Here is a 72089-nt window from a genome sequence, read left to right on the forward strand (position 1 = left end):
AGACTGCATTCATAACACCAGACGGCCTCTTAGATTTCAAGGTCTCGCCTTTGGTCTTTGCTTGGCACCTGCGACTTTCCAGCGTGTTATGGACACCGTGCTCGCTGGATTGAGGTGGCAGACTTGCCTGGTGTGCCTACACGATATTGTTGTGTTTTTCTTAAGCTTCGCCAGCCATCTCCAGCGCCGTAAAGCTGTACTTCAAGCAATCCAAACGTCTGGCTTCACTCTGAAGCCTGAAAAGGGCCGCTCTGGCTACGAGCAACTCTTGTTCTTGGGACACGCGAAAAGCAAGTCCGGAGTACGCCAACAAGAAGGCCACAAGTCACCCGTCAACAAGAAGGCCATGGGTCGATTTCTCGGCATCTGCGCATATTGCAGTCATTTCTTCAAAACTTGTGCCCGCATCGCGAAGGCACTCATTTACCTTACAAAGAGCGACGTCAAGCTTAAGCGGAAAACCGGAAAGAGGAAGCATTTCAAGAACTGAAACGACACCTGCAGGCACTGCCGATACTTGCTCATTTTGACCAAAACGCCGACACAGAAATCGACACAGACGCAAGCAGTGTGGCGATCGGAGCCATCATGGTGCAGAAGAATGAGAGACTTGAAAGTGTTATACGAGCTGGTCGCTATCTAAGGCGGAAGTCAACTATTCCACAACAGAAAAAGAGTGTCTTGCTATTATCTGGGCTACCTCAAAGTTTCGTCCCTACCTCTATGGCAGGCCTCTCAAAGTTGTGAGTAACTACTACGCCCTCTGTTGGCTAGCAAACTTGGAGGACCCTTCAGGTTGCCTCGCCCAGTAGAGTCTGTAACTTCAGAAATTCGACATCACCGTCGTTTACAAGTCAGGGCGAAGGCACTCTGAAGCCGACTGCCTGTCTCGTACCCCCGTTGACCCCTCACCGCAGGACAACGAGGACAGTGACTGCTTCCTGGCAACACGAAGCATCGATGATTTTGCAGAATGACAGCGCGCCGACACTGAAATGAAAGGCCTTGTGAAATAGCTAGAGGGCAAGGCTGCAGTTGTTCCAAAGGTATTCAAGCCAGGACTGGCGTCGTTTTTCTTGCGTAATGGCATCCTCGCTAAAAAAACTTTTCACCACGTAGGGCCAACTATCCCCTTCTAGTACCTTCAGCGTTACGTCCAGAAGTTTTGGATGCTCTACACGACAACCCTGACAGCTGGACACTTCGGCGTTTTCCGTACACGCTCAAAAATACAGGAAAAATATTACTGGCCATGACTTGCCGCCGACGTCACTGGTTACGTCAGGACACGTCGAGACTGTAAACGACAAAATACGCTGCCGACTAGGCCAGCCAGACTTCTCTAGCCTATCGGTCACATCGCTGGCCATTTTAGCAAATCGGCATGGACGTTGTTGAAAAATAATAATGAAGGAGCTTGGAGCGTACCGCAATAGAAGAAAAGGAAGGAGAGGAGGAATCGGGGCGCGCGCACGTGGTCGGGCAGTTAGCCGCTATAATTGGCAATGAACAGATGTCTCTCCTTCACTTCTGAGCGACGGGTCATTTCGCTACCGAGGTACTGGGGCCGTGTAATGAATCGTCGTAGCTACTGACTACGTAACCCGCTACGCAGAGACAAGGGTTCAGCCCAAAGGCAATGCCACCGAGATAGCAAATTTATTCGTCGAGAACATTGTCTTGTCGAGACATGCCAGTCGTACACATCTTGCCGAGCAACCAGCCCATTACCTTGACGACAGACACTCTTCGCCTCGGAAATCTGATGTTTGTCGCACGCCTGATAGCTGACCTCAGTGCTTCCACTGTGGTCAAACGGACCATTTGTACCGCCAGTGTCCATACCAGTGGCCCGGGCTGTGGTGCTTTTCAGTATATTCAGCGCATTCTCGGTATGGCCAGTGACCCTGGGTTATTGAGGACTACTTGGATCAGCAACGCAGGCCACCACCATCTGAATGGCAGTCACAATCACCGTCACCGAGGCGCTTTTGATCTCCGCCACAGCGACATGCTGTCACACGGTCCCCCCGTGCCTGCCGGGAAAATTAACGAATGCGACCTTTGGAGGTGAGGTCGTTGGTAGTCGACATCCTGAAGACCTCCGACCGACGCTAACAGGCAAAGGTGTAGATTCGACTGAACGGTATGTGTGGATTTCTATTGATATACCGGTGCTCAGCGAAGGATATGCAGTCGGTGCTTTAGTGGATACCGGGGCTGAATATTCGATACTAAGCGGGGAAATGACCGCACTACTTAAGAAGGTAACCACGCCCCGACATGGCTCCGTGAGTTCAACGGCTGGTGGCCACACTATCTCTCCGCTTGGAACCTCCACAGGCAGAGTTCAGGTCTGTGGTGTTACTTTCGTAGCAAAATTCCTTGTGCTCCGTAAATGTTCACGCGACGCCATTATTGGTGTTGATGCCCTGCAGAAGTATGAAGCTGTCATTGATCTTCAAGAGCATTACATCACCTTCTCAGTGGACCGAGCAATCGACAAGCAAGATGACCAACAGCGCGCCGACGCTCTTTGTGTTTCTGATGAAAATGTAACGCTCGCTCTAAGATCTATTGTTAGAGTCGACGTCACATGCTTCGAATTGCAAAATGATGAAGCGATTACGGAAAGTAATTTTTAACCCCAGCTGACTCAAGGTTATTGTGTGGCTAGGAGTACCATAAAGCTCCGCGATAGCCGATCTCATCTGCTGGTTAGCAATTTCAGTAACGAACACCGACACATTTTTTATGGCACTTCGTTAGCGTTTGCAAGGGAATTACAAACAGTTCCTCTTGCTTCACGTCGGACGTAGTGGAGGCCACCGATTCGTCTGTAAACGATATCGAATGCTTCTGACCTCTTACTAGAAAACCAAACAGCACGACGAAAACTCTTGCTTGAATTCAAGTCATGCTTCGCTACTTTCTTTAAGGTGTGCCAGACTTTGATCACTAGGCACAGAATCATCACTTACGACGACACCCGCCCAGTACACTAGCAGACTTATTGCGTGCCAACGAAGCAACGAGAAGCCATTCATACGCAAGTTAAAGAAGTGCTTGACGACGGCATCATCGAGCTTTCCAACAGTGCGTGGTCCTCTCCGGTAGTCCTAGTCAAAAAGAAAGACGGAACGCTACGCTTTTACGTCAATTACCGGAAGCTGAACAGCGTGACTAAAAAGGACGTGTACCCGTTGCCACGCATCAACGACTCATTACGCAGATTACGCCGTCCCTAATATTTTTCTCTTCGGATATAAAAAGCGGGTACTGGCAGATTAAGCTAGGTTGACGAGTGAAACCGCTAGATAATGGTCTTAGTGACCCCCGACGGCCTGAATTCGGAGTCCTTCGTTTTGGTTTGTGTTAAGCGCCCGCAATTTTCCAGCGAATGATGGACACTATGCTCACTGGCCTGAAGTGGCCGACTTGTTTTTTATACCTTGATGATGTGGTTGTTTTTTCCGAAACAATCCAGCAACATCTTCACCCCCTCAGGAGTGTGCCAGAGGCAAATAATCAGCAGATCCTACTAAAACCAGAGAAATGTCAATTTAGTAATGAAGAGCTCAAGTTCCTTGGCCATGCAGTGAACGCGAAAGAAGTCTGGCCCGATCTCGACGAACTTGTCGCTGTCGCTTCGTTTTCACATCCTACAGATTTGAAGGCTGTTCGGCGTTTTCTGTGCTAGTGCGCCTATTATCGATGATTTATTAAAGGCTTTTCGAAGATATCGAAACCCTTGCCTCAACTTGAACGAGATGACATACCGTTTGCTGAGACAGAGGACAAACCACGAGCCACAACTTCTGAGGTAGCGCAGTTCTTCTTGTGCCACATTGTTCTGCGCCACGGTGCTTCACCTACAGTGATAACCGTCAGAGGAACAGCGTTTGCTGCCTAACCTAAAGATGAAGTTTTTCAACTTAGTCACACTAGGCATAGAACGACGACTGCTTACCATCCGAAGAGCAACGGGCTCACCGAGCAATAACCATGTACATTGACACAAAACATTGGATCACATTTGGCTCATGTGACGTTCGCTTATAACACCACCGTTCAAGAAACAACGCAATTTACACAGTTTCAGCTTCTCTACAGCCGGGAAATTCAGACGATGCCGGACATTATGCTTCGTTGTGGAGGCGCCGATCAATTACTTACTGACGCCGAATAATTTGCAGAGCGTGCCGAGGAAACTCGCCAGCTCACCCGGCTACAGTTGGTAAGCAGAAGCAGGTCGATGCAAAACGCTACGACATGCGCCACAATGACGTATTTCACAGTCCGGGAGACCAGGTGTAGGTTCGGACTCCTGTTTGTCACCGTGGCCTCTTCGAAAAGTTGCTAAGCAGAGAGAATTGTCCGTATAAATTGTTGCGCCACGTGAGTGACGTAGCTACGAAGTGGTTCCGGACACTGCGTCGTCAACATGGGTACAACTAAAGCAACCGAACTCTGGCATACTTCATGTGGTACACATGAAGCCTTAGTTTGCGCGTTCCTAAAAGAACACTTTTTTGAGCTTTTTTTATTTGTTCTAGAGCCATTGCCTCATCATTGGTGAACTGTTCGCGTGTAACATTTCACTAATAGTGTCATTTTTATTGTTTAGGCTGATTTATTTTGTTTTTTTTATTTACCACAACTTTACAGACGGGACGGTGCTATTTTTTTGTGGAGGAGGAATATTGCCACCTGAAAGGTGTGAAGGGTATTTTAGACGTTGGGCCCAGGCCGGGTGATTAGATCTTGTACCCCCCCCCCCTCCCTTCGGCAGAGGCAACAAGCCCGTTTGGCACTGGCTTCACGCAGACAGCACCCCTGGGCCCACCCACCCAGAAGAAATCGGGAGTCACTGTTTACTGTCTCTCTCTCCCATGAGGGCGTAAGATGCACACATCTACCACAAAACCATCCCTCGGGGAAATGGCTGATCGAGCAGTTTTTTTAACAAACTCGTCACAGTCTGTTCTCTTTACATACCTCCACAGTAGCGCCTCCACAAACATAAATTCCGGTTCTTGATAGATTAACTATAACAGAATCTTTTATAGTCCTTGGAGACTTGAATGCACATAACACACTGTGGGGTGATACTCGCTGTGATGCATGAGATCACCTAGTTGAATAGTTCAGTTCCTCTTTTCATGAGGCCCCTGTTTCTTGAATCAAACAACCCACATGTTACAGCGTGGCCAAGAACACCTATAAAACCATAGATCTCAGCATTACACCCCCATCGCTGCTGCCTCTACTGAAATGAAACGTCAACAATAATGCCTAAGAAAGCGAAAATATTTTAACACTTCTGATTACACCAATTGATAATGGAGGTCCTGTAGAGATTCCCAGATCGCATGTTTACAAGGCGGACAGGGGCAATAAAAAAACCACTCACACAGGTTGATCTGACATCCATGTCTCAAGCATATATGCACTTGTAGAATACTTTAGAGCTCTTGTATTTGATGCTGTCACAAATCGTATTCCACAAACCGGACTGTACACCTAATGACGGGTCCCATTATAGAACAGGAATTGTCAGAATGCTTGAAAAAAGGCAATATAAAGCATGGAGGTTGCTTTCGAACTCACCAAGAACCGAGAGCTTTGAAAATTTTAGGAACACGAAGTCTCAAGGCACAAGAACGCGAAGACATGCGATAAGAAAGAGTTGACAAGAGTTTTATTCCGGAATCGATTCGTATACACAGGAGGCGAGACCCTGGAACATGGCATCTAAGACAGTAGAATAGCAAACTCATTCACTTCCTCTTGTGAACACACAAGAAGGCAGCTGGAAGCACCAGGCGAATTCTCTTGCGGCTCACTGAGAACAGGTGTCCAACTTGTCGCAACATATCAGATCGTTCCAGAGATACAAAACAATAATCGAATAATGCACTTGAGCGCAAATCCTCAAAACGCGAACCTTATACTGAACCTTTCGTCTTAGCGGAGTTACAAGTATCGCTAAACTACTGCAATAAACTCACCCCAGGCTCTTACCGAGCAGTTCTGAAATGCTCAAACACCTTCTTCTGAAACACTAGCAGACCTTCTGCCTCCGTGTAAAGCCATTTTTGGTATAATGCATTTCATGTGCCGAGAAAGAAGCCATTATTATTCAGAATATAAATTAGGGCAAGGATTTATTATTTGTTAGAAGATGAAAGCTTATTGCTGCCTCAAGCTGCTTGTGTTATCTATTCGAAAAGATAATGCACCGCTGGCTTTTACATTGCCTGGAAACAAAAAATCTACTAGACTAGCACCAGCGCGGATTTCATGAGGGTAGATCCGCCATTGACCACCTGCTACGTATCGAGGCAGAAATCCACGACGCTTTCGTTCATAGGCAAATTTTCTTGTTTTGTTACTATATATGATAAAGGCATACAACATTACATGGTGCTTTGGCATACTGCGAGATCTCTCACACTGAGGTGCCCGACGTAGTATGCAGACCAAATTCGAAAGTTATTTTTCGAATCGCAGCTTTCCTGTCCGAGTGGGGAATGTTTTGTCTCAAAAATTTGTCCAAGAGACCGCAGTGCCACAAGGTAGTGTACAAAGTTTCACACTTTTAGGGGCGAAGCTCCTTATGGCGTGGCTTGTGCGTCCGTCGTAGTACGTAACCACCGGTGGCACATAACCGAAATTACGGTCCTTACGATTTTGACCTCCAAGGTGGTTCCGGTGAGAGATTTCTTCTGTGCGTTGTTGAACAATAAAAGATAGTACTCAATACACATGTTAATGGCTGCTAAGCGGGAATGAGAGACAAGAGCATTCGGCCTTTATGTAACGCGCACGCTGTGATCCCCATTAGCAGCTATTGGCATGTACATTGAGCACGATCTGACAAGAAAGGGTTGCTACGTTATACTCACTGGGTGTAACCTCCTTGGTTTTAAAAAGGTTTAGCGAGCGTTGGGCCGCATAGCCATGAATACAGTGAACTAGTATAACCACGAACTCGAGGTGGTTAAAGGTGGGAAGTAAACCCGAAGCGCAAGCAGTAAGAAAGTGTGCATGTGCCACCTCCCGTTTAGTCCTTAAAATGTCCGCTGGATGACGGTGCTTCTATATGGAGAATATATGATGAAAATATGCGAGATGGTGGTACTTGGAGTGCTGAATAGATGGACGAACGGACACACAGACATATGCATGAATGGACGCATGAACGGACGCAGGCGCGGATGCATAGACGAACGCAGGGATGGACGCACGAACAGACGCACGCACGGACGGGTGAATGGATGCATGGACGGTTACACAGACGTACGCAGGAACGGACGGAAACAAGAACGAATGGACGGACGAATGCTTCGCCCCACTCCCCATCATTCACTCCGTGGATATGCTGCCATTTTTTATTATGAAATTGAATAGCATGCACTCCTACATGTTATGTAATATGTTTTAGTGCACGCATGTCGACGACGTGCAGATAGGTTTCAAATCATGCAATCTTCCATTATGCGAGCGGGAAGTCCAGCTTGGCTTGATTAAGGGGAAAAGTGGGCTCACGAGAACGGGTTTATCATTCCCCGCAAAGAGCACCTGCGTTTTATTCTCCAGAAAGACGGATCTTCGTTAATCCGGGCACTGACTTGCATGGTCACTGGCTACCAGTGAAATATAAACAAAACTTTTCAGGTATAAATTTAAACATAAAATAACAGTTGTACCCCAAATCAAAGATCACAGAAACAAGTGTTTAAATACCATGAACATTCATAAAGTGCTCTTGCGCATTACGTGCGGAAGTGGCAGAAAATGTCTCTCTCATGAGTCTTCGCAAAAGCCTCATACTAACACGTCTAGTATATGATGTGATAGTCTATCAGTCCGAAACGCGAAGCATTTGCCGAATGCTTTATCCTGTCCACCATTTGGGCATTCATCTCGCTACAGGTGCTTTTTGCACTAGCCCTGTAAGAAGCGTTTACCCTAAATCGAATGAGGGGTCGCTCCATCCACAGAGGTACTATGGATGTCTTTTATATATTACCCGAAAAAGATCGCAGACAAGGAACACCCCTCGTACTCCACGATCACTGATTTATTCAGCTCTTCCATGTTTGGAAGTCGTCCTTAGTCGAGAAAGCCCTACTCGCTTTATGTCATGTACACAGGCTAGCGAACGGGTGTTCCACTGCTTGTACACTGTTTGATTGATGATGCTGCACATCTCCTGTGATAGCGTTGGCGGCTCATAAAATGTGACGTATATATGCTTTGCAGAAACCACAAAACATGCGCATATTGCACATATCCCCGAATACTTTCAAGAACTTGAGCACAAATATAACTGCCCTGAAATTTTTATAGATGCCTCCAAGTCTCACTTCGTTGCGTCTTACGCAGCACTCGCTCCGTTTGTTTCGGATGCCGGCACTGTGCTCTCTAATACGAGCTTGTTCACAGCAAAAGCGCTTGCGATACTTGCGACGGGTAAACACATTACACAGTTAAAATACAAAAGACAGTAATTTACATCAATTGCGAAAATGTGTTGAAAGCAATCAAAACTCTTAAAAAGCACACTAGCTTGTTTTTCTTTCACTTCATTCACCTTTATGCGCAGCGTACGCACTCAAACAACACATCATAGTGTGCTGGATGCCAGGGCACCGCCAAATTCAAGGTAACTTAAGGCAGATGAGCTAGCTGGACCCGTTCACGTAAGCACTGCCAATACATCCATAGTCATCCCTAGACTTCCCCTCAATTGTTTTCTCGAACAACTGAGAACTTATTTGCAAAGCACGTGGGATAGCCATGCGCGAAATAAACTGCACTTCATCAAGCCACAGCTTGGAAGTTGGCGGCTAGTATAGAAGTCATCCCACAAAGACATGGAACTCACAAGGCTAAGATTAGGACAGAGACACAGTAAGCTATCATATCTCCTTCCCGATGGTGATCCACCCTTGTGCGAGAGGTGTGGTAAACCACTGACCGTTCTTCTTTTCATATTTCAATCCTATGCAATGAACTGCACACATTTAGGAAAAGGAGGCGGAAATGTTGTAGGCCCGTGTGCTCAGATTTGGGCGCACGTTAAAGAACCCCGGGTGGTCAAAATTTCCAGAGCCCTCCACTACGGCGTCTCTCATAATCATATGGTGGTTTTGGGACGTTAAACCCGACAAATCAATCAATAAATCAACATTTAGGAAAAAGCACCCTACCCAGAGCAAATACCAGTTCATCCATTATGTTCACTGGTACGGAGGCACTTTTTAATCAATAGTCTTTATTTGAACTTTTAAAAGATGATAGTTTTAATTCAATTTACGCTGGTAATCTGTAGCACGACCTCTAAAGAGAGGTCGCAGCTGCAGAATTTACATTACAAAGCACCTCCCTCACAGTCTTAGAGACAGGGGCATTGAGTAACATTTGTGATGTACCATCTCTCTATACAGATATTCCCATGGTACTTCACCCAGTTTTCTTATCGCCCCGTTACACTGTACGCAATTCTCAGTGCAAACCACGCCTACAATATTCGAGAATCTTCGAGGCTGTAGTAGAGCGTTTTGTTAATATTACGCCAACTTCGTGAAACTTTCTGATTATTCTGGAACCCAAGTCGCTGTTAGCAATAACGCTTGAATGTTCGATGGCAAGTGTGCAAATGTCAACACGCTACAGCGCTCGTGAGTTGATCGACGGCGAACGCTTCGTTCACAGTTAATATGCAAGTCTGCTACTGTAACCCAACCTTCTATTTACCAGGTACAGGTTCGCCCGAATAAACAGTTTCATCTGACCATCCAGTCTCCTGCTTTCTGCCACGTTTCCACCTCGTGACGTCTGGTAGAGGTGCTGCTTCTTTGATGTATCGGGCGCACCCGTCAAGCCGTAACCCAGCCCACACCACCAAGACACCGACGCAGTCCTCGAGCAGCGAGTTAGCAGTAGGAAACAAGGGCTGCCACCGGAGTAGGGGACTCTACCTGACAAAACTCGGAACACCAACCATTTGATATCGTCTAAAGCGACAATTACGCGCCTGCACCACCAGCACCAATCATGCTCTGACTACCGGAGGAGCCACAAACTTTTCGCACTTCACCTTTTAAAGACCCGGAAAGCTGACTTGAAACGTTCGACCAAGTCTGCCTTTTAATCACTGGACCTAAGATGACAAGCTGCGGCATGTCTATTTTGCCTTGCAAGACGCCGCCAGGATGTGATTTGAGAACCAAGAGTCAACCCTGACAACGTGGGACATTTTCTGCTCCAGGCTCTTGGACAATTTCACAAGCGTCATCCGCAAAGACAGAGCTCAAACTCTGCTTGAAATCCGCGTCCAGCTACCCAACAAAAAGGTCATGCTCTTCAACAAAAAAAGACTAAACCCTTCAGTCAGGCTGACGCTGAAAAGCCTGAAAACAAGAAAAGTTTGGTTCCTCATGCGAGGAGTTAAACAGGAGCTTTTCGCGGGACTGATGAGGAATCCACCGAACAGCGTCAAGAATTTGTATCGGAGGATATCACTGTCAAAAATACCTTAGACATGCGCAACAGACAGTACAATCGTTGCCCAACTCCAGGCTGCGCAGCTGCTCAAGCCCTTCACTCCGAAGACCTGCATGAAACTATTCGACTGATTGTGTGGGAGAAGCTATGGAACCTGGTGCCTTTATCGCAGCCCCGAGTGGACTCGATTGCCGACATTCTCCGCGAGGAATTTCAACAAGCATTTGGAGTTTCCGAGGCACTGCAGCCTCAGCCGCAAGCCATTAGCTACGCTGCTGCTGCCCGACGGTACACTCCACCTTCACGTCCACGTAAAAGGGCCGCGCCACCGTATTTTCTTCGCCAGACAGCACTACCGCCACCACCGACGCCAAACAATCCCCTCACCGGTCAGTGCAGTGCTCCGACGAAAACCGACGAGTGGTGCGCCCCCGACCACCGGCCTCTCTGCCACCACTGCACAGAAACTGGCCACACCTACCACCACTGCTAGTACCGCCAAATGGGACTGTGGTTTCGCCATTGACGCGCCGCGTCCACCGTGGGGTGGAAGACCACGCTTCATCACTGACTACCTCGCAGCAACACAGTGGACGCCCCGAGCATCTTCGCGTTCTCTTTCATCTGGTCGCTGTATCTCACCTCACCGCCGACGGTACACTGGCCTAACCCGGGGCCGGTCACCCTGCCCGTATTCGAAAACTAAGGACAGCAACCAATGGAGGTGCGTTTGCTGTAAAACGAACCACCTACGATCCACCACCAACGATGGCGACGCCTCGGCCCAACTTCGTGAGCTCGCCGCAACCCCAACATAGTTCCATTGTCGAAACATCACGGCGAGACGAACACCTGATTATGCTAAGTTGAAACAGTGGAAACCGTCCTAGCCTCGATCCTACGCCGCGACCCTACCGCGACGCCAAGTGACGAGATTCCGACCTCGACATTCTCATCGACGGTCACAGCGTCACAGCTCACATCGACACTCGAGCCGACAATTACGCCATAAGTGGGACTTTTCTTGCAGCGAAGTTGAAAAAACTTTAAAACGCTTGGGAAGGACCAGAATCCGTACATCTGGAGTTCCCCATAGTAACACGAGCGGTCATCTGCGCTGCCAGAGTGACCATAAGCAGCCGCATTTATCCCGCAAGCTACGTCGTGCTGCAGCATTGCTCAAGAAATGTCATTCTTTCATGTCATGGAGGCTCAAGAAATGTCACACTTCTTGAGCCTCCATGGTGCGGTAATCGAATTGAGAACGAAGTCGATAACACTATCTACAAAAAAGCACTACCACCACGCACACCATCAGAAAGCTAGGCTCTGAATGTGCTGGAAGAAGAAGTCACCGTCTCTCCTCGCTCAAGCGTCTTCAGTTCTGTCGGCACTCCAAAATCAGAAGACTTCGAAGGCATCGTTGAAGACAATCAGCACCTATCGGTCAACCACGATACTCAGGTTGCAAAAGAAATAGCGGAGCTACTGAAAAGAAAAGCAACAGCTATGCTCACAAAATTTAGAAACAAGTACAAGCACGCGAATAAAGGTACAACGGTCACTTATGTCAACGAATTACAGAACCCACCAATGCTTTCACTCTCACTGATTCTGGGGAACCTTCTCTGTGGAACGAAGCCCCTCACCCAGCTTTCGACGTGAATCCGAGCCTTCCTAAGCATAAGCAGGAACAGCTCAAGGGTCTTCCTCTGCAATAGAAGGACTGTTTTTCATTGTCGTCAAAAATTCGCCAGACCCTAGTCACGGAACATCGCATCATAACAAAGGAAAACGCCTGACCACTGCGACACAGCCACTACGGAGTTTCGACGCGAGAACGCGAGGCCATAAAAATCCAAGTCAATAAAATGCCGCGCGACGACATCATCCAACCATCTATGGTTCCTTAGGCGTTACCCGTTGTGTTAGTGAAGAAGAAGGACGGAACCCTACGTTTCTCAGTTATTTATCACTCCCTCAACCAAATAAAAATATATTTGTCATCTCCCACAAATAGTGGAAACCTTGGATAGACTCCAAAACATGAAGTACTTTTCATCGATGGTCCTCAAGCCTGGCTTCTGGCAAATCGAATTCGATGAGAGATACCTAAAAAAAAGCGTCGTTTATACCTCCAGACAATACTTTAGATTTCAAGGCCATGCCCTTCGGTTTTCGCTCAGCACCTGCAACCTTTCGACGCGTTATGGACACAGTGCTAGCAGGATTGGATAGGCAAACTTGTATCGTTTTCTTGGACGACGTACTCGAGTTTTCTTGAGATTCGACGAGCATCTTCAACGATTTGAAGCTGTACTTCAAGCCATCAAGACTTTCGGACTCACCCTCAAACCAGAAAGGTGCCGCTTCACGTACGAGGAACTTCTGTTCTTAGGCCACATGATAAGCAAATCCCGAGTAAGACCTGATCCGCCGAAGATAGCCGCAATCGCTGCATTTCCGCCGCCCGCCGACAAGAAGGCCGTGCGTCGATTTTACGTACTGTGCGTCTCTTACAGGCGCTTCGTCAGAAACTTTGCCAGCATGGCTGAGCCACTCACTAATGTTTCGAGGATTGACGTCGAGCTCAAGCGGAAAACGCCACAGGAGGAAGCATTTGAGGAACTAAAATGGCGCCTACAGAGGCCTCCAATACTCGCCAATTTCGACGAAAACATCTAAACGCAAGAGCACATTGACGCAAGCAGCGTAGGGCTCCGCGCCATCCTAGTACAGGAGACTGACGACCTAGAAAGGATTATTAGGTATGCTAGCGGGTCTCTATCTAAGGCAGAAAGAAATAATTCCCCAACACAGAAAGAGTGCCTTGCGACCATCTGGGTGACGTCAATGTTTCGTCCTTACCTCTACGGCAGGTCCTTCAAAGTTGTGTCCGACCACTACACCTTGTTTTGCCTAGCTAACTTGAATAACTTTTAAGGTCACCATACACGATGGAGCCTGGGACTTCAAGACTATGACGTTACCATCTTTTACAAGTCTGACAGAGAAGACTCCGACACCAACTGCCTGTCTCGAGCCCCTGTCGATCTACCACCACCCGAAGACCTAAATGACGACTGCTTCTTGACAACAATACCTGCCGATGACTTCGCTGAACGACGGCGGGCTGACCCGGATCTTAGGGGCCTAATCGAAAACTTCGAGGGCCGGACCTCCGTTGTTCCGAAGGTTTTCAAACGGACACTTCCGTCGTTTTCATTGGGAAATAGCCTTCTCCAAAAGAACTTCTCCCCGCTTCGAGCCAAGCATCTTCTTGTGGTGCCTACAGCTCTGCGACGAGCAATCTTTCAAGACCCTGCACAATGATTTATCGGCAAGACACCTTGGTGTTTCCCACCCGCTCGCGAGGATGCAATAAAGATACTACTGGCTAAGCTTTACCGCCGAAGTCACCCGTTACGTCAGGACATGCCGAGGCTGCTAGCGATGCAAGACACCACTGAAGAGGCCACCAGGCTTTCTTCAGCCGATCAAACCACCCTGCCGACCGTTCCAACAGATCGGTATGGACCTACTGCGGCCGTTCGCAACGTGAAATTTGGGAATCAAGTGGATCATCGTAGCTACTGACTACCTCACCCACTGTGCCGAAACAAAGGTCCCACGAAAAGGTAGCGATGAAGAGGTAGCCAAGTTTCTTCGTTGAGATTATCGCCTTCAACTTGACGCCCCAAAGGTTGTCGTCACCGATATAAGTACGACCTTTACTTTTGGTTAGACTCAAGAGATCTTGAGACATAGCCACACAAGATACTACCACACTATCGCCTACCACCCACAAGCAAATGGTCTCCCCAAGTGGCAAAACAAGACAAGTGCCGACGTCCCGCTCACGTACGTCGACGTCGAACACAAGATGTGGGACGCCATCCCTGCGTACGTGACCTTCGCATACAACACGGCCGCGCAAGAGACGATGCGGATGCCACCCCATAAGATGGTCAACGGAAGGGAACCAGCAACGACACTTGACGGAATGCTGCCCAACGTCACTGACGAAAGAAACGTCGACGTCACGCTCTATCTTCAGTGCGCTGCAGAAGCTGATCAACTCATCCACTGACGAATCACGAGTCAGCCGACACCGGCCAGCGCTGTTAATATCTCTGGCGACGCTTCGTGCAATACCAGCCCGGTGAACATGTTTTGGTATGAAGGCTGGTACGCCTGGACTTGCTCGCTGGATTCCGTGCCGTACACTTGTGCCCCCGCAATCTCTAACGACAACGCAGCTCTGGGCAACCAGCTCGCCCTCCACCATCCCCTGACGCCGTGAAGCTCTCGATTAGTGGTACCCGTTCTCGGACTTTTTCGACCTTGTTCCCGTCTTTCGCTACCTTACCCTTATTTTTGTGTCCTCATCTTTATCAATATTCCTATTCCTTTTAATCCTTTCTGATTTCTTTCCCTTGTGAGCCACGGTTGAGGTGTCGCACTATAATGCAGACAGTTATGGGGCTCAGTTTTATCTTTTTTTCTTTCTTTTACAATCATTCCCCTCTCCCAATACGTCGACGTGGACTCAGTGGAAAGCTTCTTCGATGGTACTTCGGACCCTACAGGGTAGTACGACGTCTTTGCCCAATCGACTACGAGGTTGTCCCTGACGGCATCACGAACTCTCAGCGAGGCCGATCGCGACCTGAAGTCGTCCATGTAGCGCACGTCAAGCCATTTATTGCACGTTAACGAACTGAGTGTGTTTTGTTGTTGTTGTTATTACTGCATTGCACTGTATTATCTGTACTTTTTTACAATATTGTACTATCATAATCTGTGAACGCATCGGGAGCGTGCCTTTTTAGGAGGGAGGCAATGACACGTTCCTTCCTCAAATTTTCTTATCACCCCATTACGCTGTATGCAATGCTCAGTGGAAACCGCACCTGCAGTGCTCGAAAAGCTTCGAAGCTGTAGTAGATCGTTTAGTTAGTATTACGCCCACTGCGTGAAACATTCAGACTATTCTGGAACCTACGTCACTGCTAGCGATAACGCTAGAATGTTCGACAGAAAGTGTGTAAATCCCCACACGCTTTGCTGCTTGTGAGTTGATCGGCGGGCAACGCTTCGTTCACCCCTATTATGCAAGTCTGCTACTATAACCCTACTTTCCGCTTACCGAGCACAGGGTCACTCAAATAAACAGTCTGATCTGACCATCCAGTCTCCTGTGTTCTGCCACATAATCACAACTGTAAGCCTCTCATCTTCACTGAAGAAATGTCATGCCACTCTCATAATACCTTCATGTGTTACCCGTTGTTAGCGTGAGGATTTTGAGGCTTCTAAACAGCCAGTGATCACAACCATTGCCTACATCTTCCGTCTCATATATTGGCGCTCTTTCGCCATGACATGGCCCTTGCGCCAGTAAACACCATGTATTAACATCATTATCACGTTCTACACTCTCATGAGCTTTAGCAATACTTAGGTTACTAAATCGCGAAACGTTTCTCAGAACAAGATAGTTGTAGCCTGCGTTATAAGTAAGCGTGACCTCACCAAATACAGCAGTTACGCATGAATCCAAATAGGAAAGAAGTTGAAGATAATGTTTTCGCCCAACCAGTTATATATTATATTGATTGACTATCAGGGGGGGAGGGCTTAACGTCCGAAAACTACCATTTCATTATGAGAGACGCCCTAGTGGAGGGCTTCGCAAATTTCCACCACCCGGGCTCTTCAAAATGCACCCAAATCTGAGCACACAGTCCTAGAGCATATCCGCCCTCATTTAAAATGCATCCGCCGCAGCCGGGATTTGATCTCATGGCATGCGGGTCAGCTGCCGAATACTTTAGTCAGCAGACTACCACGGCGGGGCAGTTTATTATCCGAATGTGTAGGATTCTTTCAAGTAGCATTAGATGAGATTGAAATAAGCCTAATTTTACTCATCAATGACTTGCTTAAAAGAACATGACTCTCACCTTCGAATCGTTTGAGCCGAACGCATTACCAACCCTGTGATGCTTCACGTTGTGCTCTGTGCACGACAGAGGTGACTGCTCATTCATAGCCGAGATGGTATTACTCTCATGGACGTGATAAAAAAAGCGCATGTGTATCACCGATGATGCGCACTTCTTGCAATCAGAGGTGAAAGTTAATCTGGAGAACCCCTATGGCGAGCTTCCCTATCAGGTTGTTGTATTGCTGGGCTGAAATGGTGAAAACAATTATGTGATTATTCACGCAATCAGTTCAAGCAGACTGTGGCTTTTACTGAGAAATAAAGACATATCATTCGAATGAAAATCAAACTTGGGGAAACATTGCTGCAAGTATTTGCGGAAAACTATATGCGATACAGTGGAGATTAAGAACAATATAACAATCCAGGATTTTGCGCAAATTTTGTTCATGGCAAGATTGAACTCGTTGAATGAGTATACTAGAATTTTAGTGTTGGTGAAAGTGATCATGTCGCCATATGTGAGATTGTGTGTAACTCATATTGCCGTATTAGGGTACATTAAGGTTCTATTGTCTCTTGAAACTTCGGGGTGATTCGGGCAAGTATAGGCGATGACCCCACTTAAAAACGCAAAGGCTTGCACAATCATGGCTTACACATTTCGAGGTATTTGAACAATAGATGCTCTAGAAAATGATGTTAATACTATTCGAAGATGCATGCAGTGAAAAGCCGCAAGTAAGTCTTGATGAATAAAAAATTATGAATGAAGTTGTTGATAAAGTAGGCTTTGTTCTGAAAGAGATTCAGCACGAGTGCAGCCATCTTTACATAAAATACTGGACAAAGACTCACATGAAGGCAGAAACACGAAGAAAGAAAAAGATTTGTGGAAAAAAAGGTGTGCAGCTTTTATAAAGCGTTTGTTAGCGACAATTCTATGACGCTGCGCTGTTCAAATATGACACGAAATTTAGAAGGCCAGATATTTTGGCGAAATTTCACTCACATATGTTAGAATTGAAGATTGCGGAATACAAGATACAAGAAACAGACTACACAAAGAAGCACTGATTTCAAACTAAAGTTTATTAATAAAAACTGGCCAGGTTTCATCTTACACATGCAAACTTATGCGTGAAACCAAAATTTATAAACCTAAGGACCGCTATTATCGCAAAGGAAAAAAAACCTTAACAAACAAGCAACAAAAACCCCAGGGCTGCGTGGAAGGTGCAGCAGATTTAAAGCGAAAACTGGAAGAGAAGTTTTTCTTCTGCCTTTTTTAAACGTTGTTTGGATAACTTCTACAAGAACACCTGCAGGGTTCTTGTAGCCATACGTCCTCATAATTTTCGTTTGTTGTTAGCATTCTTGTTTGGTTGTTTGTTTTTCCCTCAATCTATGACACGTGCCCACTCAGGGGGATCAGCTAGAAATGCGAAATCCAGAATTGAAAATGTTTCGTTAGGAATGGCAGGTGATGAGAAATACAGACATGAAATGGCAATACTATGTAATAAATTTAATTAAGACCACGATTATCGTGCTATTGAGTTTGAATTCCAGGCTGCCGTAATGCATTGAAGGGATCATTTGGGAAGAGAGTACTAGTTACATTTCACCTTACTTTAATAACGAATACATTTATATTTTAGATGGAAATTGTACTCCTTGAGTAGTTTTAATAAAAAACACATGACATCAAAGGCATTTTTGTGACAGTAGTCTAAGCTTAAGACAATGAAGCTTAAACAATTTCTTCAGTTAAGGTTAAGCCTTTTTTAAAAGCGGAGCAATGAGAAGTCGAGTTGGAATGTTGGAATATCTTCTACATTACAAAATATATAGTGCAATATTTTCTTATTTTCCGCAGAATTGACGGAGGGATGATATTGTCAGATCAACCCTATCTAATTATACGCTGATTGGAGGGACACGGTATTGATATCTATAGATGGTAACTTCTGATTGTCCAGATTTGCCCCAATGCAACTTTCATAAAAATTTCAGGTGCTTATATTCTTTCCACAATGGTATTGTCATGGCTAACCTATTCTTTCCGCTATTGGCACCGTCACTGAATCAATGTCTAGATTCACTGATATCCTCAATAAGGATATCCCACCCACTTTCAATTCATACCTGAAAGATACAAACCATTTCTTGCTCGACATCATTGACCTTGACGTGCCACTTGGTTCATTGCTTGTGAAACTAGACGTAGCCCTACTCTATACGAACATCCCACCCATTGATGGCATTTAAGCAATATTGGAGGCTTATGAAAAAAACGTTTCCAACAAAATGGTGGACAGCGACACACTAGCACGATTACTAGAACTAATCCAGACATTGAACAACTTTGAATTTGACGGTGTGCATTATGTTCAGGTTAGTGGCACTTCTATGGGTACAAAAATTGGACCAAGCTATGCAAATATTTTTAAGGGCCAACTCGAAGATAAATTTTTAGACGCATGCAGTCTCAAACCGTTTTATTATAAGCGTTATATTGACGAGTCTTTCTGATCTGGCAGCACGGAGACACAGAACTTCTGTCGTTCATTGCAGACTTCAACATGGCTCATCCCACCATGTCTTTTTCGGAATCATACTCAAGCACAGCAATAAATTTTCTTGACGTCACAGTTACTATACGTGCTAATAAAGTGACGACTAAACTCTTTAGAAAACCTACGGATAGGCAGTCATAACTACATTTCGTTAGTTCACATCCAAAGCACTGCAAAACGGCAATCCCATATGGTCAAGCACTGTGTTTTAAGAAATTATGTTCGAACAATTCAGATTTTACAGACAACCGCACCAAATTTCAGGAGGCCCTACAAAAACAAAAATATCCACCAAAAATCATTAACGACGCTATTAAACGGGCTGAAGACATTGACCGTAAGAAACTTCTTATTCGCGGAAAAAGCAGGTCACACCCTCAAGCACGAGCCTGGTTATAACACACGCCGCATCAGCACCAAACATCAACAGCATTCGTCAGAAGCATCACAGCATACTTATACAGAGTGATCACTTTAAAGAAATCTTTCCTGATCCCCCACGTGTAGCATATTGCAGATCGAAGAACTTACGTGACATACTAACTTCATCAAAAATTACCGCCACCACTTTTTCTGGATGTCATCCATGCAAGAAACCCCGTTGCAAAGTTTGTAACCATATGACGAAGACCACTTTGGTTAAGAGTACAGCATCAAACTTTCATAAAAAAATTAAAGGGGATTTTGACTGCGACACAAGCAACATTGTGTACAGAGAGAGCTAAGTTTATTTACAGAAAGGCCGAGCGGTCGGCCTGAGCGATAGCTTGCTCTAGCCTGCTACTCTACACTGGGGGAAGGGAAAGGGAAAAAGAAAGAATAATGGATGACGATAGTGAGATAGAGAGGTGAGTATGTAGTGTTCTTTCTAGATGAGACATATTTTATAGCCGCGCATATAGTCCAGTTGTTTACAAAAAGGTTATAACTGCTCCTGTGACCGCAGTTGCACTGTTGGTGTCTGGCCAAGAGCCCAACACGGTCTCATCAGTTAATGGCCTACTTCGATATAGTTCAGTAGAAGAAATCAGTGTTTGTCGTTCACGTGCGTATGCTGGGCAGACACAAAATATGTGCACAAGCGTTTCTAGCACATCACAGTGTTCACAATGAGGACCGGTGTCACTGCGACCGATGATGTGTGCGTAACGTCTTGTGTACGCGACACCAACACGAATGTGGTGGATCATACTTGTGACTTGCCGTTTCAATTTAGGGGGCATGCGGAACCTCATTTCCGGGTCCCATTTGTGAGGTCACTGGTGTCGCCGTTCCGATTTGGTCCAGTGCTGAAGTGTGTAGCTGGGCATCACGCAGCGAAGCATGGCGTTCGTGTCAGTTCATGAAAACGCAATGCGTACTTCAGGGGCACTGCTTAAGGCATTTTTAGCTTCAGCGTCTGCCTCTTCGTTACCCATCACGCCGCAATGAGCGGGAATCCACTAAAAAGTGATAAGATGGCCATTTGTTGAAGTAACCCGAATAAGTTTTGTGATTTCTATTGCCAAGTTGTTTTACTGACCTTGCTTCATGATGCAATTAATGGTTTGCAAAGCGGGTTTGGCATCCCAGAAACACGTCCAGGCTCGAGGTCGCTGTCCGGAAATAAATCTTATTGCCACCCGAATAGCGACAAGCTCTGCGGCAGTTGATGTGGTTTTATGGTCCACTTTGAATCGTCGAGCGATATTCATGTCTGGGATGACAAAGGCTGCGGCGGAGGTGTTTAGCGTGGTGGATTCGTCGGTGTACACGTGCAGAGAATCACTGTACGTTGTATAAATGTGAGATAGGGTCAGTTGTCTGTGGCCAACAGAGAAATGAGCGACTTCTCTGTAATTCCAGGTATCGTAAAACAAACAGGTGGTTTAGGCAGGAACAATGGAGGCACTGCAGGGGCCTTTGGCGGGGAAAACCTTGATGGTATAATATTCTCATGCGATGATATTACCCTTGAGAAACTGCAATCTGGGTGAGTGGCGGGTAGTACTGACAGCGCGTGCTGTCTGTGTCGGCTCGGCAATCGGAGGTGAACTCTAAGTGGCTCGCAGAGCATGTAGATACTGATGGGACAAGCCCGACCCTCTGCGATTTTCCCATTTGTTGAAGTACAGTGCGGTAGACCCTAGCCTCTGCGTAAGCATTGAGCTTGAACACTCTCTAGCATCTTCACACAACTAGGTCTCATATTGGAGAGCACCGGCATGCTGTATCGAATGTATCCCACAAATAGAGCATTATACAATTGAAGTAGCGATGATTCTGATGGGCCACATCTTGCTCCTGCTACGTGGCGAAGAAAGAGAGCAAAGCTCTTCAATTTAAATTTAAGTAATACGACATGCCTCGTCCACGATAGATCTCTGTGTACGACAACCCCAAAGAACTTGTGGTGCGTTACAGCAGGTATCTCTGTCCCATTAATAAATATTGGGTATTGCGACATATGCTTGCGCGTGAACGAAAGCACTGCGCATTTGTCGATTGAAAGAGTGAGCCCCTGACGTCGTAGATATTTGTATGTGATCGTCACTGCACGCTGTAGTCGAGCTCGCAATGGCGGACGGGTAGTTCCGGATGCCCATATACATGTGTCATCAGCGTATGCACTGATCTTCACCGCGCTGGAAAGTTCTGCTGCTAGGCCGATCATTGTGACAATGAATAGGATCGGGCTGAGAACTCCTCCTTGGGGAACACCACGGTGAACCTTATATCGATCGGTGTCTCCGTCATTTGTCGTCATGTAAATGGTGCGGTTCCTAAGGTAGCTAAAAATCCAAGCATACAGTCGTCCACCGATGTCCAAATCTTCCAGTTCGTCAAGGATTGCATAATGCAGCACATTATCGTAGGCACCTTTATTGCCTAGGAAGACCGCCGCAACTAGTCTGCGTCGGCTTCTTCCCTCTTCAACGCTGGTGATCAAGTCGAATACACCATCAATGGCAGATCGGCCTCTTCCGACGCCATTCATAAATGCAGGAAAGAAGTTGTTGCTCTCTAGTAGGCACTTTAATCTTGACAGTACCAATGTTATCATTACTTTCCCGATGCAGCTGGCTACGGCGATCGGCCTGTAGGAGGAAATTGCATAAGGACACTTTCCCGGCTTAAGCAATGCAATAATGAGACTGCATTTTCAATTAGCTGGGACTTCTCCTGACTCCCATGAGGTGTTATATTGAGATAACAGGATACGTCTTGCATCTGTATCCAGATAGTTGAGTGCAGCATACGCGATTCCGTCAGGTCCTGGTGCCGATGATCGGTGGGAGGCAGAAATCGCAGCGTCAAGCTCATGCATTGTAAAACGTACATCAAGGAGCTAGTCAGACGATGGAGGTACAATGGTAGTAAGAGGTCAATTAGTGGCTAGACCATGAGTGGTGTCCACGATAAGGCTACAGTAGTCACTGGCTATCTCAACTTCTGTCCGCCCGTGATGTAGAGCAACAGCTTGAAATGGTTGACGTTGTTGGGGAGTTGTCTGCAAACTTCGTACCACCCGCCAGATCTTTGATAGAGGTGGCCTGGGGTCCAGAGATCCACAGAATTTTCTCCAACGCTGCCTGTCAATCTTTTCAATGTGCTGAAGAACATGTCGTTGAGCTCGACGACAGGCGGAAAGGTCTGAAGGCGACTTCGTTCGTCTGTATCGGCGTTTGGCACGGCAACGGAATGCACGAAGGGCCTCGTATTGGAAGTCAACTGCTGATCTCTGCATCGGTAGGTTAACCTGTTTGGTTGTGTCACGCAGTGAAGAAGCAATGATGTTCTCTACCTCGGATTGATCAGTCGTGTGCTCACAGCCAGGCTTGACAGATGCCTTGAACAGTGTCCAGTCGGTTTGACAGATGTAGCGTGTGTGTGTGCGGCGAAACCATTTGAACTGAATATAGTTTGGAAGGTGGCCACTGCCGCGAGTGTCCAAATCTGTGCACCAACATGCGGAAGTCAGAAGGCTTCGAGAAACGAAACAGAGGTCGAGACAGCTGCTGTAGGACGTGCCACGAACAAATGTAGGTGATCCGTCGTTGAGTACGCTTAGTCCATAGTTTCATATAAAATTGGCCAAATTCCTTCCGCGATAGTTCGTTGTAGTGCTACCCCAGAGAGCATGATGTGCATTAAAATCGCCAATCTCAATGTGTGGCCTTTGTGCTGCTTGAAGAATGGTCCCCAGGTGGAAGCAGTCCGTCTGTGCGCTTGGGTGTATGTATGCTTCTCTTACTGAGAATGTCCGCTTTTTATGTGTTGTAGTCAGGCTCACGTTTTCGTTGCTGGTATGCAACGTGACTTCATGTCTCAAGAACGTCAAATCACGGCGTATACAAACGAGAACTTTGCTCGTGCGTTAATCACTGCGGGACCAAACCTGAATATATCCAGATATACGAAAAGTTGAAACCATATTCGGTTAACATATAACGATAACAGGAAATTGATATTTAAGAACCCATTGTTTGAAGTCTGACAGACGGCCACGTAGGCCACGAGCATTCCATTCCATAACAAGCGACTGGCGCATGCGTTTTTTGAACATCAATGCCATGTCCACTTACTGAAGAACCAGTAGAAGAGGCTCCAAACCTCAAGTAGCTGCACAGCCGCCTTAGCAGCGGGAGTGTTTAGGCTGCTGAAGATCTTACGCATCGAATCCATCAAATTTTTAAGCATAGCCTTGGCATCTACGTTGTCCATCTTCCGGTTTTCTTCATTTGGGGTAGGGGCACTATGTGATGATGGCGCTACCATAGGTCTTGACTGTAGTGAAGGCTACTGAGTCTCCGACGTGGTGAGAGCCAATGACTGGTTACATTTCACTTCCGTGGACTGCCTTGTCATTTGAGCATCTGTATTCTCCTTTCTGGCCGACAAAAGTAAGCTAGGAGGTAATTAAGGCACAGTTTTGTGTGTCGAATTCGATAAGCTATGAGCAATGCTGCTTCGTTTGCGTCGGTGTCGTGAACGAAGTTTACGGCGCCATACATCCCTTGCAGCTTCTCTGTGAGTGGAGTGGTCTTGAACCATCTACTTCAGGATACTAATTTCATTCCTCATTTTGGGACATTCCTTTGATGTTGCGTCGTGGGCGCCTGAGCAGTTTGGGCATTTGGCCACAGCATTGCAGTTATCACCATCATGAAGGCCACCGCAATGCTTGCAGGTTACTGCACCCTTGCAAACTGCACTATAGTGCCCAACTTTCATGCATTTATGACATTGCAGAGGTTTTGGTACGTAAGGACGTACCGAGTGCCTCACGTACCCAACTTTTACATGTGTGGGTAGCGTGTTCGACTGAAACACTACATTAACACATCGCGTGCGTCCAAAGCGGTGGAAACCAAGCACGGGAGCCGACGATGACAACAGTTTCTCGAGACTTGAGTCTGTTATTTCCTTATCCACATCGTATATAACGCCTATTGTCGTTTCTTCGTCGTACGCGGAGAATGCGCGAACCGGAATGCTTCCCAATTCAACAATCGCTTTCAGCATGTCCTATAAGGCCTTCGTAGTGACCTCCGCGGACAGCATGTTCTTTCGAGTATTTATGCGTATTTCTACGACTTTCTCTGGAGCGATGAGCTCAAAGTACTCCAACAGGCTCAACCTATTTAGAGAGTTCAAGATGCCTGTCTTTGATGTCGGGACATACAAAATGGTGAACGAACGCATGCTACTCGCCTTTGTCTGTGCTTGCCGACCAGTCAGCGATGTCCGGCTGAATTTACTCTTCAGGTGTCGGCTTGGTACGACCACGTAGTCGCTGCCCGAAGCCATATCTTCAACGGAGGAGTCATTAGAATTGTCAACGTGGGCCACGCTTGGGCCGGGGTGAGAACTTGCGTCAGACGCACTATGATGTGGTCGGCCCGGTCCCGGTTGCTGGATAGGGTTTTCATCCCCCATTCTAAAGGGGAACGTCCCTCCGAGGTGTGTCGATTATGGAAAAATCTTGACAAAAAATTAGAAAACTCACAGAGCTCGAAGCAGAGGCTGTTCTCTGTGACCTATATTGTGGACATGCTTGAATACTCTCTGTGGGAACTCCAATACATCGGACATACTGGAACGCCTTTTAAACTGCGCTTTAATAACCACAATTAAGTCACATGCCACAAGCCTACCCAATCTACATTTGTCTAAGCACGTTAACATTCCTGGTCACTCATTCAATAAACTAAGAGCTACTATACTAGAAGAATCACGTTCCCATTCACACTATGATAGGGAACTGCGCGAGTCATTTCTGATACACAAGTTCAACGCAATCTTATCCAGTATAGATGAAGATCCTGGCAAACTGACGTTTCTTTCGGCGCAGAACTAAGTTCTAGTTTCATCACAGTCTGTTCATTATCACTGTACACGCAGATTTTCACTACACTTTTTCGAAGCAGTGAATTTCTTGACTTTGTGTTATCATTTCTCTTCGTGCCCCATGAAATTCTTAGTTACGCATTTGTTCCATTCGAACGTTTTCTGCTATAGTTTTTTGTCTTTTTTGTGCGTGTGATTTGCTGTATGCATTTGATAGTTTTGTTTGTAGATATTACTGTACTTTTAAAACTGCTATTCATGTGATCTACTTGATGCAAACACTGTTCATGAATTCTGATATTCTTTCTTTGACATTGCTTTGACATTTTCTGCTGTTCATTACTCGCCAGGTTACAGCAGACAGTGTAAGATAGTGATATTTCACGTGTCAGGGACCCTTGATATACCATACCTACTTAAGAAAAGCGCATTTTTGTATTGTGTTTTCCCTGATGAAGGCCGGTCCCCGGCTGAAACGTAGGAAATATAGAAAGTTTTTGTTTTGTCCATCCTCCACTTTTGGTATTTTTCCACTGGATCCAAGCAAGGACATCTTCTTCATATATATATATATATATATATATATATATATATATATATATATATATATATATATATATATACTTAGATCAAACACGGCATGTTCATTCTTCAATATACAATAATTTAGCAGTGCCACAACTGTATTATCTTGCTGTTAGCAATGATGACATCCAAAAATGGTAAACTAATGTGTGGTAGCTGTCAACAACACTCATGCGAGTGTTCTCATTGGATAACTTTCACAACGTATATTAGCTTGTGTAGGGCAACCAACATTCACTAGGTTATATATGGCGAGGTTTAAGCTACTGGCAGCTGTAAATTTGCCACAGCATTGTTGCGCAGATGCAGATGATAGAAGTGTATATGAGCAATGAATGCATATTCGCTACATCTACGAATATTTATAAAGTTATAAATCTATACTTAGAGTGTGCATTGTTTGCACTAACAACATTAGTTAATCAGAAATGCTTGCAACCACCAAACATGTCTTCATTCCTTGATTAGACTTAGACCATTGAAAGCAAAAAAAACATTTTTGCAATACACCCTTTTTCATGCAAAACATTCTGTACTTTCTCAAGTGATGCTTTAAGACTCATGTGCCGTAAGTTCTGTCTGAACCCGCGAGCTGGGCCTCTTCTATAATCACATAGTCACTACTTGTCTATCTAATGTAGTGAGAATATATCCAGGAGCACCGAGGAGGAGCAAAGAAAAAAGTGCAGAACCTAAAATTGCTTCGCCAGAAAGATTGCACGGAGAAAAATTTGGTGGCCGTTCTGAAAAAATGTTTACAACGTAGTTTGTCCCCATTGCTTTTTTGTTATTTGTGGGTGTATGTGAAATAGGTGTAAAGTGATTAAGTGCCGGTGTTTTTATTTGATGTAATAGTTCTTTTTCGGGACATTTATTTTGCTGTATTCCATGTTTTCGTTTAGTATGCATCACTCAACCCTGCCTAAGGCGTAATGTGAGAGGATGGCGGTACTTTTCAAATAAATAACTCCACTTAAATTGCGCACCATGTAGAAGCTCTAGTTTTTTTTATTTACAAGTTACCTCATAACAGAGCTGTGTCTGAATAAAATAATCTGATAACCATCACAGCTAACTCATATATCATGTTTAGCCACTTTAATGCATATGAACGATCAAAATGAAAATCAACACATTCAGAATGCCCCTTTATATATATAAATTTCAAAACTCTAAACGTTATTGAAATTGTTTATAATAGGTATCAAGCTTTCACCAAGCACACAACTATGATGTCATTATGTTTTTACGCGTACGAACGCGAAGCCATATGTGGTAAAGCTATCTTTTGTACAAGTGTACTTTATAATGGTGGGTATTTTGCTTGTGTTGTTACCTCATAAACGATTTCCCCCTTTGCTAGTATTGTCATTTGCTTTTGCTGGTACATATGCATTGTATTGCTCTAACATTCGTTGGTTTAAGTTTCACCCCTTTTTCTGTTTTTTATTACTACACTTCATTCAGTGGAATAACAAACGTCTGGTCTGCGCAGAAGGCGCAGCACAGTCAAAGCGAAAGCTAGAAGAGCGGCCTTTCAGAGATTTTTTAAAAACAATTATTGGGTAACTACTGCAAGCACACTTGCTTGATACCCACTAGGTCATTATTAATAAGTTTATTTGGGTAGTAGGCTGGCATTCGCAATGCTATTTTTTATCATTCTTCTGACAAGCGTGGTTTCCGCTAAATACTTGCAAGGGATATTGTGCCAATTGTTCGTGCAGATGATGACAATGATGAGCAAGTACGGCTGAAGTGAGTATTCGCCACAGATAATAGAGAAACAAGAACAAGCTTTTGCGATGGGTTGGAGTGTCGGACGGCCCACTCGTTACGCTATTCACATTGTGCGACGACTGGTTGTTTTTTCCCTGTTTTAAAACTCTTTATAAGTCATAATACTGCGGTTGCTTTCCCGACACCAAGCTTGCCGACCGCAAGCTTGACAACAAGTCAAAAGCATTGGTGTAGCTCAGTGGTGAAATACTGGGCTGGCACCCAGTGGACCTGGGTTCGAGCCTCACTCTGTCATGGGTGCTAAGTTTTAGATGCGAAGAATGTCTTAGCGAACTTCGGTGACTTTGAGCGTTTTCATCTATCTATCTATCTATCTATCTATCTATCTATCTATCTATCTATCTATCTATCTATCTATCTATCTATCTATCTATCTATCTATCTATCTATCTATCTATCTATCTATCTATCTATCTAACAGCTTACGTTTGAATGCTGTCATGGTTACTCCCGCAACATGTCATGAAAAAAAAAATTAGCGTGAAAGAGTAAGATGCTTTGACGAAGATGACGTGCTGGCCAAGGCATGAATAATGTCCCAATACTGTCGCACAAGTTGTCAAACACTTCCTGCCAGACAGTGGCGCATACCCACGGACGGGTATGTGCCGCTTGTATGCTGCGGGTATGTGCTGCAGATGATTGACACTTAGTCTCTACCCAGCAATGACGAGAACACACATGGGCAATTTCACGCGCGAGCGTCAACAAATACCTGACATCACTAGCGTCAACCCGACGAATGCAAAGAATAAATGTCAGGGTCCCAGCTGGAATATAAACAAGCATTCTGCGTGGAAATTAGGCATTCTACCACAGAGCTACGCCAGGTCTCGGAACTACTTATCAAATAGACGCTAATCTTCGTGAAACATCAATAGTGCTTGCAGTGCTGCCTACCCAATTTTATGAACATTACATATGCACTCCTTTGATACAGCCATCATGTCGGGTTAACGTCATTTCTGGTTAGTTGTCATGCTATAGCCTATACAATAGGCCACTACCACGCAAAAAGTTCAATAATGTCTTCACTGATTTTCTGTGCAAAGACAGAGCATGTCGCCCTTCAAGCACTGAGTGTTCTGAACAAGGTCTGTCGTCAAGGTAAGGTAACACAGCAGCTAATGCCGTCTTTGCACGTTGTAAATAGCGCAGTAACAAAGAACGTGCTCTATCGTTTCATTGCTGCTGCATTGATCGCAAACAGTACTGTCTTCCATGCCGATTCAGAAGGGGAAACTTGGTGCAGAGTACCAAACAAGATGCTCCGATTCCTAGTTAACCTCCATGTCTTTCCCTTATTTTATTGTCTCTCTTTTTAGTTGTCATGCGCAGAAGTTGATTTATGTAGCATTGTCCAGGGCCAGCATTTTCGCGAGCATCAGCGCTTCATTTAATCTTCTGGTGTTACTAATACGCATGTTCCAGTTGGCATCTTTGAGCAAGTGCAAACAACTAGTTATATGAACATCTGGAACTCTTCAAAATATATCTGTGTGCGCAACATTTCTACACATAGTTTGCGCCGTTTCTTTCATAAGGTGTGTGTCACTCAATAAAAAAATGCAAAACGGTCACCTTCCCTCCACATGCTTCGCATAACATCGATTCCCAGGTGCGTGGGATCTGTCGAATTTTTTATTGCGAAGAATATCCTAGCGAACTTCTGCGACTTTGAGCGTATATCTATCTATCTATCTATCTATCTATCTATCTATCTATCTATCTATCTATCTATCTATCTATCTATCTATCTATCTATCTATCTATCTATCTATCTATCTATCTATCTATCTATCTATCCATCTATCTATCTATCTATCTATCTTCTATCTATCTATTTATCTATCTATCTATCTATCGACCGATCGATCGATTGATCAGTCGATCGATCTAGAAGTTTTTGACTTTTAGCTTTCCAGGCCATTTTGATAGTGGTATCAGTACCAAACTTGGTATGACATAACATGACTGTATGAGGAGAATATTTGACTAGTGATAACATGAAAATCATGACATATATAGCATGAATGTCATGATTTGCATTTCCTGGTCTTGCAGCCCTTGCGGTGGTTTCGTTCACATGGCATTATGCATGACTGGTGTGATATGGCATGACTACATGGCGAACGTAAGCGAAAGACCCTAACATGAAAATTATGACATGCGTGTCATGTAACAACATGACTACATGCTACGCTCATGATGTGTTCGCGGCCGTTTCGCTAGCGTCACATATACGACATTTGGTTTTACGGCACGTGAATAGATGAAGAACATATGTGGTTGGTGCAAACATTATACACATGAGATGCGTGTCATGTAACAACATGACTACACGCTACGCTCATGATGCGCTGGCGGCCGTTTCGCAAGCTTCACTTATACCAAATTTGGAATTAAGGGACGTGAATCAATGACGAAGATACGATACTTGGGCAAACAGGATAAACATGACATGCGTGTCCTACAGCAACATGACTACATGCTAAGCTCTTGATGTGCTCATGGTCGTTTCGCAAGCTTCACATATCCAAAATTTGGTATTACGTGACGTCAATGGATGACGAAGGTAAGTGACTGGTTCAAACATGATAATCATGAGATGCGTGTAATGTTAGAACATGACTACCTGCCAGAGTCAAGGTGCCAATACATTTCGACGTGACGCGGTGCGCATGCTTGCCGGCGTTTATTTCATCACGCCACGCCATGCCGTCGTTGCCACGCCAGGCGCCGGTCCTGCCATATGCTCGCAGACGCGTGCCGTGCTGCGTTGCTTTGACGCATGCGCGTTTGAGTGCATCCAGCGTCCCTCCGTCACAAACAAAAAGGAGCCTCAGTGTCGTCTGGTTAACGCATCAGTGCGAAATGCGGCAATTAGCATTTCGCGCCAGTTCCCGACGGGCCGTGACGACGGACGCTGGTCGCGCCGGTCGCGCCTGGTGTCAGACGATAGAGTTCTCGCATTTCGCTAACGTAGCGTCTTTGTGTCTAGCGTGCGCTCACGTCAATGCTACATTAGAGTATAGTAGGCTTTTCATGATGCACTCGCAGCCATTTTGCTAGCTCCACAGAAACCGAATTTGGTGTTACGTGACGTAAATGAATGACTAAATATATGACTGGTGCAAACATGATAATACTGACGCGCGTGTCATGTAAAAACCTGACAACACACCACGTTAATAGCGTGCTCGTGGCCATGTCGCTAGCTCCACATATGCTTAATTTAGTATCTCATGATGCGAATAAATGAGAATGGTAAACGACGCATCCGAACATAATAATCACGACACGGAAGTCATGGACGGCATCATTTACCTCCAACCTATATCATTATTTCCCACTGTATGTAGAATCTGCCATTTATTTTCTGATTTCTCGCGATGTGGTTAAAGACACCGGTGGCGGCGGCGGCGGACAACTGCGCGTGACCTGTGTTGTCATATAATAACAGCTTTCGCTCTAATAAACAGCAAATGACTTACAACGTGTCAATAAACCCATTTCTCAAATCCGTATGACACACTGATCGTGAAATTTTTAAACGATATGTGGATTGGCTATGTTACCAGGGTAAATATAGTTTTGCATCACATTCATCTATGAAATCTTCAGTAAAAATAAATTTGGCAGATCCCACATACAGTGGGAATCGATGATATACGAAGCACGGATGATAAATGTTGATGTCGTTTTAAAATAAACACAACGTAACGAGGTGGAGACAAGAAATGCCGTACAAGGCTTCCGTGTTAAAATTATCATGTTTGGGTGTGTCGTTTACCATCCTAAACTATTCACGTCATGTCAAAGCTAGTATAAGTCGAGCTAGAAAAACGACGGTGCCCTCGCAATGGGCGTGGTATGTTGTCATGTTCTTACATAACATGCGTGTCAGATCGTCACATTTGCATAAGTCATATACTTTCGTCATCCATTGACGTCCCTTAACACCAAACTTGGTATATGAGGTGCTAGCGAAACGGCCGCGAGCGTATCATGAAGGGCCCAGTATACTCAATGTAGCGTTGACGCGCGCACGCTGGTCACAGCGACGCTACGTTAGCCAAACGCCAGCACTTTATAGAGTGATGCCCGACATGACCAGTGTGACCAGCGTCCGTCGGCGCAGCCCTACGGGAACCCGTGCGAAATGCGACAAGCTGAATTTTGCTTCGATGCGTTACCCATACAACACTGCGCGTCTCCCTCTTTTCGTGACGTAGGGACGCTGGACGCGCTGAAACGCGCATGCATCAAACCAACGCAGCGCGGCGTGCACCTGCGCGTATATGGCAAGAGTGGTGCCTAGTATCGATTCGTAACGCTGCTTCGACACGTCGAAACGAACGCCGGTGAGCACGCGCACAGCGTCACGCCGAAATGTATTTGCGCCTTGACTGTGGCATGTAATCATGCTCTCACATGACACGCATCTCATGATTATCATGTTTGCACCAGTCACGTACCATTGTAATCCATTGACGTCACGTAATACCATGTTTGGCATGCGTGAATCTAGCGAAACAGCCACGAGTGCATATTGAGTGTGCCATGTACTCATGTTGTGACATGACATGCATGTCGTGATTATTATGTTTTTATGTGTCATTCACCTATGTCGTCCATTCGCGTGGCGTAATACCGAGTTTGGTACATTTCAAGCTAGTAAAATGGCCGTGAGCACATCCTGAGCGTAGCTTATAGTCATGTTGTTACATGACACGGTTCTCACGTTTATCATGCTTGCACAAGTACATTACCTGCGTCATTCATTCACTTCCTATAATACCGACTTTAATATAAGTTTAGCTATCAAAATGGCCACCAGCGAATCATGAGAGTGGCATGCAGTCATTTTGTTACATGACACGCATCTCATTATTATCCTGTTTTAACCAGTCACATACCTTCGTCATCTATACTACCATAATACCGTAACACCAAATTTAGCATAAGTGACGCTAGCGAAACAGCCGTGAGGGCTGTTTCGCTAGCGTCATATGTGTCATAATTTTTATGTCATATATGTCATAATTTTGATGTTAGGATCTGTCGCTTGTGTTCGCCATGCAATCATATCATGCCATATTATTTTGCAACATGCCATGTGAACGAAACCTCCACAAGAGCTGCCGGACAAGGAAATGTAAACTATGACAATTATGACATCTATATCTTAATTTTCAGGTTATGACTAATCGAATATGTTCTTCTTGGAGTCATCTAATGTCATACAAAGTTGGGTATCGATACAATTATCGATACAGTCAAGAGAGCTAAAAGTCCTAGGCGGCTAGCTAGAGAGATAGATAGATAGATAGATAGATAGATAGATAGATAGATAGATAGATAGATAGATAGATAGATAGATAGATAGATAGATACGCTCAAACACGCCTAAGTTCGCTAAGAAATGCTTCGCATTTAATAAATCAACGTCTTTGGTTCAAGACTAAGTATGTAAGACAGAGATAAACAACATTATTGAAATGAAGAACGCTCGGGTATAATACAACAAGCCAAGGCCAGGAGAGAGTTGAGAGGATTCTGGCACTCTTCACAGCCTATTCAAGCTTGAACGTTTTGGGTAGCACTAAAGTATTCACACGCCTTCACATAAACCACCAGTGGCTAAAGTTAGCAGTTCACCTAAACACTGCCCGAAAAATATTCCGGGACTTAGCCATAAATGGAGGCCCTTTTGCAGGGCCCTGTTGGCTATTTGTGCTTAATGGTTGTCAATTAGTTTGCAATTACAGATTACATTGACACACCTCCCATGACCGTATGTTGGGTCTCTTGTTGAGAGATCGCTAGACGACTCTTGCCGGACTTTGTGTGCACTGGTAATGAGAGTGGTAGTCTCACTAACCGTATCAGTTAAGAGGGTCTTGCCATTCCACTGCTTTCTGCGCAGGGTTGCTGCTGAGGCTTGCAGCTGTTTTGCGTAAAAGAACGAGTTCTTGTGACATGAAATTAGGCCCACATGAATTCTTGCTCATAGATCAGGTGGATTGTGTGTGGTTTCATTTTCACATACCTAAGGCATTGAAGGTTAACATAGTCACATCAACACGGAGGGCTCCTGATGTGTTTCACAGAGTCTCGAGCTGAGTTCTTTTTGCAGATCAGTTCCCTTGGCTATACTTCACTAGCATCTCCTCCTTTTGTGCACTCTATTCTGCTCGGTCAGCTGAACTAGCACACCTATCTGCGCGTACTTCACTGAAATAGTAGAAATTAAATAGAGTTCAAGTTATGAAGCCACATTACTGATGCACTAGTATTCATGAATTATTTCCTTAATTGATTTCACCTGACAATATTGCAGAAAGAGAGTTCCAGCACCAATAACATATGGACTGCACGAAGTCAAACAGTGCTTACGATTTCAGCCTTACGAATTCGAACACGTTGCTTTTGCAACATAATAAATAGTTTGAACGTTGCTTGACCATTTGGGAAAAAAACACGCAGCATTCTTGTGATAAAAACACAAAATTCACACTGATAAATTGTTGACTGCGTTAGTGGATGCTCACAAAATACATGAATAGTCTGCCATGACCATATCCTCAGATAGTTCAGGGTAAGCCAACTATGAGTGACTTGTAGCTTTTACAGCGTCAATCATTACTTTTTCTATTGATTCACAGCATGAAAGCACATACTTGGCGAAGCTATAATAAGCTGGGTTTGTTAGTTTAACGTGGCGAACAGTAACAAAAGCTATCATTTTTTAGTAAACAATTGTAGTGGGATGAGAGAAGCTTCAGAGCATAAAGCTCTCAACCTGTTTTATAGCAATGCAATTTTAAAATGAGCTTCATAACAAAAATACATGATAATGCACCATAAGCATTTCAGGCTGCTGGGGATGTTTTCTAATTTACAAATACTTTATTTGGAGCGTAGCTTGGTATACTAACTGGAAAGTATGCTCAGTCACACTCGCTCAAAAGGCATGAGTCAGTACGAGTGCATGAAGAGTGAGTAAGTAGGCATGAATACGAGTGTGTGCCAGAACTCACATTTTAGAGTAGGCGTGAAACAAATTAAAATTCATTTTTATCCCATAATAGAGCAAGGACAGTGATGAAAGTCTGTCTTAAGAACAATCACTCTTTAAAATTTGATCCCAAGTGGACTTAACAGTGATTAACAGGACCCTGTGTGATTAACAGGACCCTGTGTGAGCTTACACGGACATGAGCTTACTGAGAAGCTTCTGCAGTGATACTTTAGGTTTATAATTTACTCCAACCATTTGGTGCAATGAGCTATGAAGTTCAGCCTCATGACATGATTTCATTGTAGTGGTACTACACATGGCTTGAAGTCTTCCATGTATTGCAGCTTAAACCCTACCGTGTGTGCTGATGGACTATGGGGCGTCACTTCTCACCTGCTTTCTTAATTCATATAATTGCATGCATTCACAGTTTCACATTGCTTGCAGCACTTGGGCAATGCTTCTTGAGAGGGGGTAGTAACACATGTACCTATTCTTTGTTTTCAATTTTATTGTGTTTTGCTGAAACCTTACTGTTGCGCGTGTTACCTCGAAGCAAGCCACACCTTCATGTATTGAAACATTCCTAAATGGTGTCCATCTTTTCAACACTTAACCTAACGATGAGGAGCTGAGCTCATCAAAAAGGTAATACGTCTTTTACCAAAAACAAGTAGGGCTCATGCAGATTGAAAAAAGTGTTTGGGACGCCACATTTAAGTTACTCTGACTACGTTCTCACAGTTCTTTGTGGTTTGAACAATGAGTGCACTAAAAATGTTAATATACGCTCAAAGTGCGCATTTTTATAGATATAGAAGTGGATTGTGGCAATTGTGAATTGAAAATAGTTGCAGTGCTGTAAAAAAAAAGAAGAAAACGCATGTTTGCCAGAGCTTTGCGCAATGACGAATTTTACTTCTGCTGAGAGTGTCGCTCCAACTACACAGAATAGCCTTGTCTTTTCTAAACTTCATGATTAAGATTATCAATACTCTTTAATGTGTACCAGCAGTGGATGCTTGTAGATGTAAACAGACCCCCACAGGCTTTATTAACTAACCCGCTGGTCCCTGCGCGCTATCTTTTTAAATTTCAGCTGGACATTATTTTGCACTGAAGGCTGAAGACGTTAGGGCGCTTTCTGTGGTACAGTAAAATAAATCTTCTGCATATTCACTAAAAACGTTTTGCTTGTTGTATTGATGCACGTGAAATGAAATATGGAACTCAAAATCAGATTTTTTGTATCGCTTCCGGCAAAAAGTGTTGCTTGAAAAGGAGCGATACCGTATACAAGCATGTTGAAAATAACACAATACATAACATAACACTAGAATGTACAGTAACTCAAAAGTGAGAATCTAGGATATTTGTTTGCTATATCAGACTCTTGAAAACTGTACTCATCACTGTAACGTGCATGTTTTGGTAGCTTAGCAAGGAAAGTGTTGTGCAGCTAAGCATGAGGAAACAGGTTTGATTCGTGGTGATGGTGCCTGCATTTTTATGGCGGCAGAGAGCTAGAGCACCAGTTAACTATGGTGAGCACTATGAAAGAGAACACGAATCGACGAACAGAGCAATGACTGTCACTGCACATTGCGTCATTATCACATTAAATTAACAAGACGCTAATGATACAATCAGATGCTGTGTTGTGTCAGCACTAGCAAGGCGACAGTGGCAACGCTTAGTAGAACCATGGTGCCTTCGTTAAAAATAGTGAACATATTGCGCGCTAAAGGAACAGGAAAAACGCGGGGTAGCACGTGGCACGAGGATCTTGGTGCTTTTTCACTGGAATAAACAGCAGCGTTGAGACGCACCGCTTGATCTCTTCAGGAACATTTGTCCTGAAAACCTGTTCATCTCCAAACAGTCTTCGGATTTCACGACCTTTTCAGTTTCCATCGGCTGCTGCCGTGAACCCTGCAACCGTGTGTTCGAGGCTTTATGCCGCTCATTTTTGTGTTCCCCGTCATATTGCCCACTAGTTGATTGATTGATATGTGGGGTTTAACGTCCCAAAACCACCATATGATTATGACAGACGCCATAGTGGAGGGCTCCGGAAATTTCGACCACCTGGGGTTCTTTAACGTGCACCCAAATCTGAGCACACGGGCCTACAACATTTCCGCCTCCGTCGGAAAACAGCCGCCACAGCCGGGATTCTAACCCGCGACCTGCGGGTATATTGCCCACTAGATGACTTATTTTGGTTAATGTTAAGTAACACAAAGCGAATATTTCACAACATCCCTTTACAGTACGTTATAAACCTACTATAGCTTTTGCGCGTAATGTCCCAGAAGATGTGTCGGCTTATGGTTCTCACATTTGTTCAAGAAAGGCTAGATTTATAATTTTCGAGTTTGGCTGCTTCATTATTCGGAATCACAACCTGACAAAAGTATAATAAAATTGCCATAAAACAACTATATAGATTGGTCTCCTCAATGACTCGGATCATCCGAACACACCTCATCCTGTTCTCAAAATAAGGATAGTAGCCCAGCTATTCGAATGACCTAATTAGATGCTTACACACGCATAGCTTTCTACCAGACCACAAAGACACTTAAAAGATTAAAATCAACTTCACAGTCCTGAGCCAATATGTGTTCGCTTGTCACCTGCTCTCACAAATGCCTGTACTAAGAACCCACACATTTAAGCTCCTGCAAAAACCAAGAAGTTATGGTTCTCAAATGTGTTAAATGTACCAGTCTGAACATAAAACTATATGCATGCATATAGTCCTCTTGAAACTGACGTCCACGAATCAAGAATGAAGGCACCCATGAATCAAATTAAAACACTCGTACAAGTAGTGTATAGACCTGTCAGCACACGCAAATTAGGCCTCTTTGTAGTTGCACTTCATGAAACGATGCACTTGAAGAAGCACACAACTAACTAACTTTTGAAACAGATAATACGTGAGAGAAGCAGATAAATCCAACTTTTATAGTTTGACCAACAACACTTGACTGATTGGCTGCATAGTTTAATTAGTAACACAAAAACATTTCATTGCGCATATTTAACGCGCCCCCAAATAAACTTTTTAGTTGATATGGGTCAACTTTGCTTGCTTTAAATTGAAGATTCATGGCTAAAAGGTATTCTAATAATAATAAAATGAGCAAAAGCTAATCTGCAAGGTACTGGAAAGCTCCAATTTGGGCAAGTTTTTAGGCTTTTGTAACATAACTATCATCATGCCTGCGATCACTTTTCGACAGGAGTTCTTGGGACAGTTTTACGTTTACAAATTTCATATTGAACACACAATTTTGGTTAGTTATGCTTTCAATTCTCTTATATGCACATAGCATTTGATTATAATATAGAAATTTGTAGGGAACCGCTGCTTTTTTTCACATGACTATTGAAAGCCGACTCTATGGTTGAGGAACATCAAGAAGTTGTATGCATCACAACTTGCCCTATGTGAAATTTTCTGTCTATTGTTTTAAAGATGTTAGACATAAAGGCTACCTGAAGTTGTAATATATTACTCTAACAATCTTGCACATATCGAATACAGCGCTGTATTAAAGCGGAGCGTGCAAAGTGTAGAAATAACTGGGAAGAAACCATACGCGAGCTAAACAGCAAATTTAATTTCGAAGGAGTTCCTGTATCGAGATGCCTAATACACAATAAAGCTACACTGACAGCGCCCGCGTACGGCATGCTTCAGAGCACACACGCACCGCAAGTTACACTTTAGCGTCCAACACTACTGCAGAACATCGCAGGCCCATACAACGACCGGTAACTTGTCAACCAACTTGGTCAACTGCGGATTGAGCACTTTGAACGCGACGCGGTCACCCCAGCACATTGCCAGCGGCAAACCAGCACGCACGCCGTAGAACATGTCCAATGACGGCGAAAGAGGCAATAAAGCTTATCATCCCAGATTGTGTCATCACTCATTACTTCTCACGAATGAACCACGAACACGGAGCACGCCCAAATTACGTACTCCGTTAGCGGGAATCGATCACTTTTGATGATCAGTATGTGTCATCCGCAGATGACACCTGGAGATGATTAAATTCCGGTTCTCAATTCAATGCTATAATACAGCGAAAGATGGCACAAAACGTGAAATCGGTGGTCTCCGAACCTCGCGCAAACACAACTCTCCGTCGGGTTTTCTCAGCGACCACAGCCAGTCAAAGCGATCCCAGTCCATTCAATGGTGTAGCGAGTGGCCATTAATCTAAACTGTCACTCCACCTGTTGTTTGCTGTATTTTACGGTGAATATTTTACTAATGTTTACTTTATTCAGAAGCATACACATGGGGAGAAGGAGGAATCACTTGACTGCAATCTACATGTACACAATCTGCTCAATTTGCCGCCATTAATTTAATAATACGTGAGGCTTAACGTCCCTAAAGTCCTATAACCACCTTATGATTATGAGAGACGCCATAGTGGAGGGCTCCGTCCACCTGGCGTTCTTTAACGTGCACCCGAACCTGAAAAACACGGACCTACAACATTTCCGCCTTCATCGGAATTGCAGGCGCCACAGCCGGGATTCAATCTCACGACCTGAGGGTCACACGGCCGACTACCTGAGCCACTAGACCACCGCGGTGGGGCGCAAACTGCCGCCAATAGTTGCGTCACGGAGAAAAGCTGATGCTTGTGTCTCTCTTCCCCCCCCCCCCCCCGCCGCCCTAGTCATATCAGTGTAACCCCCCTCCATGCCCCGAAAAAAATTTATGGCTACGCCTCTGCCTTGGAGGGCTAGGAAAATAAGGTACCACGAGTTTTCGTCTTTGGATTGACCTCCCATGTCATCCGGAATGTTGACCTACCTATACAAGTGCAGCTTTGAACATAGCGTTGAGACGTTTCTGCTTCTCGTACCATCATCACTGCGAGCAGCAATTCTAGGAGTGTGTCATGACGACCCATGGGCTAGCCATATGCGTATTAGTCGGGCTTTGGCATGAATCCGCTGAAAGTGTTATTGGCCGATAATAATGGCTTCGCTGAACCATTATGGTAAGTCATGCCAGGATCGCCAAAGACGCAAATACTACCATTGAAACCAGTGGTCCTACTGAAACCAATAGAGCTACCAACAACAGGGCCATTTCAGCAAGTGGGAATGAATTTAATTGGTCCATTTCCTCTCTCAACACCGAGAAAGCGATGGATTTTTGTAGCAACAGACTGAATCACTCGGTATGCTGAGATGCCAAACAGCGAACGAGGTAGCCCAGTTTTTCGTCATCAAGACCGTATTACGACATGGCGCACCAATGGTTGTCATTACTGACCAAGGAACAGTGTTTACTGCATCTTTGATGCCCCCTGTTATAAAACTCACCCACACCACCCACATAAGAAAAACAACATGCCGCAAACAGACGGATTAATCGAAAAGCTCAATAGAACTCTTGCTGACACAATCTCGATGAATTTTGGCGTAGAAAACCAGACATGGGGCAGTATTTTGTCTTATGCGACAGTCCAAGTAGCGACTAGCCCAAGCAGCCGCTTTGCAACAATTTATGACAAGTCGCAAAGGTCGCGCGACCACTTCTAGTTGCCGGTGTGCACCAGCCTTAAGTGTCAACATGAATGCATCTACGTTAAGCAGTGTTATAGCTGTCTAATGCCAAAAGACATTGCGCAAGCCATCTTACATATATGTAACCGTATACACTGAACTACTTGTCTAAGGACACGTTTTACGTTTGTGTTTTTCCAAAGACAATTGCAGAGAAGTCAAACATATTTTTATTAAATAAAGTTTATTTCTCTTCGTGCTGCTTGAGTGTTTAACCCTTTATTGCAATGCCGCCTCTGATGCCCAGCATGCGGTATGTTCGTTTTCAAATATAAAATTTAAAAACGCAATTTCATTAGAAATGCTGGTATACAGTTATATTGCAAAAAAGAAGCTCCTTAAAGAGAGCGGAAAAATATTCTCGGGCATATTCGCAAGTTCTATTTTTTCTTTGGTCAGGAAAGGCTTAAAAGCCTGAAAAGGCGAATATACTAGCAAGAAAAAACAAAGTCGAAGTCTCACCCTAATGGCAAACAAAAAAAAGACGCAACAATGCAATCGATATTTGAACGCGTGGTTCAAAAGAATATACGTACTTGTTCACGTGTTTCGTATTCGATTGTGCTCCACCGGCTGAAATTGCTACTATTGTGACAGGGGTCAGATGAAGCGGCACATTTCCAGTAGTCGTACTTTCTCATATGACCCCACGGGTTTATCTCGATTGTATAAGTAACGCCATTATATTTTTTCGGCCTAAAACTGACACCAGCTCGAACCTTTTGCATGTTTGACGGCGCATTTACAAAAGAAAATGCGTTGCCTAACATATCCGATTTTCAGTATACCAGTGCTGTCGCTGTACTTTGATTGTTCCTTGCATTTTGCGTGTAGAGAAGTTTTGCGGGGAAAAATGTTGCGCGCGGAAAGCATTTAATCTTTCTTGAAGTATGAGATGCGATATTCGTATTAATATATACGGGGTTTTATGTCTCAAAATTGCGATATGGTTATGAGATACGCTGATTTACTTGGTCGCAAACGCAACTTATGAGTGCTGCTATAGTACCCATTTTACTGTTGGCATCGTTACGCAACTCTGAACAACTGCCGTTATATGGCAGAGTATTTGTACGGAAAACACTTATAGTTATTGTTAGCGTGATTTCGTAATGCTTCCCTCAATAAAAAATAGCGACACTGTCATTTTCCTTCCGCCATGTTCTCCTTATACCAATTCATCAGGTGTGTGGAATCTGCCGAATATTTATTCATGTTTATTTATTTATTTATTTATTTATTTATATGTACGCATCACACTTTGGCTACCGACTAAGTAAACGCGTTCGTAATGCAATTAGGCGAGCAAATACAGCAATACTTCCGCGTCACACAGAATAGCTATAATCTGACCGGAACGGCATCAAATAATGTCACGACTTTACCTTTTCCTGAGTGACGAAAAAATTATCGCAGAGGGCACATGTCATAGGCGCTACAGTGATGTCCATCCTCACTAAACCATTTAAGACGCTGCTACCGATACGTCCACTTCGTGTTAAGCAAGTGTAAGCATTTGTCAACCCATTGATGAAATCCTCTTAAATACTACAAATAATTTGGAGAAGCTCAACAAGTGAAACTAAGTTATCGTATTTTTTCATTTGCTTGAGTAGTGGTGATTCAGTGCTGAGATATTTATGCTCCTTCCGCAATAGAAAAATGCATGGTCAGGTTGTACTGCTGCATGTCTTTCTCTAAGCTGCTGTTCTCTTTCTAAGTAAAATAATGAAATATACCAATAATGAAGCAGTCATTGTGTGACTTTTTCCGGTATGGTCATTGTGTATACGTGGGTAAAAGCGCGTGCGAAAAAGAACACCATCTGTTAGCAAGCGCAGAGGTCTTAAGAAGGATGCGCTGTTCCAGTTTGTCTTTTGCGATCCTTGTCGCTGTGTTTGTTTTTATTCTCTCGGCGAATGATGACGGAGGCACCTCGGCAGCTGTTGGTTTACCAAATCCAGGGCCATGTCAGGAACGGCGTGTTTCTAGACCACGATCACGTTCAAGGTCACCACACAATAGACATAGGAAACCCCAAGGAAACTCACCCTGCCATGGTCATCGAAACCGGAATTCTAATGGAATGAACAACGTGTTCGATGAAACTCCGGAAAAACGTCACAATCCTCAAGGTCAGAAACAGTATGGTGCTGGCTGGAGGAATTAATGCAGCGTAACTTATTACTAGACCTTTTATACTTGAGAAGGTAAGTCAACGTTTTTTTACACTTTAAGACAATCACCTGCGAAATTAGGCCATGGAACGCTCTGTAGGTTTTCAGCATAAATAAATGTACACATATTTATTCAGATACAAAGTCGAACGCGACTGGATGTGGATTTTAAAAAAATAGTCAATTAAGTACTTTTGCCAGTCAGGACTTTCTTCATGTATGACTCTCTTTAGAGATGCACGGGAACTCGCTCGGAAGATATTTAAAATCTTCTCGGGGAGCAGCAGGTCTCAAAAGAGAATAAATGCGTCTTTTAAGGGGAGTATACACGTACAATTTATAAACACGGAAACTAGTAGCATGTACCGATTTTCTTAAACTAGTGGCAGCAAACTAAAAAGGGGCTAGCAGATCTTTTTGACGTAGGGAATAAGTAACTAATTATTGTGAAATTCCATATTTTTTGTGTGCTGCAGCATATCACTGAGAAATTCTTGCGTATTATCCAATAAAATACAGCAGCTTCTGAGTTTGTGCGGTTAGGCGAAGGATGCAATTTGGAAGAACACCAAAAATACAATCTCTAAAAGGCATATCAGAGCATTCTCAGATATTCTAGAGAAATAACACAACTCTAAAGCTTCCGTCATAAAGCTTTTTAATACTGCCAGCACCATTAACTGAAAAATTACACGAAATAGCAGATAAGGCACAGGTGAATCCTGCAATTATAGCTGTTTACTTGAATGTATGTTGAGAGAGCACCCCTTTTCTTTTCACTCTTCATATCAAGTCAGGTTGTGTGATAATGGTTATAGAAGAAATGATAATCTTACTTGAATCATGAAAAATAAATAGAGAGAACCTTGTTGCGTGGTTATGTGAAGTAATGCACCAGCCACTTGTGCTTCCAGTGGCTATAAACTCTACAATTGTGTGCACCATAAAAATTCTTTGTGAACAGTATTGCCAGCAGAGGGGGCATTGGGAATAAAATAATTCAGGCGCGACTGTTGTTAATAAAACGTTTTGGATATTGGCACATTGGTGTGGCGTTCGCCAACTCTTCAAAACCCGAACACGTATTCTTCAAAGTTGCAACTTTTGTCGATGTCAATACGATCATGAAGACTTAACAAAAATATTTGAGATAACAGCCTTAATTTCACTGAAGCAGATGTATCTCTAATCTTCATAGCATTCGCATCAGTAAATTTTGAATTATTATTCAGGTCTTCCGAGAAAACTATGGCGTATGTTAGCCTACGAGCGAATTATGCATTGTAGATGTATGCCAGTTTCATTGAATATACGCACACAGAAAAAATGGTGCATTTCAACTATTAAGCAAAGGCTGAACGAAGCCAATGTTATAGTTTTGTCAGTAAACTAAACATGAAACACATTTCGGTATTAGCATCCCCACCGTTAAAACGTATTAGATTTTTTTTTATTTGCGTAACCTAAATATGATGACAAGGAGGATGCTGAGTCTCAACTCATGTTCTTTCATACGCTTCAAAGACAAGCATTAAAATTTGCTCAAAACCACTCTCGGTCAGGCCATTTTACACAAGTGATGTAATATACCATGATTTGTTACTTACGCCTAAGGAAAGTAACTCTTTCTAAAAGAGCCCTTGAAGTAATAACTGACGTAAACTTTTCTTTTTATATCTGGTTTTTTTGAGTGCTTAAAGGAACCCAGAAAAACACATTGGGCTTGTCGACCAAGCCTCAAGGGTAATTTACAGACAGATTCGAGCTCTCTGCGTAAACTGTGTAATTTCATACAATGCTTCAAAGCTGCGAATCACTCAAGATCACTGCAGATTGCTGCAACTCGGGCAAACGCGTTTTCAACCGTCCACACAAATCATACGCTCTTTTTTATTGACGTCTTCGTTCGCAGGTGATCTGATTGGCTGTAGAACGTGCAGCACTGTAAATGACACATCACACTAGCGTTCTCTCACGTCACATCGTGACGCAGACCCCGTGAAGGCGGAGCTTAATCGCGAACGCTCGAAGGAAGAGTTGAGGGCAGTTGGGCGTGAAATGCAGTTCGGAGGAGCAGTGTACCCATTTAATACTGGTAGCTCGGTTAATAATGGGTCGTTCTATTGAATTGCGGTGCCAATGACTTGCCCTAGAAGTGGTTTAATAAAAAACGGAATGTGAAAAAACTGTTTCAGGAACCCTTCAAAATAACATGTCTTTAATTTATATTATTAGTAGTAGTGGTAATAATAGTAGTTGTTATGGTGGTGGTGGTAGCGCTAATAATAATAATAATAATAGTAGTTGTAGTAGTAGTAGTGTGACTGTTATTTCATACTGAACGTTTCCTAGACTTCAGTCTTCTAAAAATAGATCAGTTTAAAAAGCTACAGCAGTAGTCATTAAATTCGCTGCTTTACATTCTCAGGAAGTCCAGTTCTAACTTACTGGCAGCTCGATCATTCACTAAATGCACAGTAATACTGGCTTGAGGGTGCTTTAGCCAAATAAACATATGTTTACAGCAGGCACGTTATACACGGTTAAAGTTCAAAGTAAAAGAAGCGTCTCCAGCATGTTGCAGCGCGCAGTGTTCTTGAAACGGCATGGGCTTGCCAGGGTACTTTTCCTTTGTTTGATTTTTTGGCTCTTGTTGTTTATTTCAGGTGAATCAGGGCATAGGATATCACCATACTTCATAACAAAATCTTGATGATGCTAAGAATGCAGCAGGATAAATCGGACAAGGGAATACTTGTTGTGAAAAAAACTAGTTAACCAAGTGCATTGACAATAAAACTTTGGCTAGGTTATGTATTACGTTCACGTAGTGGTAATGCTTTGTTTTTCACCATTCACTGTGTTCAAAATGTTAAAGTTCCAGGTTGCTTCTACCTGGAAGCTTGTAAGCTTGAGGGCCGAGCGTTTGACACGCAGGCATGGTGGTAACATATTGATGGTGGCATATAGCAAAAGCGTCCGCGATGATGTGATAAAAATATCACATATCTGCCGCTAAAACGAAGCACATGAGGATCCGAAGCGGCGCTAGTGTTCACTTGTGTTTCATTTGTTGTTTCCATTGGTATGTTTCCGTGTATGTGTCATTCATTTGTCGAGTTGAGCATATAATATGTACCGTTATGTTACCTCACCCCTGCCATTCGGGTTTATTGCCGAGAGTGTGCGGCAAAGCGAACACCCAGCGCTGCTCGGAGAGTGCAACGGCACGAGTGCGCGCAGCTGTGGCTAACTGATAAACAGGGGAGGAGAAACAAATGGAGGCAGTGCTCTGCCACTTCACCCCGCGAGCAGAGGGCCCTCAACTGCCGTCCACTCCCCCACTGTGTATGCGCTCAGCCACCCTCGCGTGAGCCTGAGGAGAGGGCCCTCCCACCTTCTCGCGTGAGTGCGAGGAGAGGAGAGACCTGGCGCATATGCAATAAAAGTGGTCACGCCGCATACCGGACTGAACTCTGGTATTAGCTGCTTGGCATAGAAAAAAAACAAATAACAGATAAAAAATGGCAGCAGCAGCATTGGATGGAGAATAACTTGAAAACGTCAGATTTTAGTCCCAGCTGGGCTAGACTACGCATGCTCTTTATGAACGTCAGAAAGAATACACCCCACACGACAAAAAATAGTGAAATGAAGCATCACAAGGTATGGTATCGAGATAGTTGAAACAGTGTAATCAAGTAATGCTTGCGATTTTTTTTTTAGAAATTGGATAAACAGACACGGGTGAGCGGCAACTTCCAACTGAACTTATCATCAAAACGAGACATATACATTGTGTTTCGAAAAATGTGTTCGCTCTTACTGAAAAGTTACAGAATAGAGATATCTGCGTGCAACCTCCAGCATTGCTTCTACTGTGACAAAAGCCAATCTGAGATAAGTACAAACACTAGTTACGGCTATACTTGTAACGCTTTACAGAGATAACAATTAGGGGTGGAGCTCCCCTAGCCGTGGGTGGTGCGTACCCGATGTATGTAGTAGTAGTTGTTGTCGTAGTAGTAGTAGTAGCAGTGCGTCGTAGTAGTAGGTATCCACCTTCACGACCGGACTAGAGGAGGGGCACGAGCACTCAATTGAATGTAGGAGGAAACCTGCACACGTTAATCATAAGTAAAAAGACAATTGCTTATGACGCAATAACCTCAACAGAAGCGTATCGGGAACACATTCTTAAATAAAATTTGCCTTAAATTTGATGCCTACTAAAAAAACTTGTATCTATCTAGTATCTGAAAAAAATGGTAGCTGAGCTAGTATCTGAAGGACGCATCTGACCAGAAAGGGTTGCCACGCTCAACTCACAAAGCGCATAACCTCCTTGGTTTTCACAATCGTTAGCTATTTCAGCTACGGTTTTGTTGCCTCGGGCTCAGCCAGAGCGTAATTTTTGTCGATGTGACCTTATTATGTGAGAGGCACAAGTCATAGAGTATCATAGTTACTCTATGCCAAAGGGACGACTTTCAGCCCTCCCACAATAGAGTACTGAGCACAACCTTTCATTAAGCACTATTTCTAAAACTCAAGTTTTTGCGTGGGTTGGTCCGCAGTGTCATGATCTAGCGGCGGTGAAGAGTGGGAACCAGACACAAAGCACAGGCTGTAAGAAAGAGCTCGCCTGCCGTTCCTCTACTCTGACTGATTGATTGATATGTGGGGTTTAACGTCCCAAAACCACCATATGATTATGAGGGACGCCGTAGTGGAGGGCTCCGGAAATTTCGACCACCTGGGGTTCTTTAACGTGCGCCCAAATCTGAGCACACGGGCCTACAACATTTCCGCCTCCATCGGAAATGCAGCCGCCGCAGCCGGGATTTGAACCCGCGACCTGCGGGTCAGTAGCCGAGTACCTTAGCCACTAGACCACCGCGGCGGGGCCTCTACTCTGACTCTGCCACCTCTCGTATAATGCTGGAAATGTCCGCTGGATGACCGTACTTCTATATGATCAAGAGAGAGAGAGGTGAAGATGCAAGGAAAGGCAGAGAGGTTAACCAGACACACATTCGGTTCGCTACCCTGCACTGGGGAAGGGATAAAGGGGAGAAAAAAGGTTGGAGAGAGATAAGAAGGTACACACAATCACGAGCACACTGGGGGAGCACACACAGTCTACAGGCGGTCGCTCAGGTTTGTTGACTTTAGGTAAAGTAGCAGTGCCTTTGTCGCTTTCTGCGCAACTGAGGCAGATGCCCGAGGTCTCAGTATCTTCTGCACGCAAAATGGTCTGGGGTCAAGTTGATTCAAAACCATCCGGAGCTGGCATCGCTGTGTGTCGTAGCAAGCGCTGCGGCACAGGGCGTGTTCGATGGTCTCTTCAGCTCCGAAGTAGTCGCATGTAGGAGTGTCTGCCATACCAATGCGAAAGGTGTACACCTTTGTAAATGCAACACCCAACCAAAGGCGGCATAACAGTGTCGCATCGGAGCGCGAAAGTTGTGATAGTAGCTTTAGCTTGAGCGAAGTATCCAGTTAAAAAAATTGACACCTTTGGAAGCTGGTACACGACCAGAATGTGCGTGTGAGATCTGGAGCCAGCAGGTAAAGTTGTCTTGCTGCATCATTCCTTTATAGAGGAATCGGGACTAAACGGGTTCCTTCATGGGCTGAGCTGGCTGCATCATCGGCTAATTGATTTCCGGTAATACTGATATGTCCAGGCACCCGTTGATATATGCCCTCGTGCTAGAGCTTCATGATGGCATTGTCTTATTTCTTGCACCAATTGGTCATGACTCCTCCTACGCATGGCGGACTGCAAACTCTGAAGCGCTGCCTTCGAATCACAGAATATGACCAATTTTCCTGGACGTTCTTGAAAAAGATATTGTAAAGCAGCCCTTATAGCAGCAAGCTCTGATGCCGTAGATGTAGTCATATGCGACAACTTAAACTTGATTGTCATTGCTGCAGCCGGAATTAAAGCGGCACCTGATGAGCTGCTGGACGATACGGACCCATCAGTGTATATCTGCGTTCGGTCTAAGTACAACTCATGTAATAATAGCACTGTTGCTTGCTTCAATGCTATTCTGGAGTGATTGCTTTTCTTTTTGATTCCCGGAATTTCTAGACGTACTTGCGGCTTGTCGAGGCACCACACAGAACATGTCATTCTCGCAGCTGGCGTATATCCTGATGGAATGCTGTTTAGGTGCTTGGCTATGACGTCTGAAAACGTAGCACGTGGTCTTCCGGAGGGTAGAAGGGCCAAGTGGTGGTCGGGGACACGGCTAGCATGTCGAATGTGCGCTCTGAGACAATCCACAACTCTATATGTCTTGACCGGATGGTCTTTGGCAAGCATGATTGTGGCATAAGTAGAAGCGGATCGGGGCAGTCCTAGGCAGATACGCAGTGCCTGACCCTGCAAATTCTCCAATGAATGAGTATTGGATTTGCAAGTGTTAGTCAGTACCGACAAGCTGTAGCGCAATAGACCCAGAAATAGGGCCCTGTACAGCTGTAGCATGGAGGCCACAGTAGTTCCCGATGCCTTCCCGCACATGAATTTCATTATATGAACAATAGATAGCAGTCTCTTCATCAAGTACGCACAATGCGGGCTCCACGAAAGACTTCTGTCGATTATTATGCCCAGGAAACGATGCGTCCGTGCATATTTGACACTCTGCCCAATGATGTAAACAGGGTATGGTGTCATTGGTTTACGTGTAAACACCATCAACGCGCACATCACAGTTGATATAGTTAGGCCTTGTTTCTGAAGGTAGGCTGTTGTGAGGGTTGCTGCCCGCTGTATTCGTGCACGAACCTGAGGGCGAGTAACTGCAGCACTCCAGAGACAAATATCATCGGTGTATATGGATGGGCACACCGACTTTGGCAGAACCTTCACCAGACAAATGAGGGCATCATTGAACAACGTGGGGCTTAAAACACCTCCCTGAGGTACTCCGCAGTAGGGTAATGTTCAGCAGTTGTACCCTCATATGTTTGCACAAAGAAACCCCTGCCAGTTATATAATCTTTTATCCATTGAAACATTTGTCCACCAATGCCCCTTGCTGCGAGAGAAGTGAGAATGGCATCGTGAGCTACATTATCATATGCACCCTTCACGTCAAGAAAGAGTGCCACTGGGGCGCTTGCGACTTTTTTCTTGTTGAACAAATGTCAATAAGTCAAGGACACAGTCGATGGAGGAGCGGCCCCGACAAAAGCCTGCCATGCAAGAAGGGTATTTGGTGTATCGTTCTAAGTACCACTCGAGACGAAATAGAACCATTCTTTCCATCACTTTTCCGAGGCAGCTTGCGAGGGCAATAGGGCGATACGCTGTCAAGTTCAATGGTGATTTTCCCGATTTCAAAAGTGGTATTATTCGACTTATTTTCTATACTCGGAGAACACTGCCACTGAGCCAGGAGTTGTTGAAGCATGTTAAAAGTTCTTTTTTGGCTTTTTGTCCAAGGTGTCCCAACGCACTATAAGAAGTACCATCAGGACCTGGCGATGACTTGCGCTTAGAAGCGACTAACGCACCTTCCAGTTCTTCCATGGTGAATTGAATGTCCATTTCTGGTAATCGCGTCTCAGGAACGATCACGGCGTCAATGCTCTCGTTCATAATATACCCGGCAACTCTCGTGCAAAATTCTTCAGCCACCTCGAGTTCTGTTTTTTCATGATGGAGTGCCAAAGCTTTAAAAGGGTGCCGTTGTTGCGGAGAGGAGCGAAGACCACGAACTGTTCTCCAGATATATGACAGCGGTTTATGAGGGTCTAGAGATTCGCAGAATGCTTTCCAGCGTTCGCTCTCCAGCTTGTAAATGCGTCGCTGAATTTTTTTCTGGAGCCGCCTTGCTTCCATCACATCGTAAATTGATTTTGTGCGTCTGCATCGTCGTTCAGCACGCCTTCGTATAGCTCGTAAACTTTCCAGTTCGATGTCAAACTGTGTTATTTTAGACGAAAATGGTAATTTACATTTACATATATTGATATTGAGACTCATGGGAGTGATCACATACCCACCTACGTGACGATCGATGGTATCATAAAAAATTTCACTTCCGGTGTTGTAATTGGCACTGACTGGTCGATGTTTACATCGCGTGTTGAGGACGCTTGCCAAGAAGGCCTCACCTGCAGCCTGGAAAATACCATAGCGGAAGCTATGCAAGCGTCCAAATGTAAAAAAAATATGATCAATATTTATTAAAAAGATGCGAGATGGTGGTACTTGTAGTGTTCACTAGAGGGACCGACAGATACACAGATGCGCGGACAAAGAGACAGACAGACGCATGGACAGACGCAGAGACGAATACATGGATGGACGCACGGATGAACGAACAAACGGACGCAGGGACAGACCGCCGCATGGACGAATGGACGAACGGATGCTTTAGACGGAAGCAAGCAGGAACGGACGGATGGAAGCGTGCATGAACTGACGGAAGCTTCGTCCCACTCAGTAGGGAGTTTAGCTTGTACGTGCACATCTTTACGTGAGCGTGTTAGCAGATACCGGTTTGCGTTTACTGTCTTCCCGGAACGTATATCTTTCAAAGTTTTAGCTCCTCATACGTAGACGTTTACGTACGTATGTAAACCCGTGTACCTTTACGTTTTCACAAACCATGAATGGTGATGCTAACTGCATATGAACTGCATTAAACTGGATTTTATCTCCGTTGTGGCAAAGTCAGGAGACGTTATTTTATGACGTACAGTATCTTCGTATGCGCAAAAGGGTGAAAAATGCAAGGCTACTGCAACGATGGTGTCGACATTTCATGACATTTAATGCAACCAGAATAATGAACACGTTCGCTATCGCGTAGTGCTTTTGAGGTAAAAATAATTAAAAAGGTAACTCATTTGTAATAACGATGGTGAGTGGTACAATGCACGATGTTTCTGCAAATACAATTTGCGTTTATCTCGTTCGCCATTACTCCGATAGGGGTAACAGCGAACGAGATACTTGTTCGAGATAATCGAACGAACGAACGAAATAATCGAGATAATCGAGATAATCGAACGAGATAATCGAACGAGAAAATCGTGCTCGCTGCCAACAACCTATCCAGCTTGTTGGGAGCGAGCACGTTTATTGCGTCTATGTTTCAGGCCCTTCTAGTTTTGTTAATCCGGCTGAAACAATCTAATGGCTATTTGCGCTCGCACATCGGCTTATTTCAACTCGACGGCCCGAGTCCCCGCAATGCTGTTAACACACGTTTTCATGAATGAAGGTGAATTGGTGAGCTAGGGTGTGAAACGTAAAGCCGATATGGTGATAAACGTAAACTTTAAAACCCCATCCGATGGAAAACGTAAAGGTTTACGTTCCGTAAAGACCAGCGCATGCGCAGAATTCATCCGGTATCCGGTAACACGGTAACGTAAAGAAGTATGCGTACAACCTAAAAACCCCTATTTTCATGTATTATGTGGATGAGCTATGATTTTTTAGCCATTGAAATAAGCCGTGGAGTAAAATGGGTGAATTCAAGTTTTTGCTACGAATCGTCCATAGCCACTTATCTGAAGAGCGGCCACTGCTGATCACTACCAGGCGATGAAATCTGGCTAGTTTAGCAGGCGAAGGCGAAACTGACACACATAAACGCGCATCTACCATTGGCTTTGAAAACTCCTCCTACGACTGCACTGTTTCCTCTGATTGGGGGAAAAGAATACGTGAGCGTGAATAAGCGGCTATGCGACAAGACAGCGCTACAAGAAAACGAAGTATGTTTATTGATGGTTGATAATGGCGAGGGTAAGAGTGCTGTCATTGAAGGGCGTTTTTGAAGTAAATGGTAGTTGCATAGTTTGGAGAGTCAGTTTCGGTTTCTCCTGCCGAACTGGCCAGATTTCATCGCCCGGTTGCCGCTTTTCAGAAAATTTCAAGTAGCTAGGGGCTAAAAGTCACCCATTTGACCCCACCACCCATTCCAATGATTAAATATTTATTTCGGTTAACTTTATTATTACTGCCATGAATAGTGTCTGCAAGCATTGAAAAATGTTTTTGCGAAAGCAAAGAGAATGCCGGAGGTAGCAAGCAAATACCGCCTTGCGGTATTTCCTTCAATAATGGTGAATACATTCCGTCAATCACTATATGTATATATATACATATATATATACATATATATATATATATATATATATATATATATATATATATATATATATATATATATATCATCATCATCAGCCTGACTACGTCAACTGCAGGACAAAGGCCTCTCCCATGTTCCGCCAGTTAACCCGGTCCTGTGCTTGCTGCTGCCAATTTATACCCGCAAACTTCTTAATCTCATCTGCCCACCTAATCTTCTGTCTCCCCCTAACCCGCTTCCCTTCTCTGGGAATCCAGTCAGTTACCCTTAATGACCAGCGGTTATCCTGTCTATGCGCTACATGCCCTGCCCATGTCCATTTCTTCTTCTTGATTTCAGCTATGATATCCTTAACCCCCGTTTGTTCCCTAATTCACTCTGCTCTCTTCTTGTCTCTTAAGGTTACACCTACCAATTTTCTTTCCATTGCTCGCTGCGTCGTCCTCAATTTAAGCTGAACCCTCTTTGTAAGTCTCCAGGTTTCTGCTCCGCAGCTAAGTACCGGCAAGATACAGCTGTTATATACCTTCCTCTTGAGGGATAGTGGCAATCTACCTGTCATAATTTGAGAGTGCTTGCCGAATGTGCTCCACCCCATTCTTATTCTTCTAGTTACTTCAATCTCGTGGTTCGGCTCTGCGGTTATTACCTGCCCTAAGTAGACATAGTCTTTCACAACTTCAAGTGCACTATTACCTATCTCGAAGCGCTGCTCCTTGCCGAGGTTGTTGTACAATACTTTCGTTTTCTGCAGATTAATTTTAAGACCCACCTTTCTGCTCTCCTTGTCTAGCTCCGTAATCATGAGTTGCAATTCCTCCCCTGAGTTACTCAGCAATGCAATGTCATCGGCGAAGCGCAGGTTACTAAGGTATTCTCCATTGACTCTTATCCCTAACTGTTCCCATTCTAGGCTTCTGAAAACCTCCTGTAAGCATGCGGTAAATAGCATTGGGGAAATTGTGTCTCCCTGCCTTACACCCTTCTTGATTTGTATTCTGTTGCTTTCTTTATGAAGCACTATAGTAGCAGTTGATCCCCTGTAGATTTCTTCCAGAATGTTTATATATACTTCATCTACGCCCTGATTCCGCAGTGTTTGCATGACGGCTGATATTTCTACTGAATAAAACGCCTTCTCGTAATCTATGAAGGCTATGTATAGTGGTTGGTTATACTCTGAGCATTTCTCTATTACCTGATTGATAGTATGAATGTGGTCAATTGTTGAGTAGCCTGTTCGAAATCCTGCTTGTTCCTTTGGTTGATTGAATTCTAATGTTTTCTTTACTCTGTTAGCAATTACCTTTGTAAATAGCTTGTATACTACAGAGAGCAAGCTGATTGGCCTGTAATTCTTCAAGTCCTTGTCATCTCCTTTCTTATGTATTAAGATGATGTTAGCGTTCTTCCAAGACTCTGGTACTCTTCCCGTCAGGAGACACCTCGTAAACAGGGTGGCTAGCTTTTCTAACACAATCTGTCCTCCATCTTTCAGCAGATCTGATGTTACCTGATCCTCAACAGCAGCTTTGCCTCTTTGCATGCTCTCAAAAGCTTTTCTGACTTCTTCTATCATTACTGGTGGGGTGTAATCTGGGTTGCTGCTAGTTCTTATAGTATTAAGGTCGTGGTTGTCTCGGCTACTGTACAGATCTCTGTAAAACTCCTCCGCTATTTTAACTATCCTATCTATATTGGTAGTGATTTTGCCTTCTTTGTCCCTTAGTGCATACATCCGACTTTTGCCTATCCCAAGTTTTTTCTTCAATACTTTGACACTTCCTCCGTTTTTCAGAGCGTGTTCAATTCTCTCCATGTTATACCTTCTTACATCGCATACCTAACGTCTATTAATCAACTTCGAAAGCTCTGCCAGTTCTATTTTGTCTGTTGTACTTGACATTTTCATAATTTGACGCTTCTTAATTAGGTTCTTCGTTTCCTGGGAAAGCTTGCCAGTGTCCTGTCTTACTACCCTGCCTCCAACTTCCACTGCACACTCCGTAATGATACTCGTCAGATTATCATTCATTGTATCTACGCTAAGGTTGGTTTCCTCACTAAGAGCCGAGTACCTGTTCTGCAGCGACACTCTGAATTCCTGTACTTTCCCTCTCAGTGCTAGCTGATTGATTGGCTTCTTGCGTATCAGTTTCTGTCGTTCCTTCTTCAAGTCTAGGCGAATTCGAGACCGTACCATACTATAGTCACTGCATCGTACCTTGCCAATAATTTCCACATCCAGCACGATTCCAGGGTGTGCACTCATTATAATGTCTAATTCGTTCTTATTTTCGCCATTAGAGCTCCTCCATGTCCACTTGCGGTTTTCTCGTTTTCGGTAGAAGGTATTCAAAATCCGTAAATTATTGCGTTCTGCGAATTCTACTAGTAGCTCTCCTCTGGCGTTTCTAGTACCGATGCCATAATCTCCTACTGCCTGGTCTCCAGCCTGCTTCTTCCCTACCTTTGCTATAAAGTCGCCCATCACTATAGTATACTGTGTTTTTACCTTACTCATTGCCGATTCCACGTCTTCATAGAAGCTTTCAACTGAAGCGTCATCATGGCTGGATGTAGGCGCGTAAGCCTGAACTACCTTCATCTTGTATCTTTTATTCAGTTTAATTACGATACCTTCCACCCTTTCATTAATGCTATAGTATTCCTCTATGTTGCCAGCTATGTTTCTGTGAATTAGGAACCCCGCTCCCAGTTCTCTTCTGTCTGCCAAGCTCCTGCAGCAAAGGACGTGCCCATTCTGTAGCACCGTATAGGCCTCATCTGTCCTCCTAACCTCACTGAGCCCTATTATGTCCCGTTTAACACTCTCTAGCTCCTCGAATAGTACAGCTAGACTTCCCTCACTAGATAAGGTTCTAGCGTTAAACGTTGTCAAGTTCTGGTTCCAATGGCGGCCTGTCCGGATCCAGAGATTCTTAGCACCGTCTGCTGCGTTGCAGATCTGACCGCCGCCGTGGTCAGTTGCTTCGCAGCTGCTCGGGGACTGAGGGCCGTGAGTTATTTGACGTAAGCATGTGGGAGGTAGTGGCCAGATACTGCACCAGGGTGGCCAATCCTTCTCTGGTGAGGAAGTGCGTTCTCGGCGGTGTTTGCCGGTGAGGCCGCACCCCAGGCCTCTTAATGCAGTTCCATAAACACGCGGATTTTTTTTAATCCAGTTGGAAACTGCGCGGTACTGGGATTTGAACCACGGACCTCTTGCATGCGAGGCGGATGCTCTAACCACTACGCCATCGCCGCATCCTAACATGCATCACTTTGCATGTTAATATACCCTATGTCTGAAATGGCTCGGCACTCATGGCTACGTTTATTTCTTCCCTGGACTCTACCTATCTTAGATACTGGTGCCACTTTGCAATCGTATCTGTCCATACCACCTGTCAACGAGTCTCCCTGGTTGTTTTCCTCGTTACTAGCTATCCTGCACCCCAAAGGGCTCGCTTGCCCCCAAAAAAGCTACTGCGCGTCCTGCAAGTCGCCAACCCACCTCATGACCTAGCCGCCCATCGAAGTGAATTCTGTCTCGTTGAAAACCACCCCACCTATGCACCTCTCTGTTTATTTCCACCACCTCAAAGCCTTTCTCTCGACTCATGCGCCATATCTCTTGGTTTGCGTTGACAACCGCTCTTTGAAGGTTGCTATCACACACCACCACCCATTGCTATCACACACCACCCATTTGCAGCGCCTCACACGGCAGCCACCAGCGTTCATCCAATCTGGTGCCATCTAGGAAGCCATAAACGGCACACTAGCATGTATAATCTAAGCATTGTACGAGAACTCATTAGGTCCGTTCGATTCACCTGCACCAGTCGGAACCGGTTCACATCTGTCCACGCGAAGTTCAGAAATTGTGCAGCGTGAGTTCAGCGGTGCAGGCGCAGCACGACACCCGAAACGAATGACAATGTGCCGACAAGGTGCAGGCCTTATTTCTTTTCGCTTAATTTACACCGTTCAGCAAACACTGACCGATGGCGAATCGAACATGCGGACAGTTTATGAGACGCAAACATCCTGACAAAACCCACCGCGTTTGTATAGGCGGGTACACGGCGCCTAAGCCACCTACGCCAAAGTGCTGCGTCGTCTGCTCAGCTGCACACGCGGCTGCACCAAGCCGGCACCGTCAGCGTAGGAGGTGCAAGAAAATTGTGAACCAGTGCTACACCTCTTCTGTACTTTTCGAAACGAATGACAGGGTTCAGAGGCCGTCATTGCTACACCGCTAAAACGAATGGCAAGGTGCAGCACCTCGTGAACTGGTTCACGTGGTGCAGGCGAATCGAACGGACTTATTGAAATACTGCTCTAAGTTGCATGCCATCCTCCCTGTGATTACTTTATACACGTGAAAATATAGTTGTTCTCACATTGATTCAGGTATTTGTTTTTTTTCTGTGCATTCAGGTATTCAGGATTCAGGTATTTGTTTTTTTTCTGTGGTATTTATTTTTTTTCTGTGCAAGCACTGCAGGTTTTATTCGCATCTGGTTGCAGACTGGTTGGTGTCGTGTTCAATAGTGTCGTGTGAAGCAGTCTGCTACGCACTAGGAAATTATATATATATATATATATATATATATATATATATATATATATATATAATGCCAAGACCAAGAAGGACGCCGGGGCTCGGGCGCGTGGGCAGCTGAGAGAAGGAAAAAAAAGGTCAGAATAAGAACAGCTGGCCCAGTATCGGGTGTTATATCTTATTCTCTGTCTCCCTCATTACAATGGCGCAGTTTAACAGCTGAACCTTGAGGCTGAAGGCACCTATACCTTGAGGGTCCTCGCCCGCACGGGTCTCTCAATCCAGGAACGTTGTCCACGCTTCTCGAGTAATAGACTTCATGACCCACTACAGCCTCGAAGCTTCTCTAATACCGTAGGCGTGGCTTGGACGCTTGGACTGAACATAGTAACTATATATATATATATATATATATATATATATATATATATATATATATATATATATATTTCAAGAATACTGTTAGACGCCACGCCGGGGTGAGGCAAAGCAGCGAGACAGCAGCGAGAAGCAAGACAGCAGCCAGCGAGATTTAGCCGCAGCTGCAGGAGCACCAGCCTCTGCCACAACAAACGTCTTCTTTGGCGTCTCTACCAAAGCCCGTATTTGTCACTACATTGACTCCCCGGTGCAAAAGGAGCCATCCTGGCGACCTATGGCACAAAAAGGACTGGTGGGTCGTAGTGAAGTTTTAGACGGTCGACGTGCACAGTTTCGGGCCCGCGGCACCATTGATCTGTAGGTGGCTGAATAGGTTCAACGATGTAGTTGACTGGTGATGTCTGGCGCATGTTCCTTTACGAACCGTCATACTTGGGTATGAACTTTGAGCAAAGGCCTGGGGCAGACGATGGCACGCGGAGCCACACGATTGTTCCAGGCGCGTATGACGATGGGGATGAGTGTCGGTCATCGGAGTGCTTCTGGCGAGCCTGATCGTGGGTAGTAAGCACACGTGCGAGCTGCTGACATTCTTCGGCATATCTGGCGGCTTCGGCCAAAGTAGTCAATTCTGAAGGGTCTGGGCAGTACAGAAGGATAAAGTCCAAGAACGATGAAGGTTCCCGACCATAAAGAAGAAAGAACGGGGAGAATCCATTTGTAGACTGAATTGCGCTGTTGTAAGCGTAAGTAACGAATGGCAGTATGCGGTCCCAGTTCGTATGGTCATCGGAAACATACATGGAGAGCATGTCACTCAGCGTGCGATTAAATTGCTCGGTCATCTCGTTGGTTTGGGAGTGATATGCGGTGGTTGTTCGATGCACGATGTTGTATACACGTAGGAGGGTTTATACAGCTTCCAACAAGAAGGAACGCCCACGGTCACTGAGAAGCTCGAAGGGTGCACCATGCCGAAGGTTGTGCAGAAGAAACAAGCTGACGTCACGTGCAGTGGCCTTTGAAAGCGCCGCAGTTTTGGCTTAGTGCGTAAGGTGGTCCATGGCTACGATGACCTAGCGGTTTTCATTTCGTGTGTATGATAAGGGACCGCACAAATCAATTCCGATGCGGCCGAAACACCGAGTGGCTGGAGTGGCCCTGTGGTTGTGTGAGGGGAGTTCTTCCGGCGTTGGCACAAGGTACATGAACGGACGTACTGCCTAATAAAGCGGTACATTCCGCGCCAGTAAGATCCAATTTGTAGGCGAGCTTACGTATTCACTAAACCTGCGTGGGCGCATTGCGGATCCGCGTAGAAGGAGGCACAGACGTCAGAACGTAAGTGGCAAGGGATCACTAGCAACCATTTGCGGCCATTAGCTAGGTAGTTTCACCAGTACAGAAGACCGTCACGGATGGTAAAATGGTGAGCAGTTCGTCGAAGTAAACGGTTCTCAGTACTTGGAGACGTCTGAGACAGGTACTCTAGAGAGACGCTATCCATGGAGCCTGGCATTGCTCAGCGGGCATGTCGACTTGTTCAAGTGAAGAACATTCGCAGCGGGAAACAGACGCCGTAACATAATCATGGGGAAGTGGTGAGCAAGAAAGAGCGTCGGTGTCCGAATGCTTGTGGCCTGGCCGATAAATTACACGAATGTTATAATCTTGGAGACGAAGTGCCCAGCGATCTAGGCGACAACATGGGTCTTTGAATCAAGACAACCAACACAATGCGTGGTGATCAGTTAAGACTTCCAATGGGCGGCTGTATACAAAGGTGGGAATTTCGTGATTGCCCAAACAATGAAAAGGCATTATTTCTCGGTGACTGAGTAGTTCTTTCTGCTTTAGTGAGGGCGTAACTAGCGTAGGATACAACATACTCATCGAAGCCAGATTTTGGCTGAGCAAGAATAGCACCAAGGCCTACTCCACTAGCGTCCGAATAGATTTCGGCTGGAGCGTCTGGATCAAAGTGGCGTAGGATAGGTGGTGATGTCAGAAGATGGCGTAAAGAGGCGAATGCTTCATCGCATGTTGGAAACCACGCCAAGATGTCTTGGGTGTCGGCAAGTAGCTGCGTCAGGGGTGGGATTATGGTGGTAATATTGCGCACAAAACGGCGAACGTAAGAGCAGAGGCATAAAAAGCTGCGGATTTCTTTTAGTGTAGCCGGTCTGGGACAGTCGGTGACAGCGCTAAGCTTGGCTGGATCAGGACGGACATCATGCTTCCTAACAGCATGCCTTAAGATGGTAAGGTGGCGGGCAGCGAAGTGGCATTTCTTCAAATTGAGCTGCAGTCCAGCATCTGAAAGACAAGTCAGGACGCTTGCGAGGCGACTGAGGTGGGAGTCGAAGTCCTTCGAGAAAACGACTACGTCATCCAAATAGCACAGGCATGTGCTCCATTTATTACCACTAAGGATGTCGTCTATGAGACGCTCGAAGGTCGCAGGTGCATTACAGAGGCAGAATGACATCACGTTAAATTCGTACAATTCATCAGGCGTAACAAACGCAGTCTTGTAGCGGTTGGCTTTATTCATAGAAACCTGCTAGTATCCAGATCGAAGGTCTAAAGAAGAAAAGAACTCTGCTCATTGCAGGCAAGCGAAGGAGTCATCAATTCTTGGCAGCAGCTAAAGATCTTTTTTCGTGATCTTATTAAGACGCCTGTAATCAGCGCAAAATCTGATGCTGCCATCCTTTTTTTCACCAGCACAACCGGAGAGGCCCAAGGGCTGTTTGAAGGTTGTATTACACTACGTTGAAGCATATTGTTCACCTGATCATCAATGGCACGGCGTTCAGTGTAAGAACAGCGTCAGAAACTCGATATGGGCGCTGGTGCAAAGGTCTCATGACTAGCGGTGTCGATTTTGTGAACGATGGCAGACGTGCGACCCAAAGAAGGTTGGCTATGGACAAATGACATCTTAAAGCGATCTAGTAGAGCCAGGAGTTGGGTGCGCTGAGCAGCGGGAAGTTTAGGGTCCATCAATGGGAAAAACGCCTCCGGAGATGAAGTGGGAGTGGTATCAGAGGTAATGGTGTTAAGGTGAGATAATGGCAAGCCATCAGGTAGGCGACTGGACGAAAAAAAATGAATTCCCCCAAGGTGACCTAGGACTTCGCCACGGAATTATATGGCTGCAGATGGAATCGAGTTTGTTATATAGATGAAGCGGCGGGAGTTTTCTACGTTGACAACTGCGAACAGGAGAAGGAAGCTTTTGCGAGAGCCAAAGGCGGCGGAGGGGTAAAAGAGGGCAGTGACAGAGGGCGCGTCTTTGCAGAAGAGTGGCACAAGAACACGGGATAGAGGAGAGATGTGAGTGTCCGCGGCCATGGTGAGTCGAGAAGATAGCTGCTTGAAAGGTCTTTCAGACGTCGACGCTCCACACAGGGGCAGTTCTGACATTGTCGACAACTCTAGTTCGGGACGCGCACAGTGAGCGACGGCGTGATGAGCACAGCGGAAGTCCCAGCCTAAGATGATATCAAGCGAACATGGGGAATACACAACGAATTCGACTACATACAAAATATTTTGAATGACGAGTCGAGCACTGCACGCCGCAGAAGGTTGGATGTGATGCGCAGTGCCTGTACGAAGAGAGACATCGGAGAGTGGCAGTGTAAGCTTCTTCAACTTGCGGTACACTTCACCACTTAGCACAGACACGGCAGCACCATTAATAACGAGCGCTTGCACGGGTACACCATCAATATGCACAGTTATTTAATCTGCAGAAAGAAATGGAGGCCTTGAAAGTTTCTATATGTGCGCAGCTCACGCCTTGGGAACTGCGATGGTCAGTTTTTCCTTTGGGCAGGTGGTGATCGAGGAAGCATCGGAGAAATAGAACGAAGCCGTGGTGAGGGTGACCGATCCCTGTCGAAGCCTTGGCGACATGGCGGCGACTAATCCGACGTGGGGTGGAACGAAGACGACTGTGGTGGCGCTGGACGATAGCCGTAAGTCACCTCACCAGCAGTTGGGTTATATTCCGACGACGGCAGTAAGGCGTTACATGACCGGGAAGATGGCGGAAATAGCAAATCGGCCTGTTGTCCGGAGTGTGCCAAGGGTTAGTTGATGGTGGTGCGGGGTGGCGAAGAGAAGGTGGGTGGGGACGGATAGGGGGACTTGCTGCGTAGATGGGACGGGGCTGTCTAGCAAGATCAATGGCGTTTGGCAGCGACGGTGGCGATCGTCTGGAGGTCTCAGCGTAAGTGAGAGGAGCGGAGATAGGCGAAGGATGGTATGTTGGAGACAGGGCGTCAGAAACTTGCTCTTCGATTGCGTTGCAGAGCATTGGGGTCAGCCTGAGTGCACTGGCCGGAACGTACAACACAAGAGACAATATGTGGGCCAATTCTTCTCTAATGAACTGTTGGATTTGCTGAATTAACGTGCTTTGTTCCGATAAAAGAGCGCCAATGGTTGACGCAGATGTAGAGGTCGTGTCGAGGTTTCGACGTCGAGTAGAAATGCGCTCTCTCCGCAGCTCGTCGAAACTCTGACTGTGCAGGATAAGCTGGGTGATGATTTGCGGGTTTTTGCAACGAGCATGTGGAAGGCGTCAACCTCGATACCTTTCATGATGTGCCGTATTTTGCCAGTGTCAGACATGTCGGAATCGATGCGACGGTAGATGTCCAGAATATCCTCAATTTACGAGGTAGAGGTCTCACCAGAGTGCTGTGTGCGGCCGCGCACGCGCAGTTCAGTGCGGAGCTTGTGAACAGCGGGTTGGTCAAAGACTTTTGCAAAGCGTGTCTTGAAGGTTGACCATGAGGCTATTTCTGCTTTTTGGTTGTTAAACCACAGTTCTGCCACACCAGCGAGATATAAATGAAAGTGAGCAACCTTGTCTGCTTCATCCCACTTATTGTGGGCGCTTACCGCTTCATACTGAGACAGCCAGTCTTCGGTGTCATGGTCGTCGGTAGCGTTGAAAATCACTGGATCTTGCGGTCGTGGCGTTCCGGAACAGGTGACCGATAGGATTATGACTGCAGGTGGCCGGGATTTGTCGTCAGGCATGGACTAGGCGAGGAGTGAGGTAGAGTCCGGGAATAAAGTTCCAGTGTGAGACAACCAGCGCTCTCCACCAAATGTGAAGATATTGTTAGACGCCATGCTGGGGTGAGGCAACCGTTAAATGGACCGAACAGCTGCGAGACAGCAGCCAGCGGTTTTAGCAGCAGCTACAGCAGCGCGAACCTCTGCCACAACAAACGTCTTCTTCGTCGTCTCTAGCAAACCCGTATTTGATTTGTCACTGCTATATATCTATATATACTATATTGTATGCAATATAAATTTTGCACCCTACTAGGACCTAGGTTATTCATGCTCCAACGAAAATAAACACCACCACTATAAGCTAGAGGAATGTTTGGCAGGATTAACAACTCATTTGAGAAAACGAATTAAATTTAAGAGAGGACAAGCCGCTTCAATGCCAATTACTACTGTCCCCATTCTAGTATGTCACGTATAAAGCAGAAATTTTCACTCCCAATTTTGAGACATTCGTCGCGACATTGCCCTTGATTGTATTCTTTCACGAAATCACCCACTTCTCCCGAATCACTGCTACTGCTGTGCACAAACTATATCTTACTTCACGTATATTACACAACCATCCTAGCTATTCGTGTATATACGGTTCTACAAATGCGTGCAACATGTCTGCATTCCCACGTGCCATAATTCTCTGGAATACTTCGCTTGATCACCTAGCTGCCGAGACAAATAAATCGTGATTCATGCCGTCATGTGTTATCTAGCCACTTCAGAAAGTTCACCAAGTAGCTGCCTTTTTTTTCAGTAGATGAACTTGTTCTTCCTACAGGTTCATGAAAGCCAAATTCTAGTACGTTAACTAAGATAAGCTGGTTCTGACTGGCACTTGTGCCACTTACCACAATTTTTTTTCTTTTCTTAGCGCAGGAAATGCACCCCGCTGTATGGCCGCTATAAAATGTATCATTTCTTATTTTCTCATGCGTGGTATTAGTTTTCATTTCTTAAACCATGAAGTCCTTTTAGATTTGTCACAGCTAAGAACATGGCATATGCCTTGAAACCGCTCCAATTCTTGTGCCCGAAAGCGCACTCTAACGCATTCCGTTCACATGCCTTTATATGTGCCCCGCCGCAATGGTCTAGTGGGTAAGGTACTCGGCTGCTGACACGCACGTCGCGTCATTGAATCCCGGCTGCGGCGGCTGCATTTCCGATGGAGGCGGAAATGTAGGCCCGTGTGCTCAGATTTGGGCGCACGTTAAAGAACCCCAGGTGGTCCAAATTTCCGGAGGCCTCCACTACGGGTCTCTCATAATCATATTGCTTAATTATTAGGACGAACTAGTGCCCACGAGTCCAATGACTATGGTCGTCGAAATCCGAATAGCCGAGTTGCACAGCTCCAACTGTCTTCTTATTCCTTGTAGCCCGAGTACACGAACGCGTGGCGCATGCCAGCTGGGTCTTGCCTGGTGCTCGTGCCACGACGATTGCGTTGGGGTACTTGAACCTGGTCAACCTTTGCGGAATCATCCCCTTCCTCAGACGCATCGTCCCGATGCTTGAGACAGTGAAAATCTACGCGCGCACTCTCACTCAATTCCGACAATCTGTCATGATAGGGTTTCATGCGGACTACGTGTACCACTTCCGTGAGATTGCGGTGTCTTGAGCTCTCATGTCCAGCGGATCTGACTTCATAAGTGACGTCGCTGATACAACGAAGTACTTCAGAAGGGCCGAAGTATCGGCAAAAAAGCTTTTCAGAGAGACCGTGGCGGCACACTAGGATCCATATCCACACTTTGTCACCGTGTTGATTATATGCGTCACTGTGTCGCTTGTACCGACTACAATCAACGCGCTGTTTTTCGTGTTTTTCGGCGTATTTGGTATCTTGCCATTTGTCGTGCTCGTTCGGCTCTTCGGAAGAAGTAATCTAAATCAGGTAAATAGCTGCTTTCGACTCGTAGTGGTAACATGGCATCCAGTGGGGTGGTCACTCTTCGGCCGAATACTAGCTCGAAAGAAGCAACGCGGGTTGTTTCTTGAACGGCTGTATTATATGCCAATGTTATCTAGGGTAATATTTCATCCCACTGTTTATGTTCGACATCGACCTACATTGATAGCATGTCGGTCCGAGTTCTGTTGAGGCGTTCGGCTAAGCCATTTGACGGAGGGTCATACGCCATCGTTCTTCTGTGATCGGTATTTGTCATTCGCATCAGGCATCGCATTTGGTCTGAAGGAAATGCGGTGCCCCGATCTGTAATAACGATGATGGGCGCGCCATGTCTGAGCACAATGTTATTCGCAAAGACCTTGGCGACCTCGGCAGCTGTCGCACTGTACAGAGAGTCAGTCGCAGCATAATGGGTCAGATAGCCTGTGGCTATGACTATCCATTTGTTGCCTGCTCACGATGTCGTGAAAAGTCCCCACAAGTCCATGCCGACTGCTTTGAATGGGGCATCCGGGGGGTCTATTTGCTGGAAAAGGTGGGCTGATTTTTCGGGTGGAGTTTTGTGCCATTGACGTTAATGACAAGTTTTTACGTAGAGCTGCACTTATGCGACCAACTTAGGCCAATAGTACTTAAGGCGAATATTGGCAAATGTTCGATTCATACCCATGTGTCCTTATGTTGGCTCGTCATGACAGCATGCGAAACTTTCTCTCGCATGGCTCTGGGTACGACTAGTAAAAACGTTTCACCATTAGGTCCGAAGTTTCTCCCGTGAGGGACACTTCCTCGAAATCAGAACGTGGAGAGCCCTCTGGAGAATATGCGGGGGACTTGAACGTCGAGACCCTGCCGGTGTTGTATAAGCACCAACAAATCCGAGTCATCTCGTTGTTGGTTGAGCAATTTTGGATGCGTCGACAACGTCTCGAAACGTGAAGTCTTCCTTTTCAGATGCACTTGGATCAACGGGGGAGCGGAACAGGCAGTCGGTATCGCTGTGTTTTTCCCAGATTCGCATACGACAGTAATCTCATACTCTTGCAGCCTAAGGCTCCCACTTGCTAGTCGACCTGTCGGATTCTTGCAATTTAGCAGCCAGCAAAGAGCATGGTGGTCGCTGACAGCTCTGAATGGTCTACCATAAAGGCGGAGTTGAAACTTGTTTATTGCCCAGATGACGGCGAAGCACTCTTTTTCAGTTGCGGAGTAGTTTGCCTCAGCTTTTGAGAGTTTGCGGCTGGTATAGGCTAACACTTTTCCTTCACCATTTTTCCGCTGGACTTGAATGGCGCCGAAGCCGACATTGCTGGCATATGTATGCACTTCAGTGTCGGCTGTCTCACCAAAATGGGCAAGTATTGGTGAACCCTGTAGCCATTTTTCTAATTCGTCAAAAGCTTTCTAATGTTCGCATTCCCATGTTATGGGTGCGTCATCTTTCGCTAGTTTTGTAAGAGGTTCCGCAATCTTTAAGAAGTTTTGCACAAATCTCCCGTAGTAGTGACACGTCCCCCGCTACGCCACCGATTACCAAAGAGAGAAAAGACCACTCAACCCCTTGTCTATCCGGCTCCCTCTTCGCTATGTTTCTCAATCACTTCCCATATACAAGGATTCGTGCTGGGGCCGGGAAGTAAGAGGCGCTACGATCTGTTCCTGTTTACTGATGAATTTCATTTATTACCAATTTGAAACGGTGTATGAACATGCTGCCCGCTTACAACAACCGCTACACAAGATTATAACACATGGTTTAGACACTCGCGACGTGCGACGAAGGATACATAAGGAAAATAACTTTGACAATACAATGGTGTAACGATACAAAGTAAACGCATGACGACATCACACGATGAAGCTATCAGTTACAAAAACCTGGAATGTCTCAATACGCCACCTCCCTTTCCGCAAAGCTAATCTAAATAAGGTACATGAAGTCTGTCTCACGAAAGGTTCATGTTGTCGGGGGCCTCAGAGCTGGCCGCTCGAGTGGGGTCTCAGGGCTTTGTCCTGGGGTCATTATCCAATTCATCATGGTCTTCATCGTCTTCGTCATCGTCGCCTTCGTCATGCCTCTCAGTGATTTCCATCTTAGCCCTCTTTCGTAACGTTTCATTCACTCGCCGCCTCGTCTCCTATCCCTAACTTTCATTCCTCATCGTACCGTCCCTGCCCCAGTCATCATCTCCTCGACTCTCAATGCTATCTCTTCGCACCGTTATCTTCCTTTTCCACTCCGTCTCTCTACCTTCTCGATCTCAAAGCTCCGTCTCTCTGACTCTTCTCGCTTCTTCTCGTAGTCCCTTTTCGTAGGACCTGACTCCACCCTACCGGGGCGCCAAACCAATCACCACTATCGAAGCGGCATATTTACTTGTCAGTCAGAGTGAGTCATCTTCGACGGCCGCCCCCGCGGCCCACATCAGTGGAGAACCCTCTCCCAAGCAAAGCCGAGCAAGTGACAATGTACATACTCAAGCCTCAGAGACGGAGATTGGCGAGCTGTTCGAAGACTCGTGATTTACGGGCGAATAATGGTCCCAATGCTCCGACAAAGCGCGTCGTTTGTAATGGCCATTGTCCGGAGTTTGCAGTGTTTGCCGAAATGTTTTCGGCCGAACCAATTGCCCCGATTTCTGGTACCCGATGACCCGATGTCGAGACCGAGTCTCAACGTCTCCATGCAGCTTGGTGTCTCCCACGAAATTCTCCGCAGTGGCCGCTTCTTCGTCACTCAACGCCACGGGTGGCCATCCGCGCAAAACGCAGCAATGAGCCCTGGAGCCATGGAAGCTGACGGAGAGTGAGGCTGGCCCGGCACAGGCGCTGTAGCACGGTCGCATTCACCGAACCAACAAAAGGTGCTCTGCTGCTCTACCATCCCACAAATCTGAAGGGTGCACGCGGAGCATTGCCACCGTACACTGTCACACTGTCCGTAGAAAACAAGGTGCCAATTGGTCCTGGTGTTTGCGCGGGGACGCCCGCGAGAAACGTCGACAGAGTCCTTGTAGGTACTCGATTCTGGATTGCACATTCGTTGCCCCGAAGGTTTTGTTTCCTTTTTTCAATGCGTGGGTTTAAGAAATGAACGTTAACATCCTGAAAGGGCTGGGGTTCAGTCCGTGTTTGCGGGGACGTCACAATACCTTCATCTTGCAGAAGAATTTTCCCAGTGGGGAAATTCAAACACGAGAAATGCGGGCGCATAGCGCCTTTGGGTTGCACAACAAAATTGAGACTTTGCAGCAGTTATAGAAATACGGCATGCGAAGGCAGTAAACTTGTGATCATGCCCTGGCGGCAGCGAGTCGCTGAGAGGAACCAATCTCTGATCGTCGCCTAATCATCCCCCACCCCGTAGCAGTTTGATTCCATGTTTCTACTGCGCACAACACACTTGAAACCTTGAGTATCACCGCGGAAATTCGTGTATGACGCGTGGGCAAAACGCACACTGGTCACAGTTGCTCGTCGGATTGTTTGGCGCGCAACGTTCAGTCATGTGTGCAGAAGGTTCACTACCATGCGAGCACATCACACACTTCACCTGCAGTGTCCACTCTCGGCACAATCGAACAGAGGATACACATAATTCAATACGCTTTCATTCCACGCATTCACAAAAATTTAGGATCGTATCGAGCACCTCAAACCAAACGAAAAGCAGAATGGCGGGAGAACATAGGTCACTCAGGCAGCAACAATGAATTACCCTCGCGTACCATCTCCTGCCCGGCCTCTGCTGCACCCGTCCGTGAGGGAAAGGGACCTTAAACGTGAATTGCGTGTTCAGATGGGCTGAGAAAGTAGGGTAGACGCTGCCCAGAGCAGCTGTGACTCTGGGCATTGAACCTTAGTACCGATCACGACGCTCCCTACCTCCTAATGGGGTGCGACACTTTCGTGCGGGGAGACGCCGTGACCCTTTTTCAATTCAAAGTTTCACTTTACCTCGTCGATACCGTGACTGCTTCATCACTTGCAACAAGGCGGTACTTCCCGCCTCCTATCGAGGCACGACACTATTGTGTAGGGAAAACGCCATAGCTTGTCTGTCATCTTCACTTGTCTCATCTCATCACCTGTTGTGCAGTGTCATTGAGGTATCTCGACCAACCACCTCGCATAATCTGCCTAAGTAGGGCCACAGATGCCAGTAACATAACCCTTCTCTCTAAACCTTCTCGTTTCTTAGAACAGTCCCTTTGGCACCTTCCTCTCCGACAAGTGGCGAGATCTCGGTAACCTCACACTCCCTGGCTCTATGACTTCCCCCATCGTTAGGTGTTAATCGATCTCAAGTGGTACCACTCACTCAGTGATCAACATCAGATACCGCAAACAACGCAAAACCACAATAGCCTAGTGAACTACCTGCCTCATTTCAAAACACAATCAACAAAATAAAACAAGTGTACAAGCCAAAGCAAAACAAAATAAAAAACTTAAACTTTGACACAAGGCCTCCACTAAAGTAAAAAGCAGAATGACTGAGCAGAAATCATAGAACATAAAATGCCATACAACATTGCGGACTTTTATGAGCCTAGCCGATCTCCGAGCGCTCAGCGTCTACCCGTATGCAGACCTCTTTCCCGACTCCGAGTCCCGGACCCTCGTTGGATGGTCCGAGCTTCTATCTACTCAACTCAGTCGCAGAGTGGGGCATTTGCGAATCTATCTGACAAAACCACCGCTGCGCATGCCCTGGTTTGGTGCGGTTTACATCGAGTGTGCTTCAGCTCCCCTTTGGCCCCACGAAAACCACCTCATTGCGATCTAGGCATTCCTCAGTCTCACTTCCTCTCTCTAACGTTCGGTCGACCGCCATGTCGACCAAGACTCCAAGAAATGCATCCTCAGAAAACCCATTCTCAACCGACTCCATATCTGCCACTGTTAGTGGTAATGCCTCATCGTCTCGGGGGACCTTGGAGGTAGAAACCGCAGGTAAACCGTCTGTATCCGCTCTATCAACCTCGACATCGACAGCATTTGTTTCACCCTGTGGCACCGGCGTGCGAGCGTTCCCCCCAAACAAACTCTTGCTCAATGGCAGAACATCCTCCTCGATCACGGAAATTACATTAACCACATCCGCACACGGTGAGGCATGACTCGTTCTATGGAACTTGTTTCCTCGCGAATATTTACAATCGCGATTGACCTCTGCGCGTCACCGTCATGAGGAGGAGTTGCGTCTAGGTTTTCAGATTCGAATTTTGTCACCATCTCCTTGTCTTTGTGAACGCGGCTGCCACCCGTCGAATTTCACTTTTGTCGCCGGTACCGGTAGCATTCTCGCCAAAAGTGACCAAACCTGCCACAGTTAGAGCACCCGCCGGGATAAAGAAACCACTTCGGGAATTCCTGCCGATTCTGTTTCACCCTATTGCGTACTGCCAAACTCTCCACAAATTTTTTGAGGCGGTTGAGGCGGCTATGCATTTCATGAATATCCGTGTTCTCTTCTACATATCAAACGGGTAACGTAGGGCTCCACGACACTTGCTCATTCTGTTCCTCCTTGACCGCTATGGCAATGGTTTCGTCAAACGTTTTCGGGTCTCGAGAGAGAACAAATTTGCGGACCGGATTCCTCAGGCCTAATAAAATTGCGAGAGCAGTTGTACGGCTAGAATTTCGCGGCGCAGTGAAGCTTTCACCGGATTCTGACTATCGGAGCTCGTCAGGGTGGCGGTCCTGAGCATGCGCAGGCGATTTGCAAATGATCTCACCACCTCATAAGCCTTCTGCCTCGCGTTTAAAAACCTTTCAATTTTAAGGATAAGTGGTTCCGTATCGAACCTCTTGAGGGCCAAATATTTGAACTGCAAAAAAGTAGCAGCCGCAGCGACGCCATCGTCCCAGCACGCAAAATCGTGCGTCGCGCCTACTATCTTGCATCGTGCTTTGCAGACCAGCTCACTATCCCGCCATCCACACAAGCGACCAACTGCTCCAAAATTTTCAAGAAGACCCCAATACCCGGACCTGCGCTCGTGATCACGCCAGACGTCACTTTTCCTGAGCCTATGCTGTACATAGCGATCTACGCCACGTGCTCCTGGGGGAAGATGTTGGTGCCCATAAACGAGGTGCGGTGTGTGCTGCAGGTGGGAGAGGAGTCACTGCCACCGCAACTGCTGCATTGCTGTGTACCGTGGGTTGCCTTAGAACTTCAGAGTATGTTCGGATGAGTCGAGCCGGCTGCAACTCATGCTCTGGCTCTCGTATGACCTGCCTCAGTACGTCTCGAACAAGGTCTGCAACCGATAGTGCAGTTGGAGTCTGGGGCATTTACAGTCTGCTCAGTTCTTCTCTAATAACTGATAAAATGAGCTCTCGCAGGACGCAAACGTCACTTCGCACACATTCAGAGAATACCTGTGCAGATGCGCAGCTTAGATTCTGGTTGTACGGCAGAAACCACTGTTCCAGTGTATTTTCGACGGCCGTCACTTCCAATAAAACTCAGCAACTGCGCTTGGGGGATTGCGGACAAGAACAGCGAAGAGCTCTTGCTTCACTCCGCTCAATAAAAGGCGCGATTTCCTATCCTGAGCCATGTTGTAATCCACACACTTGAACCGACGGACCATGTCCTCAATGTACATAGCAGCACTCTCGTTTGTGAGCTGGTTCCTTGATTGAAGAGGAGCCTCCGCCTTTTCTTTCCGGTCAATGTTCACAAATGTAGCCACCGCTTGTCGTCAAAATACCTCCCAGGTAGACAACGAGGTTTCATGGTTCTCAAACCATGTCTTTGCAAAGTCTTCCAGGGCGAAATATACGCGACGCAACTTCTCTCTTTCGTCCCATTCGTTCAAGCTCACCACTCTCTCGAACAGATCCAACCAATCTTCCACATACTCGTACGAGTCGCCATGGAATACTGGCGGCTGGAGCGGTTGGCTGACGAACACTTGTGCCGGTGTTACCTGGCTAGTCATAAGGTGGCGTCTGTCGTTTGAATTCCTCTTGGTGTGAAGAGGACTGAACTCAGGTGAGTCACCTCGAAGACGCCGACTTGACCTCTGGTGCAGAGGAGTCACTTCTACGGGGTTGACTTGCTGGTCGCCGGGGCTACGCTGCCTTGAGCTCGCGGGGCTTCAATTCATTACCCATTGCCTCCACGAGAAATGTAGGCTATGCCGAGGCAGACAGGCTAAAAAACAAGTATTTATTAGGGCGAACTTGTGCTCACGAGTCTAATGAATATCGTTGTCAAAGTCCGAGTAGCCGAATTGCACAGCTCCCGCTGTTTTATTTTCGTAGCCCGAGTGCACGAACGCGTAGCACATGCTAGCCGGGTCTTTCCTGGTGCTTGTGCCACGATGATTGCGGCGAGCTACTTAAACCTGGCCAAGCTGTCGCGGCATAATGGTGGTTTTAAGACGCCAAATCCCACATATCAATC

General features: G+C 45.6%; 1 long non-coding RNA gene across 1 annotated transcript; it reads left to right on the top strand.

Annotated features, from left to right (window-relative positions):
* Positions 1 to 42211: 42211 nt before the first annotated feature.
* Positions 42212 to 45396, top strand: LOC142785268 (uncharacterized). The gene is made up of 2 exons (XR_012888901.1): positions 42212 to 42603; positions 45237 to 45396. It is a non-coding gene; the product is annotated as an uncharacterized LOC142785268 (long non-coding RNA).
* Positions 45397 to 72089: the final 26693 nt, after the last annotated feature.

This window comes from Rhipicephalus microplus, unplaced genomic scaffold (genome assembly GCF_043290135.1).
Source record: "Rhipicephalus microplus isolate Deutch F79 unplaced genomic scaffold, USDA_Rmic scaffold_20, whole genome shotgun sequence".
Lineage (NCBI taxonomy): Eukaryota > Metazoa > Arthropoda > Arachnida > Ixodida > Ixodidae > Rhipicephalus > Rhipicephalus microplus.